This window comes from Callospermophilus lateralis, chromosome 14 (genome assembly GCF_048772815.1).
Source record: "Callospermophilus lateralis isolate mCalLat2 chromosome 14, mCalLat2.hap1, whole genome shotgun sequence".
NCBI lineage: Eukaryota > Metazoa > Chordata > Mammalia > Rodentia > Sciuridae > Callospermophilus > Callospermophilus lateralis.
Window position 1 is genome coordinate 89152554 of NC_135318.1, and position 70893 is coordinate 89223446.

General features: G+C 51.2%; 1 protein-coding gene and 1 pseudogene across 3 annotated transcripts in view; both read right to left on the bottom strand.

Annotated features, from left to right (window-relative positions):
- LOC143637866 (PH and SEC7 domain-containing protein 4 pseudogene) overlaps positions 1-358 on the bottom strand; it is a 9208-nt pseudogene extending 8850 nt beyond the window's left edge. Inside the window, exon 1 of the transcript XR_013154505.1 lies at positions 273-358. The product of XR_013154505.1 is annotated as a PH and SEC7 domain-containing protein 4 pseudogene (transcript). The remainder of the gene's footprint in view (positions 1-272) is intronic.
- Positions 359-25675: 25317 nt separating this feature from the next.
- Il1rn (interleukin 1 receptor antagonist) lies at positions 25676-36100 on the bottom strand. Of its 2 annotated transcripts, XM_076833338.1 has the most exons (5): positions 36075-36100; positions 35882-35933; positions 29189-29277; positions 28253-28365; positions 25676-26950 (listed from the first exon to the last, which is right to left on the bottom strand). In XM_076833338.1, the coding sequence occupies exons 2-5, from the start codon at positions 35893-35895 to the stop codon at positions 26735-26737; spliced, it is 432 nt and encodes a 143-aa protein (XP_076689453.1). In that variant the 5' UTR covers positions 35896-35933; positions 36075-36100; the 3' UTR covers positions 25676-26734. The 2 variants fall into 2 exon arrangements, with proteins under 2 accessions (XP_076689453.1, XP_076689452.1); XM_076833337.1 differs by lacking the exon at positions 36075-36100 and having other exon boundaries at positions 35882-35997.
- Between the last annotated feature and the right edge of the window lie 34793 nt (positions 36101-70893).

A 70893-nucleotide genomic window follows, 5' to 3' on the forward strand; every position in this document is an offset into this window, starting at 1 on the left:
TACTGCACACCTCTAGGGGCTCTAGGGACAGGGAACATCACAGAAGGGCTGGGGAGGGGGTGTTGCAGGGTGGGAGGTTGGAGAAGAGGAAGGGGAGGGGAGGGTCCAGGCACAGGCCAGGTGCACGCAGTAGGTGCACACAGTGGGGCCCAGGCCCTGGCTTCCTGCCTGCCCACCTGTCCCCAGCCCCCGTCGCAAGAGCCTCACATGTGGCTCACATTCTAGCCCCCACCCCCTCCAGCCCCTCCCCAGGCTAGGTTCTCCCAGCTCACCTCCAAAGGGTCCCGAAGTGAGGAGCTGCCCTGCGCCCCCCAGTCCTGGGAGAACTTCCTGTCAAGCAGTCGTCTGCCCCACAAATGTGGCCGCTGTGCTTCCGACTTCCGCTCGCTCCCCTCATCACGATGACACACACCATCCTGCTCCCCGGGGCTCCCCAGGGCCCAGCACCTCACACTTCCTGCCCACAGGCCAGTCTTCCGTGCCCGGCGGCAGGCCTCAGCCCCTCTCCACATCCCACTCGGGAGGCCCTTCCCAGGCCAGGAAGGACCTGCCGTTGCTCTGCCTTCACCATGGAAGGGCCTGGAGAGGGAAGGAAGGTGCTGGACCAGGACTGCGGCAGGCCCCTCCCCCTCCCTCCCTGCAGTTCTGCCCAGCTCAGTCACCTGCAGGCACCCTGTGGAGACAGGAGGGTCCCAAGCCAGCCAACTTTCCTTTTCCCTTTTAACATGACCTCTCCATTTCTGCACAGCTATGTCTCATAATGACACCTGATACAAGCCTTGTCGTTACAAAGTGTCGCCAACTCTCCTTGCTGGGTTCTCCCACCTGCTTTATGATGCTTCACTGTGCCCACTCTACAGAGCTGGAGTGGGCTCCGAGAGGTCACACCAGCACAGCTGGGAAGTCACAAAGCCGGGGTCTGAATTCAGCACCTCTGAGCACAGGAGCCACCTCTTGCCCCATCTGTTCCCCACGCAGGTCCTGGGCACCAAGGCTAGAGGGGAGCCACACCCATGGTCCCCTTCTCTCAGACCACCCTGTCCACTTCTCCAGCCTCAGCCCCCACTGACTTCTCAGACCACACCCCGAGCTCTAGACCTCCAGTCCACTTGCTGCCTAGGAGCCTCTTCCTCAGTCGAGTCCAAGGCCTTCAGTCCCAGGCCACCTGGGCCATTGTCAAGAGGGCTCCATTCTAGCCACACTCCTCCCCAGGGAACAGGGGAGTCCAGAGGCTCCCCTTCCTCCACCACCCCAGGTGCCCAGAGTCCTGGAACTCTGCCTCTGAGGCTGTGTGGCCTCCTCCTCCCACGGCCCCAGGCCTCGATGCTCTGTGCAGCCCTGACTGGGGAAGAGAGGCCAGAAGGCTGACTGCGGGCCAGCAGGGGGCCAGCAGGGGGCCATGGGGTGGGTGGGACTTGGGGCCATGGCCAGGTCTCCACCCTGTAGACTTGTGACAGGAGGCAGGGTGGGGAAGAGGAGGGAGGGGAGAAGGCACATTCACAGGAGGCCCAGATTTCAGCTGTCACCTGGCCTCTGGGCTGCTCTGGAGTGAGGTGGGCGACCAGGTAGAAGAGGGAAGGACTCCCCTCCACCACGGGTCTCCAGCTTCATTTATACCCCTCACTTTCTGAGACTGACAGGCAGGCCTAGCTCACAGGCCCCTCAAACTGTGTGGCCACAGGCCTGGCTACGGTTCCTCACCCAGATTTCACAACTCTCCGCCCCACTGGGCAGGCCACACCTGGTCAGCAGGACCTTCATACAAACCTTCCTCTCAGGCCCCCAGCCCCCAGGGCCTCTGCAATACCAGCCCAGGCCAGCCCCTGCCCTGAGCATTCTTTGCTGGAAACTGCTAATCCATCAGGAATGACCACCCAGGAGTCTGTCCGCAGGGAGCTTCCAATCTGGTGACGCAGAATAAATGAGCGGGCTGAGGGTGAGTCATGATGAAAGCTAGGGAGAAATGACAGCCGGTGGCAGGGCTGAGCGAGCCACCAAGGGAGGTCAGGGAGGCCTCTGCTGCCCATGGACAGGTTGTCCAGGAGGAGGGCCAGTCAGGGAGGGCCAAGGGAACTGCAGGTCTCACTCTTGCCTGGGGTGGGAAAGGTCTCCATGTGCTCAGAGTGGAAGAGATGGGCCCAGGGTCTGCAGGGGCAGAGCCTGACACACCCCACCAGGTCTACAAAGTAAGCCAAGGTGCCATTCAAGGTGGGCAAATGCCAGGTCAGGAAGCATTTACGTATCTGTGACTTTGTTCTTAAGGTCATCTCTCTGCTGTGCGGAGAACAGAGGGCAGGTAAAAGCAAGGAGGCCAGTCACGTCTCTGTGCATGTCCAGCAGAAGGAGGGCAGACCTGGGGCTTGGGATCCACACTCAGGACCAATGGGCACACTTCCTGCTCAAAGAGGAGGAGGAGAGATGGGCGAGTAGGCAAGACAACTCCCAGGATTCCGGCTTGAGCCCCTGGCTGAGTGGTGACAGTGACATGTACAGAAACAGGAAGAACCCAGGAGAGAAAGCACTGGGCTGGGACTGTTAAGTACTGGGTTTGAGCTACTTGAGATATTCAGGTCTGCAACCGAAGATTGCATCTGGCCTCAGGGAAGTGTGTGACCAGAAGTCATCAGAGCCAGGGGTGGAGGAGCCCACCAGGACAGGAGGGGACAATCTGCAAAGGGGCCATGAAGTCGGTGAGAGAGAGAGAGAGGGAGAGGGAGAGAGAGAGCCCTGTTACTAAGAGGAGAGGCGGCTGCAGAGGAGGAAGTGGCCGGCTTTGTTGAAAGCTTCTGCGAAATAGAGAAAGATAAGAAGAGAAAGTGGTAGATTGAGAGGGGCCACCCAGAGGTTAGGGCAAGCGAGGCTGGAGGGGACAATGGGGCAGAAGACAGGTGGCTGTGAGGGGAGGACACACCACCTCCTTGCCCAGGCTGTACCCCTCGGGTCCAGCCTCCCTGGCCCTCCCTAGCACCCTGCTCCTCAAAGCCAGAGTGCCACCTGGCAGGATCTGCACCCCTCCCCAGCTCTGACCCCACTCGTTCCTGGGCCCACAGCCCCCCTTGACTGTGAGCTACTCAAGGGCAAGGACCGGTGCCGTCACTGTGCACCAGAGCCAGGTTCCTGTAGATGTGTGATGTGTCACTAACACAAGAATCACCTCAAGAGGACACCACGAGCAACACCAGCGCCCGTTGCTGTCCCAGGCCGTGGTCTGTGCTCACCCAGCGAGCTGGAGGTGCACCGAGAGGTTCCCACGTACACCAGGTTCAGGATGAGCCTCCCAGCCCTGCAACACCCGCTCCTTCCCGTCTGCTTGACTCTCGTCTTCCCAGGACCACAAGGAGCATTCCTTGGGCGGAGGATCCTCGGTGGAGGACAGCAAGGCGTCCAGCACCAGGCAGGTTCTCACACCCAGAGCCCTGCCAGCTGTCAACTTGGATGCTGGGTCCTCCTGCCCAACTCCTGGCCTCTCTCCTGGGCCTCCTGCGCCCCTCCCCAGGACCTGAGGCCACACGGCCTGCACCCACAGCCCTGGTGAGCAACTTCCTGTTTGCCTACAGAGGAAGCTGCTCAGCAGGTTGGTGGCAAGGTGGCTTCTCACACCCTGAGCCATGAGGGGAAGCAGCCACCTTCTAAGAAGGAACCCTGGGTATTTCAGCAGAGTCTGCCCGTCCTGGGAGGCAGAGGGGAGAGAGCAGAGGGCAGCAGAGGAAGGCACATGGGCACTTGACTCACCCCACCCTGTCCTGAGGCCCTGCGTGCTGACCCACAGGCCCTCCGCTGCACCTGACCAGACTCTGGGGGGGGGGGGGAGGGGTGTCTGAACCTACGCCACAGACAGGGGAGGAGACCGAGGGTCACAGCTGTCACTCACGCTCACAGGCAGTCGGTGGAGAAGCCTGGATGTGAACCAGGAAGCTGACCCCAGCAAGCACACCCTCCGCTCTTCCCTGGCCACCCACACGCCTCAGGGGGGTGGGCCAAGGCCGCCCTCCTCTCAAGCCAACAGAGACGCTAGGGTGGGGTGAAGCCATTCCTCTCAACTCAGGGTTTACCGTGGCGCTCAAGCTGATGGAATACTGTCCTTCTCGGGGGACCAGCCACCTGGCAGGGTGAGGAGGAGGCCTGGAGCAACTCAGAGGTTCCAGGACCCCTGAATTTGACATTGTGAACGTTTGTCCCCTTGGGGAAGCCTGGGGATAAGGCGGCCAGGGGCTTCTTTCTCCAGCTCTGCGCCTCTGCAAGGCCAGGCCCCAGCAAGGCCAGACAGGACGCCTGCGCTCCCTCTGCTGAGTTAGACATTTATCCCCCATGGGCCTCTGAGGATGGACCCCCTGGCCAGAGCAGGGAGCTGGGGGTAGGCCCGAGGAGACAAAGGCACCCCCTCAGGCAGGAGCAGGAGGACAGGGAACAGTCCAGGGGTAAGTCACTGCCCACTTGCCAGCACGAGCCTCTACTGCTGTATCTGGTTACCCAAACCTAACTTTAGAAAGCTGTCCCTACGCTGCCACTCAACCAGAAGACCCCCTCTGTCTGCAGACGGGAGAGTACCTGGACACAGCACCAGGCTCTCGCTACCCCTCCCGGCCTTTCCCAACACTGGGAGTTTTAAAGATGGGCACTGGACAGGCAGCCTCTAGTTGTGGATCTGCCCTCTCAGGGTTGGGCTCTAGTTAGCTCTCCATCTCCCAGTCCCCTGGCACCAGAAGTCACCCACAGAACAGCTCCTGAAACACACGTGTGTATCATTACTTACAGTGACAAAAATGCTCAGCCTTCAACATCCACAACAGCGAGTCAGATAAATGGTTGATGGGGAACTGTCACGTCACATGGCCACATGCAGACCCAGGCACCCTCTAGCAACCTCGTTTTTGAGGAGTATTTAGTGAAGTGGAAAGATGCTTATAGCATATTAAGTAATAAAACTATTTATAATATTCATATTATCTCTATCTTTCAAAACCTTGTTTATTTAGGCAATAAAACAGGAATCAGCAATTGATAATCTGCATGGGAACCGAATATAAAGTTTTCATTTCTCTATGGAAATTTTGCTTGGAATGTACCTAATTTGGAAAAATAAGTATGTGTTTATCATCATCAAAAATAATAAAGGTATCAGCAAATTAAACTCATTGGATTAAATAGTGATGGGGTTCCTCCGTTCACAGGGTGGCTGGCAGACCCTTTCACAGCCTGTCTCCCCATTGCTGGTGGAGGCTGAGACACAGGGGTCCAGACACAGGGGTCCAGAGGGTCTGCACAGGTGGGTCTGGTTTTGTTTTGGTGGCACTGGGGGTTGAACCCAGAGGTCTGTACCACTGAGCCACATCCCCAGCCCTTTTTATTTTGTTTTGAGACAGGTTCTCGCTAAGTTGTCCAGAATGGCCTTGAACTTGCGGTCCTCCTGCTCAGCCTCCAGGTAGCACGGGCAGTATTTGCTCTACTTGACTAAAGCATCATTGTCTCTCAAGTGGCTGCCATGGTGACCTGTCAGATGTAGATGTGGGAATCAACTTGGAAGCCCAGAGTTGGCATAAAAACCACCTAAAGGTGAAAACATTTGAGATTCGACAGCGACAGAAAGGGCTCTCCTGGAGCTTCTCTTACACGACTCCAAGCAGCAACGTCTGGGGAACAGGCTGCCCTAAAATCCTTGTCAGGAGTAGCTGTTCCCAGAAGGGAGAAGAGAAGTGAAGCCCACCCCAAACCTTCCCTGTGACAGCTCTGTAGCCCTGAAGGCCATGGTGAGATCATGTCTGCACAAACGTTGCCCATAACTTCGTCTCTCATCTGTTCTAAAAACCCAGCCAGTTTTCCTACGGAAACCTATTTGTCTTCCCACAGAAGGCTTTTCTGCCCCTATTAATGTGTCTTTTGTCAGTTTAATTCACAGGTCCCAGCTACTAAGTCTAAGAGGGTAGAGGAGAGGGCGTTTCCCCCTGCCCAGGGTGGGGAGGAGGAAGCCCTGCCCCAGCACCCACTCCACAGAGGGAAAGTTCTGTCTGTCTGTCTGTCTGTCTATCTGTCTGGGTGGGAACATGCACGCTGCACAGGGTGCTGTACTTAACTACGTGAACCGGACAAAATGCATGTGGTGAACAAACCTATAATTTATCTCATAGATACACAGTAGAGTGGACAATGCCCACTTGATGAGAATTCAAAGAAAAAGATTAAACAATATTACAGGAGAAAAACTGTCACGAGCAGGACAGGTAAGCAAGCAGACACCTGGCACGGCTGCGTCTGACATTCCCAGCGTTGGGGGAAGGAAGGGGAAGGGTCCCTTAGGGCGATTATCAGCCCTGAAAGGTCATCAGTCATGGAACAGGAACCCAGGTGTGCGTGAGGAGCAGAGGAGCATCAAACAGAGCAGGCAAAGCAGCAGGGCACAGCTCAGAACAGGGCGATGCCTGAGCCACAAGTTCTCTTGGGGTGCCCATGCTCAAGCTGGGCCCTAGTACAAAGCCCAGAGCCTTCCAGAGCCTCTCCTCTACCCAAAGCCCTCTCTACCCAGAGCCCCCTGGGAGACAGGGAGGCAGCCTGGCTGGGCAGCTCCCGGCAGGGACTGTGCTGGAACCTCTGAGCTCTGCCTGGGGCTTTAGCCTGCACACCTGAGCTTCCTGAGGCTACCTCTGTCCCCTCTGCCTCAGCACATCCGTGCGTTCCCCTAGGGGCCCCCGGGCTGCACCTCCAGCCTCCTGGAAGGTAGGATCGTCACTTGGGCCTTGTGTGTCCACATCTCTGTCCAAGACCCAGAATGTTAAAGAACTGGTTCCAGGAGGATGCTTTCCTAACCCCTCAGCCAGAAAAGACAGTTTAAAATGCTCTGGGTCTCCTGGGCCGGCTCAGCTGTCCACCCACTCCTCCTGCCCGCCTGCCTGCCCCCGGCGCTGTTCTGGATTTTTCTCTCTGGCTCTTCACACTCTTCCAGAGAGACTTTACTCCCACGCGTCCACCTCCAACAGTGCACTGCAGAGCCACAGACCCCTCTACGGCCCAGAGTCCCAGCTGCTCATGGGAATCTCGAGCAGGATCCAGATCTCATGGCCTGTGCAAGGGCCCTGAGCGCCTCCCCAGCCCTGCGCCAGGCCGGCCCCTCCGGGTCCTCACATCTGCGCCCTGCTGTGGGGCCCAGCACATTGTCCAGCCTCCCTGAAGGCCTACTGCCCTCCCTGGCACAGCCTCTGATCCGGAGAACTGCAGGACTGCCCACCCTCAGAGTCCATGTCCTCAGCCACCCCAATCCCTACTGACAGGAATCACTCCCACCCAGGAAAATCCTTACGGGACTGGATCCCCTCCACCCCAATGCCACCCCATGGCCTCTCCCTGATACTTCAAGGACCATCTGGGACCTCCTACCTCCCCCGCAGGACCCCCCCCTTCCCCCACCCTGAGCCTCAGCAGTCCACCGGCCCTTCCCTAAACGTCCCAGTATGTGTCCTCACGCCATCCTGTCCACCCACTCAATCCTCCATACCGCAAGGCCCCCCCTAACACCACTTCTCCAGATAACCTTTCTAGACCAATCCAACAAGAACCGGCTGCTGCAATAATTCCATTAGCTCAGCACAGCCTGACCATCAGAAGCGACAAGCTCAGGATACGCCTAGCAGTCAGATACAACCTACCAAAAAAAAAAAAGCACTGTCTTGAGCTAGGCCTGGTGGTGCACACCTGTAATCCCAGCCGCTTGTGGGCTAAGGCAGGAGGATCATGAGTTCAAAACCATCCTCAGCAACTCAGCAAGGCCCTGTCTCTAAATAAATATAAAAAGGGCTGGGGATGTGGCTCAGTGGACAAGGGCCCCTGGGTCCAATCCCCTGTACAAAAAAAAAAGCATTGCGTTTAAAAGGTAAGGAAAAGTGTTGCTCCATAGCACAATGCGACTTATGTAAGTTTAAAATAGATGCAGACATAAATAAGCACCATATATTTTTCTAAAATATGCCCAGCTCCAAGGATAAGCCAGTTAGAAACATACCAGAATGTACACTCAGGAGAGTAGGGGTGCAGACATGAGGACATTTGTGGGACTAGGGATTTCAAAGAAAAAAAAAAAAAGACCTCTTTTTTTAAATATTTTTTTTTAGTTGTAGTTGGACACAATACCTTTATTTTATTTACTTATTTATTTTTATGTGGTGCTGAGAAACAAACCCAGCTCCTCGCACAGGCTAGGCAAGCGCTGTACCCCTGAGCCACAATCACAGCCCGGGAAGATCTCTTATGTTCAGTAATCAATAATAAAGACCAAAGTCTGATTTAACTCACAGGCCAAGGGCTATCGTCCCCCAAGTCCCAGCATTAAAGGCTGGGTCCACCGTCACACTGGCAAGAAAAGAAGGCTAGTGATACAGTGAGTTGGTCGCACTGTGGGGAATCAGCACTCTCACTAGTATAGTCACATGCATCTCTGGAAAGCAGACTGGCAACGTCCGCCATGATCTAGATCACACATAACCTGCGTTTGTGTATGAACCACATTTATGAGTTCTCCTGCTGGAACAGACACAGAAGTGAGAGAGGTGAGGTACACACAGGCTTAATGCATTTTGTCTATCATAGCAAACAATAAAAACAGGGAAAACAACTATAAACCCACAGTGACTGGCTCCATAAACATGGTACATCCCTTCAAGGAGATATTCAACCCTTCCTGATAAAAGATGAACTCCACCTACGACTTGAAGATGAATTGTTCAGGATGATTTAGTTACTTGAGTATTAAATTCTGCTATTTATGTCCTGGTACAAGCTCTTGGACATCTCCTGCCTCCAGAATCATGGGCTAAATGAACATTTATTCTTTATAAATTACCCAGCCTCAGGTATTTTGTTATAGCAACAGAAAACAGATGAAGACACCAACTGCCTCCAGACCACTTCTCCCCACCTTAACTAAACTGCAATGGAGTCCCTGATCCAGGTGTCCCAGAGTGGACTCAGGGAGAGAAAGTGGTGGGAACAGGGCTGACCTCTAAGGAAAGCATGCGATGACAGCTGAGAGTTGCAACAGCAACCGGAAACTCAGCCCTGGGCGCCGGGCTGGGCCTCACACTGGGGCAGAACAAAACAGAATCTAGAAGCTGACCTGGTGTGCACTTGATAGTGTTCCCTGTGTACCCATGTCCTCACCCCAGCCTGCGACTGCAGTCGTAAGAATAAGCCACACGGCCACAACTACTTTATGAAAGGACCAACTGCCTTCATCAACTCTGTACCTCTCCAACAGCTGGGCCAGCAGAAAGAGCTCCACCTCGCTAGACTCTCTCTGTGGAGACTCCCGCAGCGTGAGCCTGAGGTTGGCTCTCGGATGTTAAAACCGCACAGTGGCTAAGAGCACTGGACAAACACTGCACCACCTGATGGTGAGTTCTGATTCTTCACTTACCTGCCTGCAAACTTGGGCAAACTTCTTAGCATCTCTAGGTCCTTTTTCTCATCTGTGAGAGAGAATGAGAGCAGAAGCTTACGCCTGCTTGGAGGATTGTTTGCTTTTTCTGCACATAAGGTGCTTAAAGGAGGACCTGGGTACAGCATGTGCTCAACAGGTATCCATTACTACATGCTCTCCTGCTAGAAGTGTTTTATAGAAGGGCGATAAGTTCTCCTAATTAGATCACATAATTAGCTTTTAGACAAAAGACTAGATCACTGGAATTGTCCCAGAAGACAAGCTCCAATACCCAGGGCCTTTTTTTTTTTTTTTTTTTTTTTAATATTTTTTAGTTGTAGACGGACACAATACCTTTATTTTACTTATTTATTTTTATGTGGTGCTGAGGATCGAACTCAGGGCCTCACACGTACTAGGTGAGCGCTCTACCGCTGAGCCCCAGCCCCAGCACCCCCAGGGTCTTTACTGGTTCCAAACCTTGGGTCTGCTTCCTCATTCTTTCTGTGTAAACCATATGTGTGGATAGACTCTGCTGCCAGGAGGCATGCTGTCTGCCTCTGGTGACCACCTGCCCTGCTTGGTGTGAACTGCCAGGCCTCACTCTGAGCTCTGGGGGGGAGCTTGTAACTCTTGCACATCTGCACGGGCTGAGCTCCCTGCAGCCTCTTCCTGAGCTCTCTCAGATCCTGGAGCCTCCCAGAGCCCACCTGCCTTTGCCCTCCTCCTCCAGACATCCAGCCTGCTGGAGCCTCCCTGTTCCCTGGGCTGCAGTCTTCTTCCCCCGGAGACACATGGCTGAGTCCTGTCCTCATTCAGGTCTCTGGTCAGTTTCACCTCCTCTGCTTGGCCGGTGTTGACCACCCTCTCTTGATCACTGCAGCCCATGATCTCCAAACCCTCACACTGTTTCTCCTGCATAGCATTCACCTAACATGGCTAAAAATTATTGGTTGGGTTTTTGTTGTTGTTGTTGTTTTTGTTGTTGTTGTTTTTTTATCCATTTGTCCCCCAACAGAAAATAAGGACCCAGGGGTACGGGGGAGGCGGGTATCTTGTTCACTAATGTACCTTTAAAGCCTGGACTAGTACCTGGGACTTACAGACCAGCAATAAACACCTGTTGAATGAATGAAGAAACGAGTGGCCAAGGACACTGCAGAACATGTCCTCAATATCTCCACCTCAGGCTGCAGCCTTCCAACAGGACACACTTGAGGACATTCTGTCCTGTGCTTCCAGATCCTAAAGGCCAGAGGACCATCCCATTTCCCCCCCTCATCTAGACAGTGGACTTGCTGCCCTTTCTTGCTCTGGACCAATTTCTCTAATTTGTTTCACTGTTCTTGCTGTTTGTTTGCTGTCTTTTGTTCTTTGCAGCACTTATCACTCTCTGAAACAATGTGATTCATCTGCCTGGATCACTCCTTTCTCTCTAGCAGTGAAAGCAGAGCGCTCCCAGCCTTCAGTGCAGCCTGGTGACCTACTGTGCAGCCTGGTGACTGCAGCTGGCTGGGGTAGGTGTGTCTTGAGTAAATGAATGAAGGAGTGACTGTACAGCCTCCACCAAGAGGAAATGCCACGTGCAGGGAGGGAGAATGAGTCACAGCACTACAGCTGTCCACACCTGACCTCGGCATGTTTCTCAAGTAGTCTCTTCACAGACATCCAATTAATTGCTAATTACATTCAATCAGCTGTGGGCCTGGGGAGGGGCAGGCTAATGATATTCAGGGGCTGCTGGGCCTGGTGTCCTTCAGGACTTCACTCCTGACCTGCACAGCAGGCCTGGGACACCACCCCGGGGTCAGGTGTGCATATCGACCAAGCAGCAAAATGCATCTTGTGGCCTAGAAAAGTCCAGCAAAGAACTCATGTCCCTGCTTCCATCATCCTCCCACTGAAAGACCGGGCTAGAGACAATTCCAGGGCCAGAAAGGAATCCTGGAGAGGATGCGCGCTTATCAGCTGGGCTGACACAGTGTACCAGGTCTCCCATGCCTTCTGGCCAGACAGACCAAACAGACCAGGGTGGGAAGAGGGGCCTGCATCCCCAGGGCGGGGGTTGGGGGAGCCCCCAGCTGGCCTCACCCCAGTGCGCAGACCCACAGCTCCCACCGCGCTGCACCTAGCCTGGTCGCAGGCACAGGGACCACTGGGGAGATTGGGAGCAAAGCCCTCTAGGTCGCTGGGCTGGGACCCTGAGCTCTCCAGGCTCCCTGCTCGCCAGCGGGGCACGGAGCTCCCCACCTCAGGCCCAGACGGACTCTCCCAGGGGAGCACGGCCAAGCCTCCCGGTGTCCCAGTACCGCCGTCCAGCGAGGCTGGATTCTCACGGTGCCCTGCGTGCCCCTGACCCTCCTGCAGCCTTTCCAGCTCCAGGCCCCTGACCAGACGCGCCCCGGCAGGTGCTCCCGGATCGCCGGCCAGCCCTCCCCGCGTCCCTTACCCCAGTCCCGCCGGCTCCTGCTCCCGCCTCCCGCCGGCCGGGCGCACCATGGCTCTGCGCCCAGGCGCGGGCGGACCCGGGAGGGCTGCGGGCTGCTGCGCGGCGGGGCCGGTGCGCTCGGGCGCTCGGGGAGGGACGCGCTTCCGGGAGGCCGGGCCGATCCGGGCGGCGCCGGGCGAAGCCGTCGGACTGGTCTGGGCGGCCGCGCAGGCTGGGAAGGGCCGGGCCGGGCAGGACAGGGCCTCCCGCGCAGCGGGCCTCCCAGCGCCCCTGCCCCGAGCGGAGCGGCGGGCGCCCCTGGGCGCTCTGGCCTTTGTGTTTGCAGCACAGACACCGGAAACTGAGGCCAGGCCCAGACACGTGCGCCGCTGGGACAGGCGACAACTGAGAGTCCCTGCAAACCATTATTCGCTACTGATTGTGGAAGCACTCTCTCTCTCTCTCTCTCTCTCTCTCTCTCTCTCTCTCTCTCTCTCTCTGTCTCTCTCTCACACACACACACACACACACACACACACACACACATTATTTGGGCTCAGAAACTCAGCCCTGTAACTGTGAATTTTGTTAAGTGGCTTTGGGGTTGGTGGCATGCTGGCAGATTGTTGTGACTTGAAGTTGAACATATCCTCAGACAGATTGGCCCCGGAGAGAGGCACTTATTTTTCAATACCCACTTGATGGCACTGTTGGCTTCTATTTCTGTTACTACAGAGGGCACCAGAGGTGAAAATATGAGCTAAGTTATCGCTTATTTTCTACATACCCAGTGACATTTTAGCTCCCTTACAAATTGACAACCTGGAAAAGCCCATCTTTTAATCTGAGGTTGCCGGGCATGGAGCTGACCTGGCTCTGGGTAGGCAACAGGAGCCACTAGGTTGTCCAGCATCTGTCCAGTGCCAAGTGCTAGGTCATGAGCACTCTGTCTCAACAGATCTAATCCTCCCAGCAGTGCTGTGAGGTGGGGTGCTTTTCACATAATGAGGACACTGAGGTATCAGAGGTTGAGTCAGTGTCCCACCGTGAGACCCTCAGGACCCAGAGGCCATGCTCTGCTTCTCTGTGTGACACCCCACTTTGTCTAAGATAGGGCAAGGATGCTAGGCTGTGGTCCTGTGTGAATATTCATTGTGCACCTGCACCACACATGCAAGGCATTATGGGAAGGGAGGAGGAACCAACACTCTGGAAGCTGAAGTGGTGTAATGCCTGCTCAAAGGGGTGGGCAGCTGGGAGGCTCCCAAAAAAGAAGCCTGGAAAGGAGAGAGCCAGAGCAGGGAGGCCAACACATGCTCCCAAACTCTTTTCAAATCCCTGGCAGATTCCTGAATGAACAGGCTGGGGGCAAGAATCCCAATCACCCAAAGGAAACAGCCGTGAGCAGAGCCCTGCCCAGCTAGCCGCCTGCTACAAGGGGATGGACTTCAAAGCTGCCCTTTTAGAGGGTCTTGGGAAACACTCCAGGCTCCCATTGAAATTCCAGAACAGTCACACCCAAGGGAAAAGACTGCAACTCAGGATTAGGAGCTCTACTCTAGGATTCAGGACAGAACCAACAGACATCCACCCAAGTATACAAGACCAAGGCCCTGTGAAGTCCAGGTGAGCTGCCGGTGACTTAATTCCCTGTGAGAAAAGGACCTGGTGCTTTTCAGAGGAGAACATCTGAACGGGGAGCATCTGCAATAATAACACTTTCAACGTCACCATGCAGTGTATTTTTTTAATAAAATATTAGACAGCCAAGGAAACAGAAAACTGTAGATCATCATCAAGAGGAAAAACAACAGCTGTCCATTGAGGACAACTCCCAGACAACCAGGACGTCAAAATGAGGGATATGGAACTAAAATGGTGATCGATCTCATCAAACCCAGTGAGATCTAGATAAATCTGCTCCAGCCAGGATGATATCTCTAAATTTATTACCTTAGAATGAAGAGACGTCTCAAGTTTTGCCCTCCACAGGGAAGACAAACAGACTGTCCCTTAGGCCCTAAACAAGACCAGGGCTCCTGATGTTGGGGGCCCTCGCTTGAGGCTACCGCACTGTGGGTTCAGGCCAAGCATGACCCATCACCCTGGTGTTAGCCAGCTTCCCGTCTGTGGTGAGTTCCCTGTAAACGACTTCAAAGGAGGGAGATTTGTTTGGGCTCAGGGTTTTGGGAGCTGTAGTCTGTGTTTCCCTGGCCCCGCTGCCTTGGACCTGTGGCAAGGCAGGGCCTCAGGGCAGCGAGGCTGCTCACCTCATGGTGACCACTCAACCGGAGAGAGAGAGAAGAAGATGCCAGGGTCCCAGTGTTCCCCTCAATGACACCGCCCACCATGACCTAAGTTCCCTCTACTAGGCCCCGCCACCTCCACAGAACCACAGGCTACTGAGCTTTTAGAGCAGGGGCCTTTGGGTGACATTCAAGATCCAACCATAGCACGCACCACTGTGGAAATCGGTGCTCAGGGAGTCCATAGTGGTGTTTCCCTGATATTGCACTGAGAAATAAACTGCCATCTGCTACCTCCCGTCAGGAGGACCTGTGAGATTGTGGCAGGTTGACAGGTCACCTTACCAGCAGAATGAGGACTCAGACCCTTTCACAGTTGCCGACTTCACAGAGACAAGAGAAAACTCCTAAAAGCCTCCAGAGGCGGGGCGTCAGAAACCCCTCATCAGAACGCATGCTGGCCAGGCAGCAGGGAACGTGGACTTCCAAGGCCGGGAGAGAGTGACTGCCCACTTACAGTTCTGTATCCACCATCTTTTTTTTTTTTTTTTAAATAAGAAGCAAGATGTTTTCAAATAAACAAAATCTGAGAATATCATAAGAAAATGAAACAATTCAAGATGAAGGGAATGATATCAAATGAAAATTAGAATCTACAATGAAAGAACCAGGAGCAGCAAATAGGTGGATAGATACGAGAGTGTCTTTCTTGTTTGTATTGTTATTGAAAGTCCACTGACTAAAGCAAAAGTAGTCACGTGTTGTAAGATTTATTAACACAGTGGAAACAAACACTCAATGCGAACAGCACCAAGCACAGAGGAGAAGGTAAATGCAAGTTCTGACACTATATGTGGAGTTTGGGGATATTAATTCAGAGTCAAATCCAACTGAGTCACTAAAGAATAACTAACCCAAAGAGATTAGAAAAGTGAGAGAGAGAGAATAGAAGTTCCTGTAAGACAAACAGGAAAATGTATCAATAGTGACATTAGTAAGAAAAAAAATTATCAGTAGTGACATTAAATGCCCCAATTTAAAGGTAGTGCCATCAAATGAGCCAACTGAGTAGTGTTCACAAGAAACACGCTTTAAATATAAACACACAGAATGGCTGGAAGAAAAAGGATGGGGAGATCTACGATGCAGTGTTCATTTTACACCAAGTAGATTTTGACACATGAGTATTATCAGAAATAAAAGGGGTCACTTTAAAATGATAAAAGGATCAATGTATCAAGAAGACAATCCCAAATGTATATGAACCTAACAACGGAATTTCTAAATATCTCAAGTAAAAAGTGAAGGGATCAAGACAGAAATAGAAAAGCCACAATCAGAGTCAAAAATTTAAACCTCATATTAGAAATGAATTAAAAAATACAGAGAAAAACCACTAAGGATGCAGAAAATTTGAACAACACTAGGGTTCAGTTTGACCAAATTGACATAATAGAATATTACACCACCCATAGCAAGATACATTTTCTTTTCTAGTACACATGGCACATTCTCCAATACTGACCACACACAGGACTATAAAAGAATCTCTAAACTTGAATGGATAAAATTATAGGATTATGTTTTCTGAGCCAGGCCTATAATCCTAGCTGAGGCTGAGGCAGGAGGATCACAAGTATGAGGCCAGCCTCAGCAACTTAGTGAGACTTTTTCATAAAATCAAATAAAAAGAGCTAGTGATGTAGCTCAGCAGAAGATTACCCCTGGAGTTCAATCCAGTACTAGAAAAAAAGTGTTTTCTGATCACAATGGAATTAATTGAACAATCAACAATGATATCTTATCTAGAAAAATACACAAATATTTGGAAAACAAGTGAGACACTTCTAAGTAACTTAGGAGATCAAAGAATAAATCATAGGAAACATGAGGAAATGCTACAAACTGAAATAGCATACATTGGGAAAAACAGATCAAAGTCACAGAATTAGAATGTCCAGATACAGATTCATATATCCTTTGACAAAGGTGTCAAGATACTTCATGGAGAAAAGAAAACATTTTCAACAAATGGTGCTGAAATAACTAGAAATCTATCTGCTGAAAAAAAAATGGCCCCTGGACCCTGGAGTTTATCACATATATAAATTTAACTCTCATAACCAATATAAAAAGAAGGCTGACCCAACAGAGGCCAAGGCCATGAGCAGATGTTTCTCTAAGGAAGACGTACACATGGAGGATGCACACCTGGAAAGGTGCCCACACCGTCGAACACACATCAAGACACACATCAAAAACGCATACCAAAATAATCAATGCATAGAGCCACTCGGGTATAACTGATAATTAATTTAGGAAGACACACAGTGAGACGCATCAGCCAGGCTATGGGAAACTAGAACCCTCAGGCACCCCTGGTAGGGTTGGTAAATGGAGCAATTACTTTGGAAAACAGTTTGACAAGTGCTCAGAATCTTAAGCATGGTGTTTCCATGACTCAGGAATTCGACTCTTAGATGTAGACCAAGAGGAATGAAAACTATGTCCTCACAAAAATCTCATGCACAAATATTTATGGCAGTGTTATGCATGGTAGCCAAAAGCGGGGAACAACCCAAGCGTGTATCAGCTAGTGAACAGATGAACAAGATACAGTGTGTTCATACACCGGAATATTATTCGGCCAGTAAAAGACATTCTATAATATAGATGAATCTTGAAAGCATTATCCTAAGTGAATGGACTCAGTCACAAAAGAATGATGTCATTTACATAAAATGTGCAGAATAGGCAAATGCAGAGATGGGAGGTGGATCAGGAGTTGCCTAGGCTGCAGAGGATGGAAGGCACGGGGTGATGGGTAACGGACACAAGTTTTCTTTTTGGGACTGATGCAATTTTTACGAAATTGATTATGGTCATGTTTGCACAGCTCTAGGGATACACTAAACACCCCTGAACTGTACACCTCATGGGTGAATCACGTATGATATTGTTAATAAATCTGTCATCCAACAAATGAACCTTGGTTCTTTCTGCACACCATATATATATTTGAACTAAACAATGGCTAATAAACCTAAATATGAAAACTAAAACAGCAGAACATCTAGACAAAAAAACAGGAGAAAACCTTGGCCACTCTAGGGATGGCAAAGATTTCTTAGTAGAAAGGAAGAATTGATAAATTGGACTTCATAAGATTTTTTTCAAATTCTGCCCATTGAGTGCCATGTGAAAAATGTGAGTTATGGATTTTAAAAATGCATATGTTTATAAAAATAAATAAAATTCTTATAAATCAGTAGGAAAAAAGACAAACTGGCAGGAGACCGACAGACATGAGGGATGGGGACGTGGGGTTAGGGGACCGATTCTGTAAACTAGGCCCACTGTGCTGACCCCACAGGCTTTCTTTTCTAAGAAGCCATTTCCCTGTAGCCCTGCCCGGCTTAAATCAATAGGATTTGTTACTTTCCTCAGCAAACTACCTGTTATCTGCAGGAGAAATGCAAGCCCCAAAATGTCAATAAGAAGAACACAAGGGACCCAGAAGAGGGGACTTTGGTCACCTTTATACCAAACAGATCCCAGAACTCAGGGAGATAAAGATAATTCCCCTTATCATAAAATCTATAATAACAGCTTCCAGATAGAACCGGTCAGCATGGGCCAAAGTGACCTGAATGGTCATGGCCAGTGGGGACTTGCTATCAGTCAAAAGTCAAGAGGTGGACCTGGGTGAGACTCTGGAACGTTCCCCAAGACCTCCAACAAAACTGAGAGCAGGAGAGGCACGCTGACCTTCTCCTCTCTGAGAGGGCCCATTCCTCCCTTGAGAGTGTCCCCTTGTCCCCTTTCCTATCCCTTCTAATAAACTCAGGCCTGTTACTCTGAGCAATGGGATTACAAGAATCAGGGTTTGAAAGGGGAAGCTTCCAAATGCCTCAGTTTCCTAGAAGGCCCCCACCCTGTAACAAGGCCACTTGATTAAAATTATGCCTGAAAGTCTTAAATAAACACTGTACAATAAAAGATAAATAACTAAGAAAAGATGCTTAATCGCCATGGTGGCTACTCAAACCCTGATGAGGGTTGTCATGGCTCACGGGGGTTGTTTGGCCCAAAGCTGCCTCCGGGATATTTGAAGTTCGGCCAAAGGCTTTCTCTCTACCTAATAAGCTGCAACCTAACTTGATGTGCAACCAGACTGTAACCGGCTCTTGTGACAAACCATGAGTCTCAGCCAATCACAAGTAGCCAGTTGTTCAACGGAGCCGACTGTCTCTAAACATTTCTGTACGTCATCCCCTTTCTCTGTTATAATTATAACCTCCCTGGGGTGGCTGGGGCACTCTGGAGTCTTTTTGGTCAGGAATGCTCTCCAGTCCTAGGATCCCAAATACAGTTAATTATGAGATGCTATCATTTCCCTCTCTCAACAGTTCCCCACCAGAAAGACTAAGATTTAAAACACTGATAATGCCAGCTATGGAGAGGGGACTTGAAAGTTTGATGTGGGGGGCTCGTATTTAGCCATGGGGGTGGAAGACACTGCTTTGGAAAAGAGCTTGGCAGTTTTGGTAAATTACACATGCATTCGCTGTTTGAGGCAGATGGTCCCTTCCCAGGCATTTACTCAAGAGAACTGAAAATCAGTCTCTACGGGAAGAGTCCTGTGGAAGAGCCGCTGTATGTGTCATGGAAACAAACTGGGACGACAACCCCAAGTCCAAGGGCAAACTGTTGCGATTAATGCGTAAGCTGGGTCCTACTCAGCAGCAGAGAGAAAGGATCTGCTGAATCCTCACAGGGCCTGGACGGATCTCACAAGCATAGTGTTGAAAGGAAGAGCCATTTAAAGGGTACATACTGCAACTCCATTTATGTGAGGTTAGGGAGGGTATGAGTGGTCTCAAAACAGAGGTTACGTCTTAGGAGCGGAGATTTGAAGAGATTGAAAAGAATTCTTAGGACTTATGAAAATGTCCTAGATTGGGATGGTAGTCAAATGAAAGAATCCATTTGTCACGACTCAGGAAGAAAACATTTAAGATCTAATGTATGTAAAGTATGCTTCAATAAAAAGCATCAATCAGCAACTCAGGAGGCTGAGGCAGGAAGATCAAGAGTTCAAGGCCAAACTTAGTAACTCAGCCAGACCCTGTCTCTAAATAAAATAGAAAAAGGGCCAGAGATATAGCTCAGTGGTCAAGTGCCCCTGGACTCAATCCCAGAAGGAGGAGGGGAGGAGGGAGGGGAGGGGAGGGGGAGGGGGAGGGGGACGAGGGGGAAGGGGACAAGGGGGAGGCGGAGGAGGAGAAGAAAGATAAATGGACATAATGGAACACATCTGGGGCAGGTGGATTTTTTTTGTTCTAGGCAAAAGAGTGAGACTTCAACTAAGTGTCTGCAAAGAAAATTCATTATCAAAAAAAAAAAAAAAGGAGAGAGAGCTGCTCAGAACAGGAGCCGCACGCTCTGCTGCCTCCTCTTTGTCTCTAAATCGACATAGGACTTACAATGCCTGCAATGCCTCCCACCTCGGGAGGATGAGTCTTAGGAGATGAATGATCACCCAGGATGCACGACTGCTGGGTGGGTCGGGGGGGGGGGGGGGGGGGGGGGGGGGGGGGAACACACGCGCCACCTAGTGGCAGAAGGCAGGGATGCCCATGTTCTTTCTGGACCCACTTGGTCCCTGGAGAATTGGCGATTCCCGGCTGCCTGTAGGCGGTGTTTGACCCAGACCTTGATGGATAAGACAGAGAAGAGGGCAGTGGCAGGCTGAGGTTGTTGAGTGAAGTGCCTTACCTGGGTCATCTCAGAAAAAGGGTTGGGGACATGTCAGGAGCAGCTTCTGAGTCAGGACCAGGACATTCAGATGAGTCACAGCTGGAGACACCTGGTGACCCTGAGACATAACACCATCAAACCTGTTTTTATAGCAAGCTTTCACCCAAAGCACGTGAACGCATGCTATTCAATTCTCACAACCACTCTGGGAAGTATCTCGGTCTTGATTTTCCAGGTGAATAAAAACAGCCTCAGGAAGCGTAAGTCCTTCAAAATCGCCAGGGGGAATCCTTAAGGGGCAGCTGGACCTCATTCCTGAGGGCCCTCACTTCCGCCTGGAGACCCTCCTGTCCTTCTTGCTGTGTCCTGTGTGAACCCAGGTGTGCTGGGCAGGCTCCCCTCCCCTCCGCAGCCTGATCTTCCTGACGGAGTTTCTCAGAAATGGTGGGAGAGGACCTGTGTGCTTTCGCAGGGGGTCTGAGAGGACAGGAGCTCTGCCCCCAAAGAACTTGATAATAAGACGACTGTAACGTCACAGTTCTGCTCCCCTGTGGAGGGGGCCCGGGGCCCAGCACTGTACTTTGGTCTGTGTTTGGAGACCAGTGACACCAAGGGCCCACTGGGGTGGCAGGAGGTGGAGAATCGCGGGCTCTTTCACAGAGGACAGCCACAGAGATGCGCACGTCGGGGCCAGCGCTGGAGAGGGCCGGAGACGGAGCAGTAGGGCTCCTCAGGAGCCTGCCCTGCGGGGCAGCCAGGGAGCCGGGTGCGCAGGACAACTCAGGCTCCAGGGACAATGTGGCCGCCTCTGCTGGGAACTTCGTTTGCTTTTTCTAATTTTTTTCTTTTTATTCTCTTCAGTTCATTGTATCTCATCTTCTGTGGTATCTCTGTGGCTCTCTAGAGGGAAGGCGCTGGGGACCCAGGGCTTGCTCTGCACGCTGTGGATGGACACAGAGACCCCAGGTCACTACAACCACAAGAATGGGATCCTAATTAGAAAAAGCTATACTCCATGTACGTGTAATATGTCAGAACACTCTACTGCCCTGTGTATCTACAAAGAACAAATAAAAAACGTAGAGGACATTATACTAAGTGAACTAAGCCAGTCCTAAAAAGGCAAATACCACATGATTCCACTTATAGGAGGCATTCACAGCAGGACCACTGATGAGAGCAGAACGCAGAACTGTGGTTGCCAGGCTGGGAGTGGGAAATGGGGAGATGCTCTTCCACGGATATAAAATTTCCATTAAGCAAAATGAAAACGTTCTGGAGATCTACTTTGCAACTTCGTACTTAGAGTTAGCAATGTTATATTATATACTTAATATTTTGTTTGAAAAAAGAAGAAAAAAAATTCTTCATTATTGGAGATCTTGATGGTCCAGAGACCAATATGTACAAAAGCCGAGATTTAGAAGGATCAGCTATGAATGTGGTGTCATTTTAGAAATAACTTAACCAACTTATTGAGTTGGTTAGGAGGACACAAGCCAGTTGGATCTCTGGAGTGGAGTATTCTAGAAAAGCAAAGGGTGGACGGGAAGCAGGTACGATTGACACACTTCAGGATACGTCTGCAATGTGCTTTCAGGTAAGTGGCTCAGAGCTCTGGAGGTGGCAGAATGCAAAACACCGAGTCCCTACCTTAAGGCACTCAGGGGACAGTGCTCATGGCCCTGGGAAAGGCCCCAATGCTGGGTACATCAGGGGACTGTGCCTCAGGTCCTCAGGGGGTTGGAACAGAGCTAGCCACTGAAGGCTGGTGTGGATGCTCCTCAGTGTTGCCATGGAAACCGTCCCCCAAGAACCTGGCTCTAAGGGGATTTTATAGGCTTTAGGTGGTGCAGCAGGAGAGAGGCCTCACCAGAAGGGAGCCTGCAGCCCTGAAGGGGAGGACTCCAGAGTTCCCAAGGCCTGTTCATGCTGCAGAAGAGCTGGGCTTCCTTGTCACCTCCCACCAGACCTGCACCTGCCGAGCCCCTCCCTGTGCTGCAGTCAGGTGTGCATGGGAAGGGAAGCGACCTCTAGGCCATACGAGACCATTGCCAAGGTGAGAAGGGGAGGTGGCCGTGTGACCCACCGTGGCCCCAGGAAGAAGGCCTTGGCCATGGGGCTCAGACATGCCCATCTCCTGGCAGGAGCTCCTTGGAATGGAGTTGGAGTACAGAAGTGGGTGGCCAAGGTCATTGGCACTAGGACAGCCCCTCTGCTCCGAGTCTGTGTCAGCTACCCCTGGTGAAAGGATGTGAGTGTGATTGTCCCTGAACAGATCCGTTCTTCACTATAATAAATGTCTGAGTTTTGGGTCTGTCTTTGAAGTCTCCGTCCACCATCCACCAACACTAAAAGCCCTTAGAGAAAGGTCATTGGCCAGTCTGTCCCCCCAGCCCTCAGTGTCTCATAGGGCCATGGACACAACAAAGCAGGCATTTCCAGGTTTTATTGTAACAGCGCTGGGGTCACAGGGTGTAAGAAGCTCTCCACCCAATGCACACAGCACCTGTCCACCCTGTGCCAGCCAAGGGCCAGGCTCAGTCCCACGAGACCTGACTCACACACAAGTCCTGCTCCCTGCTCTGAGAAGCTCATGTCCTGGAGGGGAGCCAGACAGAGGCACAGCCAGCTTCCACTCCAGTGTCTGGGTCAGAAGTGCCAGAATGGGCCAGCAGGAGGGACCTGGGGAGCCACATCTGCACATTGCTCTCTCAGGCCTCCAGGTGGACTGGAGGTGCACTGAGTCCAGCAGGTGGGGGTGTGTTCCAGGGCTGAGGGGGTAGGATCAGTTCCACACTTGAGTCGGCCATTCAGGGAAGAGGTCTTCAGCAGGAAGCCAGACCTGGGAGGGGGCCTTTAAAGCAGGTCCAGAAGGCCCTTGGAATTTCCTGGGTCTGACCCTTTGGAGAACAGACATTAATCAGATACTATCAGGGGTCAGGCCCTACATGTACACTATGAAATGTTTACCCCAAATTAGTTTAAGTGAAAATGTTTGAATGAAAAAAAATTTCTTGGAGAGAAATCCAGAGTTTTCTTAGGGAGTCTTTAAAGCTATAACCTCCTACACTCTGAGGTCTGCAAAGTTTAACATTCCACAACTGAACCAATGGCAGTGTTAGTGTTTCGGGGATCTTTCCAGAACAGCATCAGGCACCTTTGAAAGGCTGCCCCCTGGTGGACATTTCCTGAGCTTCTTTTCTTGCCCCCTCCATACTTGAGGCAGTTGGAGATCTCTTGGTCATTCTGGCACATTCTTTGGAAAGTCCCTAGTGCCTCTATTCAAATGTTCTTCAGTGAGAGGTGAAGAACCCCCAAATCTATTTCACAATCTTCCTGACGTTTCCTGATAAAACAAAGTTTAATATCAGGTTGTTGGGATTTGCTGCTGTGGCTTAGGGATTTCATAGTGACCCAAAGAGAAAACACAGAATTATTTAGTTTCTCCAAGTTTTTCAAAAAGTATTCCCCAATTGGGCAAAAAAGCAAAATGAAAAGTGAACCTCAAAGAGTCTTAACCAGTCTTGAGATTGAGAAAGTGGAAAACCTTCTACCTTTAGCCCAATTTAACAAGTAGTTGAAATGTACCGCTGACTTGGAAAGGATCCCTCCCCAAAGTGAGGCCACCTGCCTCCTTTACATTGACAGACACTGCCAGGTGTGGGCAGCTGGGAGGACGTGGCCTCAGGGCCCCCGAGGGTCTCAGCAGTGGCTGAAACCTTCTTGTGCCACCCAGGCCACCAGGCCAGAATCTCTGTGAGGATAGGAAGGTCAGGTATTGGCACTGAATGCAGATCTACTCCAGTCCCTTCCTTTTACCAGCGAGAACATTGAGACCCAGGATGGAGGGACCGCTGGACCTGGCCACGTTATCAGGAAATGACAGGAATGTGGGTCAGAAAACCTTGAATTCAGTTGGGAATTTCCAAACTCATCCTGGATTCTGTGGTGACACAGAGGTGATGATGTCCATCTGGATGCTTGTTCAGGTCTCTTTCTCCGCCTTTCCTCCCACAGAGACCCTCCTGCCTCTCAGTCACCATGCACTACCTCCTAATAGCCTGGCCTGCTCCCTAGGCCTAGCTCTCGAGAGCCACCTCCCCATCCTCGTATCACACAGAGGAGCCACAGCTGGGCTCTGGGTACTGAGTAGGAAGTGGGTTTCTTTGCTGTAGGCTGAGTGAGACCAGATCCATTAGCTCAATACCTCACCTGTCATCAAATTCAAATATTTGCACAACCAGTGACTTAAATACAGTCCAAAGAGGCAACTGTTTCTCCATTCAGAGCTGCTTGCTTTTCCTCCTGCATGAAGCTGTACCCAGGAACACCACGGGACAAGGACCTGGCCCCAAGTTGCTGCCCTTTGGAGCCTTCTGAAGCAGAGACTCCCCATTGTACTGCAGAATGACATCTGGGCACACAGGCCACCGCCTGTTCCCTCTCCCAGGGAATCCCCTTGGCCTCTCCCCACCTCCGCACCTCTGGATAGACCCCTGCTGTGAGGAAATTCTTCCCATTGTAAACCTTCCAGAGAGCCTCAGGGCATCGCCCAGCATTGCTCATACTACTGTCACCTCATGGTCATATCTTTTCCTGGCTAGGCCCCCAAGTCCCTTGAATCCCTGTTGATATATCAGTGGCCAAGTCATTGATTTTCCAAGTAGCTGATGTGTGCAGAGCACGCCAAGCCTCGAGCTGGGGACTTGGGACACACAATGGAAGAAAGCAGACAGAAACCTCTGCCTGTGTTGGGCTGACATTTTGGCAGAGTGGTGCCAGCCAGAAGATTTCCCTTAGAACAGCTGGAGTCAAAGAAAGGCAGGAAGAGGGGAGTTTGGGGATTGGTCTGGAGCTAGTGGGATGGAGAGCAAGGACAAGAACTGGGTTTGAACTCATAAGAATCCCCTGGATAAATATGTCAGAGCTCACACGCTGCATGGGGGCTGCACTTTAGAGCCGCCTTTCTCAGACTTTAACCTGCTGGGCTCACGGGAGGCCGAGTGAAGACCAAGATGCCAAGCTGGGAAGTGTGACGGGAGGCCAGGCATGTGCATTTTAACTCCGAGTGGTGCTGACGGAGCCGACCCACAGACCACACTGGGAGCAACACGGCTTTAGGGCAGATCGCTCTGCACACAGACTCTTGCTGGACTCATCGCAGTAACCACAGATGGCTGTCTCTGGGCTCTCGGCATTATCTCTTATTTACATTGACAGATAAGAAAACTGAGCCTCTGAGATTGGAGCTGACGCCAGTGTGCACATGGAGCAAGCAGGAGAGCCAGGGTGTGGCTAGGCTCCCAGAGCTCCCCCTGAGGGTCCCTGGGACTGACTTGGCTGGACCTAGCTCACACAAAGCCTCTGGACCCTTGGGATCCTCAGACCCCACATCATGCTGTAAGATTTGCCTGTCACGTCGGGTGCCCCTGGCTGTGGCTTATTCACTGTCTTTGCTATGAGTGTCACGCTACATGCAATGGATGGAGGTGATGGGCATTGGTGGTATTTCCGGTTGGGGCTCTTTGTGGACAGTGCTGTCCACACCTGCCAGCCTGGGACATTTGCTCCCATGTAATCCAGTGACCGTGAGGACCAAGGAGGAAAGAACTCTCAGAGAGAAATAGACCATTGGCCTGCCTGTCCACCCAGCCCTCCGTGTCCCAAGCCTCACAAGGGATGACAGACATCTGCAACACAGTAGGCATGTTCGAGGTTTTATTGTAACACAGCGCTGAAGTCACAGGGAGTTAAGTTTTCCACCCAATGCACACAGCACCTGTCATTGCGTGCTGGCCAAGGGCCAGGCTCAGACCCAGGGACCCGAGACACACACAAATCCTGTTTCCTGCCCGAGGAGCCCATGGCCTTTGGGGAGCCAGATGGGGCACAGCCAGTCCCACTCCAGTCTCCGCATCAGAAGCACCAGAATGGGCCAGGAGCAGCTCCTGGACTCCTTGGTCCTGGCAGAGCAGGAAGGACCTGGGGAGTCCCATCTTCCCAGTGCAGAGCAGGGGACGTATGTGGAGTGCAGACGGTGCTTGGGGCCGGGCACGGGCTCAGAGTACGGGAATGTTTCAAAAAGGACAAGAACAGGGCTCCAATACAGTCCACTAATGTTTAATTTTTAAAGTTTGGGACATTACAAAAAGAAGGGAAATGAGGTCATATGCCACCTGCTTTCTCATTTCCCGCCACCTCACAGGTGCAGGACATCCTAATGCCCCATCCCTCTCAGAAGGGATCCAACCTCCAAATTCCTTCACGGGAAGTAGAGTTGGCTAATAAATATTACCATGAACTCCTTGATCTCTACTTTCCATAGACCCTTAAAGACTTTCCCACAGCCCGGGATGGAGCTCAGTGGAAGAGCTGGTGCCTTCGCACAGGGTGACCCCAGGTCCAATCCCCAACACCAAAACCAAAACCAACAACAGCAAACTTCCCCAGGGTCCAGCCTCAGCTGGTAACACAGGTCATGAAGCCACCTGGGGAGGGCAGTGACCTGATGGATGGGGGTCATGTGTGGGGCAGGGGGAATGGAGCAGAGGGAGGAGAGCAGGGGGCGCTCAGCGGGCAGGTGGTCTGGATTTCCCCACCTCACCTCGCCCAGAGAGAGGCCAGAGGCAACCTAGAAGGGTTTGGAGCAGGGGCTGCTGGGATCCCATCTGCACTTGGAGAGATGATCATTCTGGAGGCAGCATGGAGGTGGGGGTCACCAAAAGGCTGCAGGCAGAATCCTGTTGTGGGGTTCTGATGCCTCCTTCCAGAGTCCACCCTGCAAAGGTCCCGCCTCTGACCTCACAGCTGTCAGGAGCCCCCAGGCAGGGGTGGACAGGCAGGCCCTGGAGTCATCAATGGCCCGGGAGTGTGGAAGGGCAGGTCTGGCCTGGACTACTGGTCCTCCTGGAAGTAGAACTTGGTGACCACAAGGGTGTCTTCGGGCCTGTTGGTGAGGCTGACAGGCTGGTCAGCTTCCAACGCCGTGCAGATGAACCAGCCTGGGCAGGCTGCAGACTCAAAGCTGGTGGTGGGGCCGTTGTCTGAGCGGATGAAGGAGAAGCGCTTGTCCTGCTCCTTGGTCCTGCTCAGGTCGGTGATGTTAACTGCCTGGAAGTCAAGAGTCAGGTGGATGATGGCTGAGGGCCTGGGAAGTCCTGCCCTCACCATGCTGTGGGCCCCTGGCTGGGCCAGGCTCAGTGTTGGAGAAATGCCTGGACCCAGCCAGCAACCACAGCCCAGGTCTCATAGGACAGCACCAAGGTCTCCAGAGACCACAGGTCCAGGTCTTATAGGACAGCACCAAGATCTCTAGAGACCATGGGTCCCAGGTCTCATAGGACAGCACCAAGGTCTCCAGAGACCACAGGTCCCAGGTCTCATAGGACAGCACCAAGGTCTCCAGAGACCATGGGTCCCAGGTCTCATAAGACAGCATGGATACAAACAGTTGGCCCCTCATCATACCCTGACTTTGGAAATGTGGCCACTCTGGCCACAGACCAGGAAGTCTGCTAAACACAAGACCCATCCACAGAGGCCAGGGCTGGGATCTGTCAGGGTTGAGCCTCCAAGGAAAGTGGGTGGAGGAGAGATGGGCAGAGTCTCAAGGCTCATTTGACTTGTTACATGAGCTATCCTGGCCAGCCCTGCTCCACACAGAACAGCTGTCACCCTCCAAAAAAAGTTCCCTTGTCTACTGGTGGAGGGAAGTGACGTTGTCATGGATATGGACACTTGCATTTGGATGAAGATCTTGCCCAACAAGCCTCTGAGACAAAGCCATCTTCCCCCAGACTGGGACAGCCCATTACTATTGAATGGGACCAGAGAGTAGCAAGGGTCAGGATGGGATCCCTACCATTCAAGCTAAATAGATAAGATTCAGAAGAGAAAGGTCCTGAGGATAGGCCTTGTTCAAAGAGGCAGGTCCCCCGGGCAGTGCTGTGGCCCATAGTGGTTCAGGACCTGTGATAAAGTGTCATGTTGGTGGTCCCAATGAACTGTGCCCCCTCCTAGTGTTCACACTCTTGGGCCATCCCTCCCAAGCTGAGTCCAGACTTAGCCATGCAGCCGCCATTTGCGGATAGGAGCACACAAGTAGAAGTTTAATAGGTGCTTTCCCACTGAGGCTTGTCTCTTTGGGATGATCCCTCGTGGAGGCCAGCCGCCATGTTGTGAGGAAGTCTGGCTAACTCCCAAACATTGAGAGCCTCGAGGGCCAGGAACCGTGCCGGACACCAGCACCAGTCAAGGTCACTGAGGAAGGCAGCCGCCGGAGGACCCCAGCACCTTTCTCCATGTGAATCCAAACAGCCCAGCTGATCCTGGGCCACTCACAGAATCATGAGAACAAACTCCTTTAAGCCACTGGGCTTTGGAGGGGTTGGATGCCCCAGAACAGATCCTTACCTCCAACTGAAGCCGGATGTCATCACCAGACTTGACACAGGACAGGCACAACTTCCCCCCGTGGATCCCCAAGAACATAGCATGAGGGTCGATGGGCACCATGTCTATCTTTTCTGGGGAAGAGAAGAGAGGAGGATCAGGAGGAAGGAAGAGGAGGCAGGGATGTGGAGGAGACCCTGAGTATTGTTTTTGGCCCCCTCTCCACAGCTAAAATCCAGGGTCAGAAGGACAGGGAGGCCCCACCTTCCTATCTGTGTCCAGAGGGAAGTTCACTCCCTGCTTAAGCACTCCCCAGAGGCTGAGGCTCTAGTCTCTGCTTCAGGTGACTTGTCCCCTCGCTCTCCCAGGACTCCTGTGCTCCAGGTCAACAACCCTGCTGCCAACCGCCAGGGACAGCAGCACACAGTCCCCAGCAAGTTCATGGGGAGAACTACCAGCAGGGACAGGAAGGTAGGGCAGAGGGAGCAAGGGGTTGGGCAGGGCGGGGCGAGGGAGACAGCACCATGCTGCCTACCAAACAAGGAAGTGAGAGTATCTGGATGCCAGGGCTGAAAGAATCTCCAGTCCTCCACCCCAGGACCCTCAGCTTACTAAAGGGAAACCTAGGCACGGGGTGAAGTCCATCCAAGTTCATCCAGCTGGTTTGGAGTGTGAACCAGAACATGGTGTCCGTGATTATTCATGGGACACGGCCCAGCCTTGCACAGGGGGTCTTAATCAGGGGCTGGCTCAAGTTTGAATGACACAGGAATGTGGGAGCCCTGATAGGCACGGGAGGAAGGGAAGGTCCTGTAGTGGTTCCCATCTCCCCAGCTTCCAACTTACAGGGATTAGAACATGGCACCTAAAATTGCAGGGATGGATGGCAATGCTGGGACTCCAGGAACAGAGTGAGCCAATTCCCATACAACACTGGTTCCCCTGGAAACTACTCACCTTCTAATTTAATATTTGGCCCCTGCAAGTATCCAGCGACTAGTTGGTTGTTCCTCAGGTAGAAGGTTTTCTGATTAATATCCCAGATCCTGAAAAGGAAAAGAACCCACTCATCAGCACCTTCCTGTGTCCCCCAGAGCTCACCTAGTCTGCTTCCAGTTCTGCCAGGAGTGTGGACTTGCACACCCAGGACATGGATGAGAAGACTGAGGCCGACAGCCCAACTCCCCCAGCTGGTGAGTGGAGAGCCCCTCCTACCCACCTCCTCAGCCTGCTTCTCTACAAGGAATTAAGTTATTCCTGGAGTTATTGATTCTGATTATGCTAGAGACATGAAGATTTTAGTAGAGACTTCATCTCAAAAAAGTTTGATTATTCATTAAGGGCAAAGGATTGCTCAGATCTTGTTACTTCCCTATTTATCGAGAGGAAATTGAACTATTCCAGAAGATCAAAGACAAACTAGAGGTTTTGGTTCTAGTGATTTGGCATTTGGGGTTAAAAAAATTTCAAATCTCTCATCCTATGAAAAAACTAAAGATTCAGGGAAAAATAATTGAAGGCTTATTGGACACAGGAGCAGAAGTTATTTGTATAGCAGGAAAAGCTTGTCCCTCAACCTGGCCTACAACGGTGACTCCCTCAATACTCAGGGGACTTGGAACTGCTACTAATGTAACAAAAAGCACTCAAGTGCTTAAATGGACTAATAATAAAAATTTGGGCATTTTTCAGCCATATGTGATTCCTTCTCTTCCTTTTAGTTTATGGGGTTGAGACATAATGATTAAAATGGAGGTTTCTCTCTGTACTGCCTTTTTAGAAGAGGCTCAACAGGATTTTTTAATTGGGGCCATTGTTGAAACAGCAGATAAAATGATTTGGAAAAATGATGAGCCTGTATGGGTAGATCAATGGCCCCTAACAACAGAAAAATTACAGGCTGCAGACTTGTTGGTTAAGGAACAACTAATTTAAAACACATAGAATCCTCCAATAGTCCAAGGAATACTCCTATATTCTTTATTAAGAAATCAGGAGAATGGAGATTACTACAAGATCTAAGAGCTATCAATGCTACAATAGAAGATAGGGGGTCCCTACAACCAGGACTCCCTTCTCCAACAGCTGTCCCTAAAGGATCTCACGTTATGGTAATAGACTTACAAGACTGCTTTTTTACCATTCCATTACATCCTGATGATTGTAAAAAGGTTTGCTTTTAGCCTTCCCTCTGCCAATTTGAAACGACCATGCCAACAATTTCAGAAGAAGGTATGAAAAACAGCCCTACTCTCTGTCAAAAATATGTTGCATCAGCAGTACAACCATTCAGAGATAAATATAAAGATGCCTATGTTATCCGTTATATGGATGATGTATTAATTGCTCATCAAAACGTTCAATTGCTTTATCATATTTTATTGATGTTAACAATCTTTATAAAATTTTAGTCTAATCATTGCCTCCGATAAAATTCAGCAATCCCCTTCTTATAATTATTTGGGTAGAATTATAAGTACTCAATCTGTTTCCCATTAAAATTTAAAATTACGAATTGAGCATTTACAGACTTTAAATGATTTAAAAAAAACTTTTAGGAGATATTAATTGGATTCATCCTTTTTTGAAACTCACTACTACAGAACTTAAACCATTATTTGATATTTTGAGAGGAGACTCAAACCCACATTCTCCTCGGGTTTTGACGGAAGAGGCTAACCTGGCCTTATTCGAGGTAGAAGAAGCGGTTAATAACAGTTGCAAAGAGTTGGCTATACTCAGATTTTGGATTTTCTTATTTTAGCGACTCCTCATACACCCACAGGGGATCTGTGGCATCCTGCTGTGATTGCATTATTAGTAATCAAGGGAAGGCATAGAAGTAGAGAGTTATTTGGGAAAGAAGTGCACAATTTGGTGATTCCTTATGCTAGAGATCAACTAAATACACTATGGAACATTCTGAAGACTGGCAAATAGCCCTACAGGGATATTATGGTCGCGTTAAATTTCATCTGCCATCTCATCCTTTGTTATCCCTGGTTAAGAACCACCCTATCATTTTTCCAAAATTGTTCTCTTCTGAGCCCTTACCTCAACCAGCAGTCTTAGTGTTCATGATGGTTCTTCAAATGGATAAGCATCTGTAGTTCCTAGTGATAAAACTTATGTTCAACAGACAGAAGAAACCTCTGCTCAGAGGGCAGAAATGGCACCTGGAATCATGGCCTTTACCCAATTAAAAGTCAAATGTTTAATTTCTATACTGATTGTCAGTCTATTGTGAAAATATTTCCTCATATAGAAACAGCCTGTCTTCCTCAGCATAAGACTACAATTTTTCATTAATTCCTTACAAAAAGTTGATCCTAGAAAGACAACATCTTTATTTTATAGGACATATCCGAGGACATTCTTACTTTCCCGGAAAAGTGTCACAAGGCAATGCTTTAGCAGATTCATTAACTAAACCCCCATTTTTTACTGTTCAAAAAGCTACAGCTAGTCACACTTTGTATCATCAAAATGCCTCTGCCCTTCGACAGAAATTTCATATCCCTAGGGAATCAGCTTAGGACTATTGTTAGAAATTGTCAAACCTGCCCAACATTAACCCCATGGGGGTTAATCCTCGGGGTTTAAGACCTAATGATTTATGGCAAATGGATGTCACTCATATTCTTTCATTAGAAAATTAGTTTATGTTCATGTCATTGTTGATACATTTTCCCATGTGATTACTGCCTCAGCAAAAACTGGGGAAGCATATAAAGATATGGTCCAACATCTGTTTATTTGTTTCTCATATTTTGGGGATGCCTAAAGCACTAAAAACAGAAAATGCACCAGCTTATACTTCAAATGCCTTTAAAAATTTTTGTGACATGTTCACAATCTCTCATTCTACGGGGATTCCCTGTAACCCTCAAGGACAAGCTATAGTTGAGAGAGATCATCAAACACTAAAGGCTCAAATTGCTAAACTTCAAGGAAAATACAAATACAGTTCTCCTCGTCATGGTCTACAACATGCCTTGTTTGTGATTAACCATCTTAATTGTGACTATAAAGGAGTAACTCTCATGCTAAGACATTGGGAAAATGAGAAATATCAGCGAAAACTTCAGTGAAATGGAAAGATCTCTTGATGGGAAAATGAAAAGGACCTGATTAATATATTATTAACTTGTGGGCGAGGGTATGCTTCTTTCTTCCCGCAGGATGCGGATTCTCCCATTTGGATTCCTGATAGACTGATTCTGCGTCCCAGTCTTCAGAACAGGAAGCGGAACAGATGGTTCCCTCCAAATCTCCAATACTTCCCACAACTGGCCATGGTGCCCAAGGAAAATCTGACAACCACCTTGATTCCACCTCTTTCTAAATTACATTTCAACACTTCTCAACTGTTACCTAAACAAGCGTCTTCTATGAGATCCGCAAGACCACCAACTTGGGGACAGATAGAACAACTGACTGATCAAGCTCCAGTACTTATTTCTTCTCAAATTCCTATGCACCTGATATTATTGCAGATTAACCCTTCTTGCCTGTCAAATAGCAAATGTATCTTCTGAATATTTTGGGGCACATTATCCTGACCCACATTTGTTTCATCTTACTACCCTGGGAAAAGGAGATATGAGTGTATTTGCCAAGAATACTGATCTAATTATTTTATTACTCCTGTATGGACTCATAATTTTAATTTTAAGGGTGACAGTCGTTTACCTCTTCTTTGTTTTACTTATTTTGTTGCTAGACCAATAGGCTGTTTATCGCTTAATTATAGGACATTTTAAGCATATTCCCCATCTAATAAAAACAAAAAGGATCTTTGGGCACTTTCTATTTTAACCTTAGGTTTACATAATTTTAAAGATTATTTATGTATAGAAAAGGCTCCTCCTGTGGTTCAAAACTGTTCCCGAGTTGAAGCTCTTCTTAAAAATTCATGGTCAGGGATAGATAGACGATTTGGATTTCCTTCCTGGCATAAATGTGTGTACATTGAAAAAGGATTTAAATTTTTCCCTCAAGGTTCTTCTTTTCCAATATGTGATCATTCTATCTTTTCCCCTGACCATGATCATCACAGATTTTCAACAACAAAGTCCTTTCTTTGCTAGACAATGGCCAAGTATTATGTTGTCTAAACTGGAGCCTATTTATCAATGGTTCTCAGCTGGATGGGTTACTCCTATTCAGGAGTAGACTTTAAATTCTAGGTGGCCAAGAATATAACTGGTGGTTCATGACTTAAAGGCTGTTTTACTATCTCTTAGGACATTTAGGACAAAACAGAAAAATATCCACAATCATTCTGGGAATTGCTACAGGAACTCTGGACACCACAATTGATTATATCAACTAAGAATCCAAATTCATGTCCTCAGACTCTTAAAAAGCCTAAGCAGATAGTTATCATGCCTGTCGCACAAAGCCCACCATATGTAGCCTGTTTAATTAAGGATTGGTTATGGTATTCATCCAGGGGAGAAAAGGTTTGTAAAAGTATGTTGTCCTTCTAAGAAACCCTCTCTTACTTTAGGGATTTATGATGAGCATAGTTGATGTTAGCGGCAGGGGGATGGACATGCAGAACCTGCCCTTTCGTTAAAGATTACAAAGATTTAAGACTGCTGGACTTTGACTAAGGAACAAAGAAATTCTCTGAGAAAGCAGCTTAACCAGTTTTATGAGAATCAATGTAGGCATTTTTAGATGCTTTTAGAATATATTATAAGATTGTTAGAGGGGACTTTTAGATGGGATCTTAAGTACAGGTGTGCTTTAAACTTAAGTGTTAATGACAGGTTAGGAGACATGGAGTCTGGTTATGTAGTTTGGCATCTGTTAAGTAAGGAAATGTCACATCCTGGGGAAAATCTGGAGATTTTAAATTGAAGACGCATTTTATTAATGATTCTGTACCCATAATGACGAGAAAAAGAGCAGAATAAAAGGAGACAGGGAGAGAGCAGCTGACAGCTCTCTCTCTGGAGATTGCTCCAATAGAACGACTCCTGTCTCATCCTTTGCACCGATGCCACTCATCCTTCAGGACCCCCTGGACCCCACTGGGGCAGGCCCCCAGCAAACACCTTCCTGTGTCTCCCAGAGCTCACCTAATCTGCTTCCAGTTCTTCCAGGAGTGTGGACTTGCACACCCAGGACATGGATGAGAAGACTGAGGCCAACAGTCCAACTCCCCCAGCTGGTGAGTGGAGCCCCTGCTATCCATCCCCTCAGCCTGCTTCTCATCCCAGACCCCAGCACGGGCACCTCTTGGTCAACAGAGCATGCTCTAGAGCATCCCTGTCCCATAGACCTTCCTGGGATGCCGAAAAGCCTTGCAGTCACCCTGTCCAATATGGCAGCCACCTGTGTCCATTGAATTTCGGAATTGCCGGCGGGGGGGTGCGGTTTGACTTGAATTTTGACTCTATTGTCATTCATTTCAATGTAAACCAGCCCCCTGAGATTGGGGGCTACTGCAGCTCAGTGTAAGAAGTTCCAGGGACACAACACCTTGCCGCTAACTCACTGAGCCTTGGACCCACAGGGTCTGTTGCTAGAAACCTTCTCCTATCTAGTGACCTGCCCTGGGTCTGGCAGGGGCGGCTGTCCCCCCGGGGGACAAGCTGGCTTCCTCTAGCTCACCCAGTCACGTGTTGGTGGCTCCCAATCCTCTCTTCTCGCTGACGTGTCCCTGTGGCTGACAGCAGGACTGGCAACTTGAGATGGAGTAAACAGAGCCAGCCCAGGGCCCAGAAGGGCCTCATCTCCTCACCTGTGAAGCCCTCTGGTGACACCTGCCATCCTGGGGCTTGAGCAGCACTAGCTCAGGGAGGGGACCTCAGGCCAACCAAAGGGCTGTGCACGTGTGAGCATTGGACTTCTTTGGATTGTCCTTAGTTCCCAGATGAGTCTCAGCCTGAAGGGATTCAACATCCCTGCTAGAAGACCCCAGAGCCCTTCTGCAACCCGCAGCTGGTGAGAGGCACTCAGAAAGCAGACAGTCCTGCGTCTGGGAAGGGAGGGCCTCGTCTTGGGACCCACACGGACACTGACACACACTCAAAGTTCCAACCTGCAGCCATGGACCAGAAACTCCCGGGGGTGGAGAGGGACATCGCTGGGGACCCACACAGGCAGCACGCCCATATGCACTAGCGCTGCCATCGCCTGGGACTCTGGACCTAATCTCAAAACTCACAATCATTTTTAGGCACTCTCGGCCACCAGGACACTGTGACACTGTCATCGGCTCAATTGCTTTTCACTCACAACAACCCGTAAGACACACAGGAAGTCATCATGAGCCCAAGTCAGAGACGGAGAAACTGAGGCACCAGGAAGTGAAGCCTCCAATAAGTCAACACAGACCGGGGTCTCCACAGTCAGTGGGGGTCTCCGGCTGTGTCCTGCCCTGGCCCGCTCTGCTGGCCCAGACACCAGCATCTCTGCATGTGCCTGACCCTGGGTGAGCTGCCCTAGTCTCTGGGGAGGTGAGCTGCGCTTCAGCCCTGCTTCACACATCTGGGGTATTTTAAAACACAAGCCCTACAGACGGTCCATGCAGCACGCGGATTTTGTGCACAGCACTTCTGTTGCCTGCCCATACCCAGCTCTTGGAGCCCGCAGAGCCGGTGGCCCCAGAAGGCCTTTGTGCCCTCATGTCCTTACCTGAAGGCTTGCATCCTGCAGGGTCTCCTCCCCAGGGGGCGGCAGGCAGCCTCTGAGTGGAGCAGGAAGAGGAGAAGAGAGATTAGGTGGCTGCAGGTACCCCTGCACATTTCCATCCTGTGGTCCCAGCAAGGCAGTGGAGACTGCCATTTGGGGGCCAGTGTTGCTGCTTATAAAGAAGGTAGTCACTCACCGGGGCCAGGCTGCTGCCACCAGTCCCACTGCAAGAAGCGGAAATACCCTCGCAATTCCAAAACGAGAACCCTTGCTGTTGTCACTTTCAGCCCCAACGAGTGTCGCAATGGGGTGTTGTAACCGATGCCCTCCCCTTTTTCCCCTGTGCAATTTCCCCAAAATCAAGATTTCTATTTCCCCTTCACTGGGTTCATGGGAAGAGAGCAATGAAAGTCCAAGTCCCTCCTCTGCCTGACAGGTAGTCTGGGATGTTGACTTGTTAAAACCAGATCTGAGCAGAAATGTCCCCTTGTCCCCACAGAGCCCAGAACAGGGCTCCCAGTACATGGGATTGTATCATGTCACTCTGTTTTCTGTGAAGGAGGGATGGCCTGCTGGACTTTGGGCAGGGGACTGCCAAACACTCTGTACAGAACCAGATTGTAAATATTTTGGGCTTTGTGGGCCGTCCAGCTGACGCCATCACCCAACTCAGCCGTCCCACTGAACAAGCGGCTACGGACTGTCTGCAAACAGGAAGGTCACACTGTGCTCCAACCCAACTTTATTTACAGACCAGGGGGCCACCGGAGTGCGCCAGAAGTGTGCTGATCCCTGTTCTAGAGAAAAGCGAGTCCTTCCCGAGAGGTACTCTCAAACCAGTTCTCTCCCCACTCCCCACATCTTTAAAGTCATGGTCTTGGAGAAACGGAGGGCACTCAGCCCTTGGATAGAAATAGGCCCCAATTCTCCCTCTGCATCTGGGCCTCAGCATGAAGATGACGGTGTCCTCCTTGCAGGTGGGTGGGGGCAGGATGGCAGGATGGAAGGAAGGGGCAACTCCTGGCCCGTTCCGGGTTGATAAACATGAATTTCCTGTCTTCCAAAATTCTAAACAGGAAAAGGCCATCATGTTTCCCGTTTATGATTGCAAAAAGCTGAAGGGGGTTTCTATGTGATGGGAAATGGCATTGCAGAAGCACAGATTTGGCATTTTTAGATAAGAGGGTAAGGATCAAACATCCCGTTTGTTTTAAGGAGATCTGAAGGTCCCAGAAGGGAGAAGGGGCATGCCCAAGGTCACAGAGCTTGTTAATGCCAAGTGTATGTCCAGGAATCCTGGTCTTCTCACCTGCAGCCCGGGATCCTCCCACCACCACACTTGATCTCAATGCATTTGACTTCATCTTCAACTAACAAATCAAAATCTGTGGAGGTTGCAAATGAATTCCCTGGGTCTTTAAAGCAAATGGACATTTCTGCAAAGCTCACTCTGGGTAATAGCTTTGGCAGGCAAGGTGGCTCACCTGTGCCCCTTCACAGTCCTCAGAAGCTGTGTGGAATTGAATGGATCATTTGGCCTCTTTGAAACCATAGAAAACTATGGACCCACAGGGCTGTTTGGTCTGCTCATATGTTTGCTTTGGTTGTTCTCCTGAGCCCTGGTGGAATGATGCGATGAGCGTGGACCTGTGCAGTTATTGGTCACTTCCAGAATTCACTGAAATTTCTGGAACAGCTATTAATCATCTGGGGCATATCACTGTCATTACGTCTGCGGAAGGGCAGGCAGCCAGCCCGGCTGTGACACGCTCCCTCCTGCCTGGCTCCCCTGGGCTACTCTACAGCCCCCCTGAATTTTAACTTAGCACTCTCTCAAAACACATCTTTAGAGATGGGAGAGAAGGGGCTCTCTGGGGTGGGGTGGGGTGGGGTGTCTCCATCCTGGTTCTGCCTTCAGGCAGCATTCCAAGGAAGGGTCTCACCCACGAGGGTGAACCGCTTCTCTGACTCCAATTTGAATTCAAAAGGAATGAGATTTCTCCTGTGGAACAGAGTTCTGGGCTCCCGGACTCTCTAGACTCTGCATCCTTTTCCCATGTTCTCCGCAAAAGACTCCCAGCCAGTGGGGAGGGAGTCTCTGGGGCCCAGCTGAGCCTGAATCCTCCCCTGTCATTTACTAGCTGGGTCATCTCAGACGATGAGCCAGGCTGTCTGGGTGCCAGTTTCATTATCTGTTAGATGGGGCCAATAACAGAAGCACATCCTGGGTTGCTGTAAGAATGAAATAAGATGCTGTGTGTGGTGTCCTTAGCCCTGTCCCTGGCACGTGAGAAGTAGCCAAATAGCAAAGATCATGTGTGCTCTTTCACCCTAGGTAAAGTGGGAGAAATGAGTCACACTGCCCCAGCCCCCACACCCTGCCCTGCACTCCCAGCCTCTCCTCTGGTTACCGACTTACCCTCCTTTCCCTGGGTACTGATCCCTGATCCTTTCCCTGTGTACTGACCCACCCTCCTTTCCCTGGGTGCTGATCCCTGCTCCTTTCCCTATGTACTGACCCACCCTCCTTTCCCTGGGTACTGATCCCTGCTCCTTTCTTCATGTACAGACTCACCCTCCTTTCCTTGGGTACTGATCCCTGCTCCTTTCCCTGTGTACTGATCCACCCTCCTTTCCCTGGGTACTGATCCCTGCTCCTTTCCCTATGTACTGACCCATCCTCCTTTCCCTGGATACTGATCCCTGCTCCTTTCTTCATGTGCAGACTCACCCTCCTTTCCTTGGGTACTGATCCCTGCTCTTTTCCCTATATACTGACCCACCCTCCTTTCCCTAGGTACTGATCCCTGCTCCTTTCTCTGTGTACTGACCCACCCTCCTTTCTTGCTCCAGATGCAAGTCTATTCCCCTTCCCAAAGGAGGAGACAGGGAGAAGGGGGACGGGAAGCTCTCTCCCTGTCCTCACGCTTCTGGCCACAGTTCCAATCTTGGTTCCATTTATTGCACCAAACCAATTGGTGTCCATGTGATTTCTGCCCACAGGACATCTCTGACTAAACTTCTTCTCAGTTCTAGGTACTTAGCCCCCAATTCTGCTTCCTGAATGAAGCTAAATGACCACAGCACTTACAGGACCCTGCTCTCCTGACCAGTACTGGTGACTTCCCTCTGGGCTTCGGGTCACCACAGCTGTATCTAGTGCCTTCTAGACACTGAGCCTGATGCTAGTAGACAGTGGCACCATCAGAAATGAGGAGGACCTGCTTAAAGGGGCCCTGCCGAGGGGGAGATGGAGGCAGGCTGTCCACGTCTTAGGAGACAGCAGAGTATAAAAAAAAAAAGTGCTACCACAGGGGACCTGGGAGCCCCGAGGGGACCCTGCAGGGAAGTGGGAGGGTGACTTTGCCACTGTCTTCTGATGCTGCCTGTGAAGTGCTAACCATGGCCCTGGCCACGTGGGGCGTGTTCAATAGTGTGAGCTGTTTCTCAATCCCAGTTAATTATATCTTTCCGTTCCAGGATTTCCATTTGGTTCCTCCTTCGCATGCTCACAGCTCTCTGCCAAAATTTTCAATCTTGCCTTCTAAATCTTTGAGCATATTATCCACGGGTCTTTTAAAAGCTGACAACTGCATTATTTGAAGCCCTGCTGGGTCTCCTTCTGCTCTCTGTTTTTCTTTAATGCACAGGTTGTCTCGCACATATGCTGTGGGTCGGATAAGTGCTCCCCCAAGGTTCTTTTGCGGGAGGACTCATCCCAGGGTGGCACTAGGGGAGGTGGGGAGCCTCCAGCGGCGGGGCTCGTTGGGTTACTGGAAGCGTGCTCCCAAGGGGGGTCGTGCTCCCCGGTCCCTCCCCCCGCCAATGCTTTTCCTTTTTTTCTGTTTCTTTCTTTCTTTTTGGTGTTTTCAGTATTGCAAACCAAGGGTGCTCTACACTGAGTTGCACCCCCAACCCTTTTTATCTTTATTTTGAGACAGGGTCTCACTAAATTTCTCAGGCTGGCCTTGAACTTGTGATTCCCCTGCCAAGTTGCTGGGATGACAGGTGCGCACCCCCACCCCTGGCTCTTCCTGCTTTTCGCCCTTTGCTTCCTGGCTGGCAAGGTGAGCAAGTTTGTCCCATCACGCGCTCCCTGCGTTTGCCACCTGTTACCCTCACCAGAGACCCAAAGCAATAGGCCCACCTGATCTTGGACTGAAATTTCCAAAATCATGAGCTAATTGAAACTTTTCTCTCTGTAAATTAACTATCTCAGGTATTTCATATGGTAACAAAAAAACTCACTAATACAACATGCCTGATTACTTCTTATTGATTAATGGACGCTATACATCAAAACCTGTAGAGATCATTGGCGCCTCTGGGTGAGGCTGTCTTTACTCCAGATGAGTTACTTTGCTCCTGCTGGGAAGCTGGGTGGGGAGAACTGCAGGCCCAGGTGACCTTCACCCAAACATGACTTGAGGTGGTTCAGGGGGGGGCCTCCCTACTGGAGAGGGCAGCTGAATTTCTCCTCCACTTTTACCCTCCAGGTACCAGCCCATACTGTGTGGGAGTTTTCAGGACCCTTCATCCTAAACAGAGCCTAGTACAAATTTCACCCACGTGCCCCCACCAAGGAGGACCCAGGAATCCACAGCTGAGCTTGGTGGGCTGGGTGCTGGGGACGGAACCAGGGCCTCACCCATGCTGAGCATGTGCTCTAGCACTGAGCTACCCCAACCCAGCCAAGCCTTTTGGAACCTGCAGATGGCCCTGGTGAAAGGCCTCTGGGCTGGCCCCACCTCCCTGGGCCCTGCAGTCCTTCAGCCTTGGCACCTTCGAGCATCTTATCTGACTGTTCTAGATGTTTTCGCAGGAGGGTCCATCCTGAAAAACCTAGCCAGAGGTAGAACCTGGGGCCATCTTATTGGGAAGGCTGGAATGTGAGTGTCACCTGAGGGTAGAGGCAGAAGTGACTGCAGAGCTGGGGGGAGACAGAGCAGAAGGACCTTGGTGTCATCCCAGGGAGCTGGGAATTGACCTTTAGTAAACCTGAATCAGAGCATGATGTCAGATTTCCTTTATGTTAAGGTCCTCCTGGTTGGCGAGAGTGGACAGATGGGGTCGATTTGAATCAGCGTGACTAACCCTGAAATCAGGGCCGTGTTGAGCTGGTAAACAGCAAGTGTCCACTTTGGCATTTGCTGGTCCCAGAGGTATGAGTCCTCCCACCAGAGATGAGCTCAAGCCACTGACGTGACTGCGCTGAACGGGAACCGGGGAGACGTGGGCACAGTCAGACTCTCCAGGCTGCAGCGCCCTGGGGCGTCAGGGAGGCCTGGCTGCTCTTCATCCATTCTAGAGAGAAACCATCTCCACATGTTCCAACTCCCACCTCCTTCCTCTCAGCACAAGTGAACTCTCCAGAGGTCCTCTCACCCTTGCAGGAAATAACCCTACTGATGAATCCAGTGTATCAGAAACACTTACTGAATCTGGGTGCAGACACTTTCCATGAGACTGCTGGATCTGCGAGTGCATCAGCCAGTGCTGTGGCTACGACACAAGCATCCGGCTTTGGTGAGCAGCTGTGCACCCTGGGTTCCAATGACTTTATTCACCATCTTCCGCCAGCATGCCATGCCCGAGTGCCTACCACCCAGAACAGGCACTACTGTCCAAACCTTGTAATTTTTTTCTAAGACAATGGTACAAACACCCTAGTTGTTCTTTCCAAGTCATGGATATATATTTTAATATGAAGAGGAAGAAAACAAAATACAAACCCCTACAGTATAATTTGATGTCTCTCTTTGTCCATCTCCCCTCAGCCAGCCCTGCCAGGTACTAGTTCATTTGAACTATATCTAGCAGTTTATTAGAAGGTGCCCTGGCAGCAAGCCAGGCTTGGAAACTGGCCTCCAGGGCGTCTCTGCCCACCAAGCTACAGCCCTCCCGCTAGCTGACATCAGAGTGACCACATTTGCTCTTCTGGCTGCCGCAGAACATTCTTTGTGTATAAACCAACCTTTATGGCTCACTGTTTGCAAGAAGCTTGTTCTCCTACCAGATCCAAATAGTAACTCCTACGGATCCTTTCTGAAGTTCAGTCTTGCCAAGTGATTTTTGCTCCCGTGTGTTACTACAGATCTGCAGGGAAAGTCAGCATTTGTCAATTTCCCTTAAGTTTTTGGAGACACGTGTTTGCTCTTGCCTTCTTGGCTTTGATGATTAACTCTGCAAGACAGCTTCTCTGCAGGCAAGAGGAGCCAGAGAGGAGGAGGAGACAGCTGTGTGGCCGCAGCTGTGCTGGGGAGTGGCCTGGGGCCTCGTGCATGCTGGGCTCACCTTGCCACTGAGCTGGGCCCCAGCCTGTGTGACACTACCTCCTCCACATCTCCTCTGGTCCTCTGGTCCATAACAGCACCCATTTTCATGATGGAAACATTCTCGTCGCCACTTTGCAGAGAAAGAACTTAAGGCTCAGAAAGATTAAGCCACTTCTCCAGACCCCAGTGAGCTTGGATTTGAATCCAATTTGGTTAGTCCTTCCCACACTAGAGTCAGCCAGAGAGAAAGCTCGGTTTTATCTTCTCTGCTCATTGAATGGTTGAAAGAAGCAAGAATTGTGTTCATTCTTGTGGCGCTCCATTTGGTTTGAATTCACACTGCTTAGGCAACTATTTAGTTCATATTTTGGAGGTTTTTTTTTTTTTTTAATTTGTAGTAAGGAAAGAACAAGTCTAAAACTTTATATGGGGTCACAGGGCAAGCTTTTCACCTAATTGTGTCCTCAGGTGACCAATTGCCCTAATTTGCAGGATTTGACTTTTTTGTTAGCCTTCGACACATGAATGTTTAGAGGACATTCCAGATCCTACCGTAACTGCGTTTTGACTGCAAGTTCTTCATCTCAGCAAACCTCTCAGCCCCTGATAAACCAGGACCACCGGTCACTCATTCTTTTTCTGTCTTTTTGGTACGGGGATTTGATTGACCACTGAGCCACATCCCACCTCTCTTTATTTTGTACTTTGAGACAGGGTCTCTCTAAGTTGACTAAGGCCTAGCTAAGTTGCCAAGGCTAGCTTTGAACTCGCAACCGTCCTGCCTCCACCTCCCAAGTCACTGCTTGTGGGTCATTCTAACTTATGAAGGCTTAAAAGGCAAAGGTACCTCTGACGGCTGGTGCCACAAATTGCAGACACAATTAGTTTGTCCTTGTTCCCTGCCAATTCAGCTTGTTTTTGTTGGCAGAGAGGTGACCCATCCAGAGAGAGAAACACAAGAGGTATCCAAAAACCACAGTGAGTCTCCACTCAGGAAAAGAGACTGCAGCCAATGCGACAGCGATCAATCACAGCAGTCAACAACCGCCACTCTGTCAAGCTAATTTTCAACTAATCCATCCATCCTCAACATCTTCCAGCTGCATGATCAAGAAACCGTGGACACGGGGTGGCTTAATGCTGTGTTCAAACCTGGGTCCTCAAAGGGATGGACATTTTCTTCATCTTCTCCTTCCTCTCCTCGTCTCCCTCCTCCTCACACACGTCAACTGCAGGGTAAGTGGGGACCTCGTTGTACAGAGAGGAAGCAGAGGCTGGAGTGGTGGGCCCGAGCCATGCTGAGCGTGTGCAGTGACCCCATCCTTGTCCTTGTTCCTTGTCCTCTCTCCCAGCTGTCATCAGAACACACATCTCCCCAGCTCCTCTGCCTGGCAGGGTTGATGCCTCCCGTAGTCCTGGCTTAGAGGGAGACTGTGGTTCCTTCTCCTAGGGAGCATGGTGTCTTCTCTGGTCTAGCTGGTACTGGCTTCCTGAATCCAATCCAGGTCAAGCTCATGCACATTTATTTAGCACCTATCTGTGCCAGATCAATCTCCCAGCTCTGGGGTGAAACCCGGGGCCTGGCACACACTGGGCAGGTGCTCTGCTCCTGTGATACCCACCTAGCAACTGCCTTTCTGGAATGGACTATTTTTAAGTAAAGAAATTTCTTCACAACGTATCACCGTCTGGTTCTGACAGTGATTGCAAGCTCCAAGCATTGTCTGTACACGTTAGAAAACCACACAAGACCCTGAGCTAGATCTTAGCACATCCCACTAGAGATGTCTGCAGCCTGGGGAGGGGCGGATCTGCTGCCTCAGGATCACAGCTGTGGCTTCCCCAGCTCCTCCTCCCGTGATCTCATCCAGCCTAGGCCCGTACTGCAGCACAGCATGGTGGATGGGAGACAGACTCATCTGCAGTCCACCCAGGCTTAGACTGGCTGTCTGGCTTGGGCAAATGACTTCATCTTTCTATGTCTATTTCCTCTTTCTCATCTGGCATCGTGAGGACAGAACAAGACGAGCCGGGTAAGGGCATCTAACAGTAAGCTCGCGGGAGTGTTAGCATCCTCCTGACCGTGAACCCCTGAGCATTTGCCCCCTTTCTCCTGACACCAGGAAAGCCAGACCAAGCAGGGAGAAACCATCTGCTCACAAGGGCCAGATAAATGCAAACAGAATCTGGGTTCTCAGATCAGCAATCCTAAGATTTTTTTTTTCCTTTGCCCCACACGTATCCTAATGAGAGGTTAAAAACTGGTGACTCATAGATGGAATATTTTACCTGCTTGCTCTATGGTTTTATTTAACCAGAGCATTACTCACAATGAAATCTGAATATTTGGCTTTTCTTGAGAGAGAGAGAGAGCGAGTGAGAGCGAGAGAGAGATCAGTTTGGCTCCAGGCCTGCATTCTCACGGGTCACCTTGTACCCTGCAACTACCTGGTGTCAAATCATTTAATTCTCTGCAGGCCCCACCCTTCCCTGTCACCACTCCGACCTTGTGAATCACTGCTGGGTTCTACTGGTATCTCCCATCACACACAGACTCTTCTTTCCCTCGTTTTACAGAGATATCTCCCTGGTTCTATCATTGGCCGACAGACTCCAGGGCTCCCTGAGCGGTCCTGTGGTGGTGCAGCCTCGGGCATGGCCCCACTGCCCTGGCCTCCCAGAGAGAGAGGCCTGGAGGTCATGTTCTCAACGCTCCTCTGGAAGCACTGGGTAAATACTGGCCCTTCCACCAGTGGAACACGTTTTCCTCCCGCACGTTTCAGATGGAAAAATGGGATTGGAAGGAGCTTACCTAGAGCCATGAGGGCCTGATTGGATGTGAGGTCTCCCGAGCTCTCCCGAGGTCCTCAGCCTCCAGCTCTAGAGTGACTTGCTCAAATAAAGACCGTGGGGGCGGTACCTGCGCCACCTCCCAGTGTGGCGCTGTCCTCCCTCCTGACCACCTGAGGACAAGGGAGGAGGGAGCGGCCCTCCCACACACCCACGCAGGGCCAGCCAGCCCCAGGAGGAGGTGGGCCCGCTGGGGATCAGCGCCAAGACAAGCTCAGCTTCCAGGAGGGTGACTCAGGCCGCAGAAGCCAAACTGGTTCTTATCTGCAGTAAAACGGGACAGTAGGTAGAAACCCAAGTGGGTTTATGGGCTTTGCGCCCACCCCAGCCCCGACCGCCACCAGTTCAGACAAGTGTACACACACTCATCCAAAAAGCATGTGTCGGCCTGACCCTGCCTGTGGGACACTCTACCAGGATTGGGAAGCAAGACAGACAAGGTCCCTGGGTCCTAAGGAAGAAATCAGACTAGAAATGAGTTGCCAGAATGAGGCTTGAGGGGTGGGTGAGTGCTCTTGGGCACCTGGAAAGCATGGCATGCCTCTGAGGGACACAAGGGTGGGTGGGTATGCAGAAACTAAGAGCAAGTGGCACTTGAGCTGGAATCGGAGGGATGCCTAGGACGGGGAGAACATTCCAGGTGGAGGGAATCTCAGGCAAAAGCCCTGGGCAGAGTCTTCGGCCACTTTGAGTATCACCTGGAAGCTGGTGTGGTCACACATGACTTCAGCAGTCATGGAGCGCCCACCCCTTCTTCCATTAACACTGAGCCTCACATGCTGGCCACTGCTGGACTCTGTCCAAAAGGCCAGATCGGTTCCCTGCACTTTCTCTGGGAGATCCCAAAGGTCTAACCCTTCTCCCTCTTTGCTTCCCAGCACCCACCGGCTCCAGCTTCACACCCCTGTGCCTGCCATCAGGGAGCCCACACCCCTGTGTGCTCAGAACCATCAGTGGATACGTGGCAGTTCTCAAGGGCTCCCTGGGTTCGTCCCCAGCTCTGCCCAGCTGGGTGAGTCCAGGCACCTCACTCTGCCCTCCGGGTCTTGGTTTGATGGTGGCAAAATGACCCTGGCACTTGCTGCCCTAACTGTGACATGGGCTGGCTGGAAGAATGAGCAGTCTGCACGTGACAGTTCCCTCTATCAACTGTGCGTTTGTGCAGGACCTCACTCCAGGCAGGGACGGGGAGGGCATTCATCCTCCAATCCTGCCACCTCTGAGTGTTTAGGGAGTCTGGACTGGTTCCCAGGGTCTCCTCAATGGACTCACATGCCTAGCAACGGGTCCGGGAGATACAGGAGCCCAGACAAGAAAGGCTCCCTGCCAGGGTGCCCCTGACCACAGGGACTTCCCGGCCTCACTTCCTGCTCTCATTGGTGGTGGCTTCCCAGGCTAGAGGGCTAAGACCGCTAAGCTTTGCCTGACAAGTCTTCAAGTAGCTTTTGAAGAGAAATGCCTGTTTGCTGAGGAATCAGAAACCAAACTTGCAAACCTGGAAACTTTGTAAAGGCCGCTTTGCAAACCTGGAAAGTTGAGCTGAGTGCAGCCTGTGAAGCTGCTGGCGAGCCGGTCACATCATTGTGACAATGCACATCATTGTGCATTTCTGGGATGACAAATAGGAAGTCACGTGGTGCAGGGGGCTCTGGCGCCCAGGAGGTCAAATCTCAGCCTCACAGATTTTATCTCTGTGCTCTTTGCAACATCTACAGAACGAGGGCAGACTGCTGCCACGTCATAATGCAGTTCAGGACTGAGCGGACTAGGGGAAGGAGCTTAGAATAAGCACGAAGTCCTCAGCCCTCTGTGTCTGCAGCTCCGCGTCTGTGGGTTCAAACAACCGTGAACTAAAAATAACTTCTAAAAGGTCTGTGTTGAGATGCTGTGGAATCCCAGCATCGCAGGGGGCTAAGGCAGGAGGATCGTAAGTTCAAGACCAGACTCAGCCCCTTGTGAGACCCTGTCTCAAAATAAAATATATAAAGGGCTGGAGATGTGGCTACGTGACTAAGCACCTCTGGGTTCAATGGCCAGTACCAAAAGAAAAAAAATGGCCCCTGTTCTGAACACATTCAGATGTTTTGGGTCATTATTCCTTGGATAATGCTGTGACAGCTATTTACCTAGCCCTCACATTACATCAGGTGCTAGAAGTGATCTAGAGATGAGTCCAAGTGTACAGAAGGACTTTCTCATCATGTGTAAACACTGTGCCACTCCACATAAGGGACTTGAGCACAGATGGATTGGGTATCTGCATGGGGTCCTGGAGCCAGTCCTCTATGGACGCTGGGGGACCATAGCATGAGCTATGATTATCGCCGGCCTGGGTTTGATTTCTTCCCTGCGAAGCTTGCATCTGGACTAGTCTAGGGCTGGTCACTAAGAGTAAACTTGGCTGCCAGTCAGGGCCAGGGCATTCCAAGTCCATCAGGGCAGTAGCCTGGGGTTCCCTGTTGGCCCTGACACTGGGCATGTCCAGAGGTCGTGAGGTCCTGTTATGGGCACCTGAGCCCCCCAGTACCTGGCCCACCCAGAACTCCCCTGTGCAGGATTGCCACCACTCCTCCAAAGCTTTGCAGCTTTGAGGGGACAGTGGCCTGGCAGAGGGTGCTTGGAGCATCTTTCCCAGAGCTGGGGGCAAATGGTAGAAGTGTGGAGGATTGGAACTCAAGGACTTGGGAATTCCAGGTGCCCGGGGACCCTGATCCATGGGAAGGGGCTTCTGAAGAACACTTAGGAGCCCCAACCTCAGTGACGGTGATGCATTGCTTGTTCCAGCACTGACCTGCCTGGCACCAGAACAGACAGAGGAGCGGGGAAGGCAGGAGGTAGCAGGGGAGAGGAGCGAGACATGAGGTCAATGTCCTCGGAACCCCTCTCTTGGTTTGAGACAGTCCCAGGTGAGGCCTTCTCCAGGAGAGACCCCCAGACTCCCCAAGGGAAGTATCCTGGGGGCACAGAAGTCTGGGCCATTAGCTGGGCTCAGGGCAGGGCTCCTGCCGCTGTGGAAAGACCAAGGGTTTTAGCTGTGGGAGCCTGAGCAAGGACCCTGAGGTCTGAAGAGGGTGGGATTGGTTTCACAGTACCGATGACTAAACCGTTGAGCTTTTCCCATGGTCACAGGTAAACCCCAAAGACCTGGGTCCGAGTCTGCAGAGCTGGGTCCAGGTCAGCCTGTAAGACAGCCCCTGTTCTCTGAGCTGCGTGGGCCTTCTTTTAGTTCCTCACAGTCACCTCCTCCTTCCGCCTCAGGACGTTGACATGCAGCACCCTCCCTACGCTGCTCCGCACTCCAGCCGGCTGGGTCCCCTCTGTAATATCTGTCCCCTGGGCAGGTCACAGTAAGAACCTCATCCGTTTTGTTCACCATTGTGTCCCTAGCTCATAGCATGGGACCCGCCCATAGATGAATGGACCCACGCACCAGGACTCTCCCACCCTGGTGCATGCACACACGCACACACACACACACACACACACACAAACACACACGCGCACACACACTCCTAGATATTCACAGGTGACTGAGACTCCTGGGCATAACGTTCACAAGTGGCCGCACATTAAGCCACACAAGCTCACATCAACTGAGTCAAGACGGGCCGACTCTGCCATGCCCAGGGTCTGTGGTGCTAGGAACAACCCCATCCCCGTCACCCCAGCTCCCAGGCGGTCAGGTGAGACTGTACCTGACCTTGTCCCCAGGTCATGGCTAACTGACCAGTGGCGGGTGCCTGGTTTAAACTAACACACTTCCAGGAGTAAGGAGGGACCTCAGAGAGGCCAGGACACATACTGTCCCCAGGCTGAGGACTCCTAACTCCACGAGCCACGATGTGGCCACCTTCACAGGGGCACGGAGAAGCAGAGGTGGCCAGTCTGCAGAGAGAGAGAACCACGCAGGTGGACAGATGCAGACAGAGAACACGGTGGCCTTGGAGGGACCCACCATCGCGGCTGCCTTCGCTCCTGCCAACTCTCCTGTTTCCAGTTAGCATCTCTCACGAAGCCTGAACTTCCCGTCACTGTGACACGTCCCTTTTCAGCCAGAGCAAGTTCAGACGTGTCTGTCCCCTCTATTATTTAGATAATCCTACAAAATCCAGCAAGCCGCACAGAAGGGACTGAAGAAGCAGGAAAAGTGGGAGCGCAGAAGGGCAAGAATCCAGCCAGACCCGCTGAGGAACTCAGCGCCACTGGAGGCCACTCGGCTGTGACGCCAGTGGACTGGCCTGCGGCTTCGTCTGCCCGTCCCCGCCTCGAGTTGGTGACCTATTCCTCTTTTTCTCACTCCAACCAAAATGTTTAATGATGATTTTATTGGGGTATAATCAACATATGAAAAGCTGCCCACGTTTAATGGATGCCTCTCAACTAGCTTGGGGATGATTATACACCTGTGAGCTAAATTGTCACCCCTAAGGCCAGAGATCACCTAGTCTACCATCCCTTTTCAGCCTGCTCCTGCCCCTTCATTGTTATTGTTATCGTTAGCATCATCATTGGGGGAAGAATAAAACCTACTCTCAGGACAATTGCAAGCATATAAGGTCGTTAGTGGCAGAGACTCTTCTCACACAGACGGTCTCCAGAACCCATTGATCTTATGTAACCGAAACTTTGCAGCTTCCCAGTCCCCTTCTCCAGCCTCAGCCACGGAGACCAGGGCAAAGGACAGGTAGCTGTTTATCAAAGGAAAGGAAATGGGTAGAGAGCATTCCTGCTAACCGCCTCCAGGGGAGGGGAGGATTCCATCTCCAGCAAAAACAGTCACCCATGACTCTCTTCCTGCCCTTATGGTCACGTAGGCAGGACTGGAGGGAGCATGAGAAGAAAGGAAATCTGAAATCTGGAAAAGGGGCAGGACACCCCACTCCCTTGGGCACCAGCTTGGACGCCTCCTCTACGGAGGAGTGTCCCCCACCCCCCCACCCCCACTCTCTCTCCTCTCCTTTAGATAAGCGCGTTTGCTCTGGCCCCAGCCTTCCCTGGGCACCCAGTCTCCGACACCAGGGGAGCAGGACCGATCCGGGTTTGTTTCCACACTGGTGTCTTCCTCTCCTGCAGAGGCTCCAGAACCCGTCCACCTCTCACAGCTGAAACTTGGCCGCTCTCCCGCCTCACCTTCCCCGCGCCCTTCTCCCGGCCCCGGCAACCACAGTTCTCTCTTCCGAGTCAGACTACTCCAGATCCGTGTGTGAGTGAGACACGCTGCATTGCCTCTCGGTGTCTGGATCCTTCCACGTCACACCATGCCCCCCAGGTCTGTCTGTATTTCAACAGCAGCAGGACTCCTCGTTCTTAGTGCAGACAGCACTCCATGTATGGTCACGCCACGGTCACCTCCCCTCTCACCCTTCCCTGTCTTGGCTCTTGCCACCAGTGCTGCCCACTCAGCCGTCTTCCCGTCCTCGGCCACACACATGGGACACGGACCTGATCCCCAGTTGGAATCCTGCTGATATCCTTCAAGCTGAAACCCAAGGGGCAGTTCCTCTTCCTCTCCTAGTGGCCAAGGAAACGGCAGAGCTGTGGGCTAGTTCAAGGTGGGGTTTTGTCCCCTGAAACAACAAATGATGGAGACAACAAGAGACCCGCGAGCTCCTCTCGGGCATCTGCTCTGTGGCATCTGCTCCCAGGCTCCTGTGCCAGGTGCCAAGTTAGATTCTAAGGAGACAGGGCATCTCTTCATGGAATCCAGACCCTTGACACCCAGAAAACTGCCAGCCATCGCAGGATAATACACAAGAGGGTGAAGGGAGCACAGGGCTTGGAAATGGCTCAGGGGAGGAGGGTGGGGGGAGAGAGGAAGAAGGACTCCAGGGTAGTGAGGCCAGGGGACCGGCAATTTAGGAAGCCTTCAGATCTGAAGTGTAGCACTCAGCACAAAGGGCAAGAGGGGGCACCTGGTCCCCAGACCCCTTCACCACGAGAGCCTTGGGCTTGGGGCAGAGCCAGATGTCCAGTGGCGGGGCAGGCCAGATGTCCAGCATGGCTGGAGGTTGCATTGCCCCCATTGTATCCTTTTGAGGGGGGAGGAGTTGGGGGCTAATGGTAATTATAGGACCCTCTGTCCCTACACCAACCAGAACCAAAGTGCCTCTCTGCTGGTTGCTCCATATGACACGGTGGCTGAGCCTTGGGAAGCTCTGCCTCAAAGCTACCAGGGTCACCTGAACTAGTTCCCTCTCTGAGGCCAGGGGCTTTCACAGGGAAAGTAGAAGGATTTAGACCGTGGGATCTTGCAGTGCATCAGAAAGACCCAGGGACGCGCCTCTGTGTGCTCAGTACAGGAACGAGTGACCAACCTGTGGTCTGTAACAGAGTTGCATCACCAGGGAGAGGAGGCTGTGCCCAGGGACAGAATAATCCACCGCTGGAGGTTGCTTCAGACCCAGGGCCTGATCTCAGGAAGGCCTGTCTTCCTTTCTTATAAAAACACAGGGTGCATAGCTAACCTAGACCAGCCTCTCTGCCACTCTGGAAAGGGGGCCCAGACAGAATGTGTGCGGAGCCCAGCATGCAGTGGGGATCAGCGTGCAACAGAGATCAGCGTGCAGTGGGGATCAGCGTGCAGTGGGGATCAGCGTGCAGTGGGGATCAGCGTGCAACAGAGATCAGATGCAGTGGGGATCAGCATGCAACAGAGATCAGCATGCAGTGGAGATCAGCATGCAGTGGGAATCAGCATGCAGTGGAGATCAGCTTGCAGTGGGGATCAGTGTGCAGTGGAGATCAGCATGCAGTGGGCATCAGCGTGCAGTGGGGATCAGCCTGCAGTGGGGATCAGCATGCAACAGAGATCAGCACGCATGGCCTTCCCCGGGGGAGACACAGCAGGTTCCAACCTGTGTGGGTGTGCAGGAGGAAGAACTGAACAGAGAGGAGCTGAGCTGGTGCAGCCACAGCACACCCCTGGCATGTGGCACTTACTATTATCCTATTTCTACCCCACCCCCTTCCACATTAGTTTATATATTCTTTGTATAGAATAAAAAATTACTGTGAAATTTTGCCATAAATATTTGACTTTTGAGAGTCTGAGGTTTACAAATGTCTGATTTTCCTTCTCCCGGTACATGGTTAAGAGTGTTTTTAACTCCAATCATCTCCTTCTCAACCTAGACGTTACTGTTGAATGGCATTTGAGTGGTATTTTAATTCTATTCTTGTTCTAGATTTTTGAACATTTTTTTCCAAATAAGACAAGCTTTGTTCAGAGTTTCCCATTTGGTTTTGACATGGGCGCCCCTGCTCTCTCACTTCCCAGATCTCCTGCAGGAAGCAGAAAAAGCGCCTCCCACACCTCCTAGAGCCACAGCGTCTCCCCTGGGGGCCGTGACTAGGTTATGTCACACGGTAGAGGGGGAATTAAGATTATAAGTGGAACTAAGGCTTCTAATCAGGTGACCTTGAAATGGGGAGGTTATTCTGATGGCCTAGATGGGCTGGATTGAATCCTCTGAGTCTATAAAAGTGGAAAAGGGAGGTAGGAGAAGAGCTCAGAGGGACCAAAGGGATTCAATGACCACGGCTGGCTTTGAAGATGGAGGAAGGGGCCACAAGCCAAGGAACTGGGTGGTCTCAAGCAGACTCTCAGAGCCTCCACCAGCCCTGTGCCACCTTAGCTCTAACCCAGTGAGCTCATGTCACACCTGCAGAACTGGAAGATAACTTTGTATTGTTTTAAGCCACCAAGTCTGTGGTAATTTGTTACAGCAGCTAGTAGGAAACTAATACACCTCCCCTTTGGGGGTCATCTTGAAACATCCTTTAGGTATATTTTTTAGGAGGCAAGCACATTCAGAAATGTCTTTATTGTGTACTTCTTCAAAGATCATTTTGGCAGGTGCACAATCTTGTCACAGCTTTGTTAACAATCAAATTTTCCCTCAGCATTTCTAGGATGTCATTCGACTGTCTCCTAGTTTCTGTGTGGCTGAAAAGTCGGCTGATAGGCTGATTGCCAACTAATCTCTTTAGCTTTGTGTTTTACGCCACTCTCTATGATGCATCTATGAATTCTGTTTTATTTGTTCTTTTTGGTAGAATCTCTGTTTGCAGAATCTGTGGAGACGCTTATTTGCAAGTTCTAAAATATTCTCAGACATTAACTCTTCAATGTCGTTTTTTCTCCTTGTTCTATTTTTGCCTTAAAGGGTTGTGGTTAGAGGTGTTGGGGCTTGTCCTCTGATCCTCAGGCTCTTGACATATCTGTTATACACTGAATTACCTTGCTTTATTATTATGTATTCTGTGTAACTTTTATTCTTCAAGTACAATGGTTCAACTTTATTCATACTGCTGTTTAAACCCATTTATTTGAGTTTTCCTTTCAACTCAATTTAATTATTTTTCAAATCTACCAGATCATTTGTTTTTTTTCTTATCTCTTTGCTCCTGTTTTTATTCAATTTTTAGCTTAAATGTTTCCAAAAAAATATTTTAATTTCTGAATCCCCCAAGGGATCATTTTCTGCTTGAATTATGAATGTCTACGTGTGTAGAAGAAATTCCCCCTGAAACTTGTAAAGAAAAGAGAAAAAGCAAATGAAGTAAATTAAATTTCATATTAAATTATTAATAAACTTGACCTTCTAGTATAGCAATGTAGCTCTTTGTTAAGGAAACAAAGCAACAATTAAACAAGAATTCTGGTTCCAGCAGGTACTATAACATGGTTCTTAACCTGAGAGGTGTTTGTGGAAATGACTGAGAAGTCATATAAAATTTTTTTTGATGTTTGTAAGGGTACAACATTTGCTTTTTACTTATTCTGATTAGTTATGTAAGACAGTAGAATGCACGTTGACACATCATATATAAATGGGGTATAACTTCTCATTCTGGTTGCACATGATGTAAAGTCACAACCATCACGTAATCATACATGTACATAGGATAATAACGTCTGATTCATTCTGCTCTCCTTCCTACCCCCATGCCCCCTCCCCTCCCTTCACTCCCCTCTACCTAATCTAAACTAACTGTATTCTTCGATAGCCCCGCCTTAATTTGAATTAGTATATGATATATAAAACATTTTAACACCAAAAAAACCCCCAATCAATAAATGGGCTAAGGAATTGAACAGACACTTCACAGAAGACATACAATCAATCAATAAGCATGAAAAAAATGTTCAACATCTCTAGCAATTAGAGAAATGCAAATCAGTATTACTCTAAGATTTCATCTTACCTCAGAATAGCAATGATAATAATTGTTAGCGGGGATGTGGGGAGAAAAGGCACACTTGTACATTGCTGGTGGAACTGCAAATTGGTACAATCATTATAGAAAGCAGTATGGAGATTCCTCAGAAAACTTGGAATGGAACCACCATTTGACCCAGCTATCTCACTCCTCAGTTTATACTACAGTGACATAACCACTTCATTGTTAATAGCAGCTCAACTCACAATAGCTAAAGTATGGAACCAACCTACATGCCCTTCAATAGATGGATGGATAAAGAAAATGTGGTATATATACACAGTGGAATATTACTCAGCCATAAAGAAGAATAAAATGACGACATTTGCTGGTAAATGGATGGAGCTAATATCATGGTAAGCAAAATAAGTCAAACCCAAAAAACCAAAGGAGTCATTTAAATTTTATGCAATAGGTCAGGCTCATTTGGGAGCTAAGAACCTTTATCTCAAAACTATGTATAATCTCAGAAAAAAATCAAGAATCACTACTCCATAGGTGCTTCAGAAATGGAAATAAGTTCTAAGTTATTATTCTGTATATTTCTCCACTGTTCTTTTGCTGTTTTTGCATCTAGTCCATTTCTTCAGTTACATAGCTTTGAAGAAAGATCTTTCGCTTATCTTCTCACATGTGACTGTGGCGTCACAGAGGGGGAAAGAAGAGAATTTAAATTCCTGCAGATCAGTAAGCAAAGTAAAATGCGCAAAAAGCAGAATTCAGATGGGAAATAACAAGTACAGAAAATGCTGAACTTCCATCATGCACGTGGAATAAGAGTTAAACTAAGGTCCTCACACCTAATGGCTTGGCCAATGTGAGGAAGGCACACTTCCAACTCCATGAGACTGCAGCAAAACTCAATACCAGCAACAGCACACTACTGCTCCAACTCTTGGTCACAAAAGGAATACCAGTCTTTGTCTCAGCTGGCCACTGAAGCTCGTGAGTGAAAGCTGCTTTGAGAGGGATTGATCCCTGAATGATCCCACTCGAGGGAGCATTTCAATAGAAAATCACCCAGAGCGTAAAGCCTCACGACGATTCCATCACAGACAAAAGCAGCTGAACCGTGGAAGGACACCTACGTGTGCAAACCAAGGAAAACCAATGGCTAAGTCTACACTTGGAGAGAACCCCGCGTCTATGTGAAGTGCTGAATTTGAAAGTCCAGGAAGTAAACCTGAGAAAAGCTCATAACACGCTGCCGGTGTCCCAGGTGTCCCAGTGTGACACGGAGGCTCCAAAAGGGGAACTAGATGAGGAACCGGAATGCAAATTTCCCCACGTTACAAAGTCCTGGGCTGCTGCTCGTGCCTCCTGACGGCCGACCCCGTGGACCCGGTGACGAGGTGTGGCGCCGGGTGGCAGGTCCAGAGCCCACATTTCTGAGCAAACAGTTCTCACGGGAGAAGACGCGAGTTTCATGGGCAAGCGGTGCCCAAGCCGGGGGACGAGCAGGGGAGGGTCTGTGGTTCCCACGGGGGACCGCGTGTGGTCAGCCCGGCCCTAGGGCTCAGCGGGAAGCCTCACGGGCTCCTCACGGGGGAGCTCCAGTCACCATCCGGGCCCACTGCAGCCCCTGATGTCATAAGTCCTTGACTCATTGTGCTGGTCACCCGCCCACTCACTCTTCCCCATCCATCCCCACCTCCATGCCCTTGGGCATGTCCTCCCTCTCCCAAGAATGCCCTCTGGTCAGACACTCATCCACCCGAGCCAGCTACAGGGCCAGCTCCTCTGAGAAACCTCCCTCTCGCACCTCGACGTGGTGTCAGGGTTCCAGTCCCTCTCTTTCTACATCACTGCACCGTGTCATGTTTCCTTCCTGGAACTGGAGTGTCTCAAAATCAGAACCACCGCGCTTCAGGCATGGCAGGATGGGCCGAGGACGGGATGTGGAGTTGGAAAGATCTGATTTTAAACTCCGGCTTCCCTCCTTGCTAGCTGAGTGACCTTGGGTGAGGTACTGAGCCTTTCTGAACTTCCATTCCTTCAGTACAAAGGCAGTCAAAAGGAACGCGGTTCAGAGAGTAGCATTGGCTACGTCCCCGAGCCTGTGAACCACCAAATGGAAAATACCAATCTCTTGGATCCCAGCTCAGCCTCACACCAGAAGGACCAGGGGAGGAGTGGAAAGTCCAGAAGACCCCATCCCCTTAAGCCAATAGGCTTCAGGTCTAAGGTTGGAAATCAGCCATGACTGGTCGTGTTTTCTTGGAACATTGGGGAAGTCCCCCTGCTTACCTCTTCCCCTGTAGTGGGGAGGCCCACTGTGGGGGTGAGGAGCCCAGCCTCCCACCTCTGCCTCCACTGACCAGCAGTCAGTGAGTCAGTGTTAACAGGGTCCGCAATACCCTTGGACCTGGGGCCAGTGACCTCATGGTGTGAAGAACTTTACTTCCAGGAAACCTCCCCCCAGGTTCCCCAGGAGCCCCCCCTCTTCCCCCACTGCCATTGCCCTGAACCGCACCTACCCTTTACCCCTCCGTGCAACCCCTTTTCCTGACACCCCCAGTTGGGGTGCCCACCTTCCGTGTCACTGAGATCCGGGGCACCTGTGGGGAGGTCCCTTGACTTCCTCCCTCAGTGCCGCTGTGGAACCACGAAACTACGCGCATCTCAGTCCACAACCAGACTGACTCCTTGGGACCCGAGCTCTGTCTGTTATTAGCTGAATTATCTTCTGGCCATTTCTCCAAATCCGTGGCCATTTACCTGGTCCACTTTGGAAAAACCTGGTAAAACAAAACAACTCACTTCCTGGCTGTCACGAGAAGCAAATAACTCGATGAGAGAACCAAAAACCTTGTGGGTCCTGACAATACTGATCGTCACCTGTTTCTCCTCCTTTCAAATTACTCATGTTCCTTTCCTTCTACTCCCAGGATGTTTCCCTCCTAATGTGCTTATGACACCCCAAGTGTTCAGGATGGAGCCATTGGCTCCCCCACACCCCCAACCTCCCCGGGCGAGCTGGGCCGTATTCCCCCGCTGTCCCTGTTGAGGACAGGCCCATCTTCTGTTCCTTTCCTCTGGCTGCTCTAACCAATTACCCCGGACGTGGTGGCCATAAACAGACACTTCTTGTCTTGCTGTCTTGGAGTAGCCTGAGGTAGGTGACCACGGGCTAAAGCCAGGGTTTTAGCCAGACTGCGCTTCTTCTGGACTCTAGGGGACAAGCCACGTCCGGGCCTTTTCCAGAGTTAGGGCTCAGAACCGCTCCTCTAAAGAGGAGTTCTCCTAACAGCCTCAGAAGCAAGGTTTCTCTGAACTTCTCCGGTCCTGCCGCCTCCTGTTCCCCTTCGTCCCCCACAAAGCAAGCTGAAGATACTAGAATTTTTCTTCCAGAAGACGGACATAGAAACTAGAGCCCTCCTTCTCCAAAATAAGTCATAGATCCTAAAAATATTATTTTCCCTCCACCTTTCTTCTTGGAGTTGGCCCCTAAGGATGCTGTGACCCACCTCATCTGACTTAGGTCCAGGGGCCCATCCCTGAGGGGTTCCACCCCAACCCAGGAGGAAGGAGTCTCAGAGATAACCAGGAAGGGTCGGAGCAGACAGCCTGGCAGGGGCTCCCTTCTGTGAAGAGGCCCCAGATCCCAGGCTCCATGTCCAGCCAAGTCCTATGTGGCTCCTGTGCTTCCTCCATCTTATGTGTCAAAACAAATAGTTGATCCTAAGTCCTTGGAGGTTCCATCTGAAAAAGCTCCATGTCACGTAAAACTAGGACCAAAAAAATGTGTTGTGCTTTTCTCCTGTCAACCTGTCACCGGGGGTCAAGGTGTTGCTGGGACCCTTTATGATTGTGCTCTCTGCCATCGTCTTCTCGTGGCCACTCCCACTCCTGGGCCCAAGGACTGCCCCCACCCTCACACTCCCTCCTCAGCCCCACCTGCTCCTCCGCAGTGAGAACCCTTGTGATCCCACAGGTGCCACCCGTGAAAGCCAGGATCATCTTCCCATCCTGAGATCGTGGCTTGATCTCTTCTGTAAAGCCCCCCTTTCCATGTTCGCAGCCACACTCTGGCCAGACCTTCCCGAGGAGTGATTTCTACACGCTGGCCCTGAGATCAGCGTCAATTTTAATAATTCTTGAGAAGGGTGGTCTTTGCTTCTGAGACCATGTCTCGTGGAGAAGAGATGTAAAAATGGCCTTTCTTCCTTCAAATAATGGTGATAATCCATGCGACTTATTACTTAGTGTCTGTCCTCATTCAAACAAAAAGTTGGTTTCCCACATTTTACAAAAGGTTGCTGGTACAAATTGTTGCCTGAAGTCACAGCTCTGATCCTAGAGGCCCCTCTCCCCATCTGAAAATGCATGTGCCTCCCTCCACAGAGGGAAGGAAATGCCCTTGCCCTTGGGCCACTCCAGGTGACACCCCTGGCTGCCCACTGCCACCTGTCCCCACGTGCACTCCCACACGCCTGCCACAGGGACCATGGACTCTCCCAACGTCCCCCCCTGCCCTCCTGGTTCCTTTGCCTTGTTTTGCTCCTGGGACTTCCCCATCCCACTGACTCATATTTACCTGTTGAAACCCTGGGGAACCCTCAGAGCCCATTCCAACCCTGAGGGCTTCATAAAGCCAAGGGAACCAGAGACTGTCCTCCAAGACCTGTGTCTTGTACGAGGACCATTAAAGCTAAAGGCAATTAAGAGCAGCAGATAGGGTCAGGTATGGTGGTGGCTCCCGCAGCCCTGGCTGCCCGGGAGGCAGCAGGTCCATCTGAACCCTGGGGCTGAAGGCCCGGCTGGGCACACAGTGACATGTCTCCAGAAAAGAGGAAGAAGAAGGGGAGATGAAAGAAGGAGGAAGAGGAGGAAGAGGAGGAGGAGGAAGAGGAGGAGGAAGAGGAGGATGAGAAAGAGAAGGAGGAGGAGGAGAAGGAAGAAGAGGAGGAGGAGGAGGAGAAGGAAGAAGAGGAGGAGGAGGAGGAGAAGGAAGAAGAGGAGGAGGAGGAGGAGGAAGAGGAAGAGGAGGAGGAGGAGGAGCTGCGGAGGGTGCAGGAAAGCCCGGACCCTCCCCCTGTTTGCCAACAGCAGGGTACAGATTTACAAAGGCACGAGGTGCCCCCCTCCTCTTCCACCAGTGGGAACAAGGGTGACCGTGGAAGACCCGTGGGCTGGAGACGGCATGGAAGGACCTACATGGACCCCTTTAGTAGCTGGTTTCTATCTGTCACTTTATTTGGCTTCCCCCAACTTGCAGTCCCTAGAGACTCAGAGCCCTTTGCTTTTGTCTTGTCTACACATTTCTTGCTCTTTGTTAAAGATGCTATACAAACGGAATTCAAAGCCACTTCTTTGACACTTCTCATTGCCTGGTGTCTTCTGTGTACTTGGAACGTACATTTAATAAACTCCTGTGTGATTCTCTCTTGTTATTCTGACTTTGGTTGCAGGGGTGCAGTCCAAACAAGAATTTAAGAGGGCGGAGGGAAAAAAAAGTCTGTCGCCTTCCCTACCCAGCTTCCTGATCTCCCGACAGTGCGGTCTCTCCTGACAGATTGTTTGGATCTTCTTTGTGGCATCTAAATCTCGGCTTGTTGGAGCTTGTTGGACACCCTCCTGCAAGGAATGTGAGCATACAGTGATTTCAAACGTGGCTTTCCATCAGAAAGGTCTGAGTGCCAATCTTGTCCCCACCACTTACTAGGAAGGACATGTTGCTTAGACTCCCTGAGCCTCGGTTTCCTCATCTGAACAATGAGGTCATGGAGGCGCCTCTCAGGTGAGGCCCCACAGGTAACCGTGCCCAAGGTCACCACTGGGCCCACTTCCTGGGCGTGGGGACCGTGGCTCATCCTGTCTCCCCTGGTGGCCACATGTGGCCTGATGTGCCCCTATCCCTCTTTGTCATTCAGTGCTACTCTGACTAGCGTAAACACTGTGACTAGCATAACTTGAATGGGTCCAACCACAAAATAATCTGATTTTTGAGCTTTTAAGGAAGAACAGAATGTCCTGGCAGCAGGGCCTTCCTCTGTCAATGGCCTCTCTTGTCCTTCCTCAGCTTCTCCAGCCTCCTCAAAGGCCCCCTTGATATCTCTGTCCTGAGCTCGCTCCCACCGCCCCATCCATCCCGGGAATTACCCGATAATCTTCTTCAATAAACTGCAATACATTTTTTTCAAACATTTCTGTAATGAATGCCTGTTTCAGTGAGTCTGAGTTCACTCCACGGGCCGTCCCACAGAGCTCTGACTGAGCCACGGAGACGCACTGATGATGGTGACTTGTCACACCCAAATCCTGACCCTTCACACACCATCTACCTTCCATGTTTCCCTGTGGCAATTCCCCCTGGCGTGGCCATCTCTAGTGGTACATGGGATAATTTCAGAACTTGATATTTAAAAATATTTAATAGCATAATTATGTGTTTAAGATGTAACAGAAACAAATACAGTCAGCACCTTAAGGACATGATTTCTTGGATTGATGCTCAGGGGAAGGCCACAGTAGGTGATCCTAGCTAAATGCAGATGTGATGGCCACGTGCAGGGTGGAGTGGCCGTTTTGCTCTCCGTCCATCGACCACACAGGCTTCCATGAACCTGGGGGACGAGCCCCTCCAAGGTCATGGCCTGGTGGCTTCCACGCCATAACCTCAAAGGACCCAGTGCTCCCCGCTCCTCCCCGGGTAGTGAGGAGGGTGTGGCCCAGTGGGACAGATGGGTGCTCCTACTGAGGACTTTGATTTTGCAGAATGAACCAAAGTTGCGGAAAGCAGTAGGTTCCAGGGTGATGGAGCAGCCGCCGCCGTAGTGATCCTTCAAAGTATTGTCATGTCCCCGTCATGTCCCCGTAGGCTACCATGGAGCACTGACTGAGACCCAGGACACTGATGTCATTCCCAGGGTCACACAGCTATTGAGGAGGGCTCACAGACAGAGGGGACCTTCTCCCACCCCTGAGGTGCTCTGCCGACCACAGTCCCCCACACAGAGAAGGTCAGATTGGTCACCGTGCATCAGTCACCACGTGAGGACTGTCCCCTGATGCTCTCGGCTGTGAGGTAGAAACTCAGCAAAGTGCACGGGCTGCACCCAATGCAAGGGTAGTGTCCCTCCTGTCCTGGGTGTGAATGACCAGATGTGAGGGTGGTGTCCCTCCTGTCCTGGGTGTGAATGACCAGATGTGAGGGTGGTGTCCCTCCTGTCGTGGTGTGAATGTGCCACAAGCCCACACCACCCGCCAGGTGGCTGGGAGAGCAGGAGACATGGCGGTGCACAGGGCTTTGGCTACTGCTGCTGTCACACCCGGGCCATTTCTGGTCCTGGAAACTCAACGGATATGGGAAGAGGTCCTGTGAGTGGCAGCTGGGGTCCTCAGGACGTCTGTTAGTGACACCGCGGGTCACTGGTGACGAGTCCTGCTTCCCCACATGTTGAAGTTTGAACACTGGAGACACATGCCCAGGCAAGCATAGAAAGAGGGGTTTATTTAAAAGGGGTAACAGAGTCTCCCGGGAGGGAGAAGGGGCCATAGCTGGTATCCTGGCACCCCCAGAAGCGAGGTGTTCTGCCCTTTTTATGTCCTGGGTGCCTTTGTTCTGCCCTCTCCCCTTACCCACTCCTTCCTGCCTTCGTGACTAGGCCCAGGAATGCTCGGTGGGGTAGCCCAAGGGTGGGAAGCGGGGGGTCTGAAGGGCAGGATGGAGCAGCCCAGGACACCTTAATTAACAACCCAGAGCTCCCTGTAGGGAGGGCAATTCCTGGGACAGGTGACCTGGGCAACAGGCTGGAGTGGGGCAGGTTATCCTGATAAGGGTGGGGGAAGGGTGCTGAAGGCAGTAGCCTGTGAATCCCTCCATTCTCGGACCTGACCCTGGCCCAGCTGGTGGCTTCCTCTGCCCCCTTCCAGCTAGTCTCTGCAGAGCCTGGGAAGCAGCACCGTCTTAGGATATTTTGTGTTACTATAAGAAATGGCTGAGACTGGAATGTTGGGAAGAAAACAAGCTTGCTGAGCTCACTGCCCTGGAGGTTGGAGAACATACTGCTGGCCTCGGCCACTCTATGAGGGCCTCACGGGAGATGGTACCGCAGTGGTGACAGCACCTGCACACGCAGGATGAGCTTGTGCAAGAGAGGGGGTCACGCAGGGGCCAGCCCCACTCACAGCCGCCCCCTCTGCTGAGGGCTAATCCAGTCCCTAGAGACTTGACCCCATCCTGCCTGGTGCATCAACCCACCCTGAAACCCCACGACCTGATTCCCTCCCGCCAGGTGCCACCGCTTAAGGACTCCACTACTTCCACACTGCCACCCCAGGGAGAGATGAGCTCTGAAACACGAGGAAGAGAAGCCAGCAAACGGAAGAGGGATGATTGTCTAGTCACAAAGAGTGATGCGTGCAAGACAGAAGAGACCACGGAGACCTGGGGGACCCGCCAGTATTTCACGAAGGCTGTTCTTAAATATACAGTGATACAACCACATCAATGTTGATAGCACTCAATTCACAGTAGCCAAACTATGGATCCAGCCTATGTGCCCTTCAACAGATGAATGGATAAAGAATGTTGGAATATTACTCAGCCATAAAGAATAAAATCATGGCATTTGCTGGTAAATGGATGGAACTGGAGACTAACATGCTAAGTGAAACAAGCCAGTCCCAAAAAATCAAAGGCCGAGTGTTCTCTCTGATATGCGGATGCTAACACACAATGCAGGAGAGGGGAGCTAAGAATAGAAGTTCATTGGATTAGGCAAAGGGGAATGAAGGGAGAGAGGATGGGAATGGGAAAGATGGGAAAAGACTGGGACATAACTTTCCTGGTTCATATATGAATGCACAGCCAGGGACACTCCACATCATGAACAGCCCAAGAATAAGATGTTCTCCGTGTTTGTATAAATGAATCAAATTCTACTCCACTGCCATCGAGGTGCAGTGTGTGCACGGAGGTTGGAAAGAAGCTGGGCTTTGCAGCAAGGAGACGGGGTGTTGGCCTCCGTAGCCTCCAGACGAGGAGCCACCAGGAGGGGAAGAGCCTGGGAAGACATGGCAATCAACGGGCCTCAGTGGCTGCTGAGTGACCACAAGGGTGACTGTGAACCATGGAACAAAGGGGAGGTCAAGGACATTCTTATCTTGAGGCTTAGATGATTGAGGCGGGAGGAGGAATAGGGGCTTCATTTACAGAGAAAGAAGACACAGGAGGAGAAGCAGGTGTTCCTGCAGGTAGCGGGGTGGTCCCTTCTCTTTGAATGGCATTTCGGATGTAGCTGTGTAACCCAGCTGCCCAGTGGTGGCTGGACATAGAGACCCGGATATGAGCAGAGACAAAGGCCCAGTGGGATGGCTGTAGCTTGGTGTAGGAGTGTGGAGTGGAGGGTAAACCAGTGTCTGCAGTATTTTGTGATGTCATTCAAAATCACTTTTTATTCTCCCTATTGGGCTAGGAATTTTAACAATTTTATCCTTAAGTCCCTATTTTTTGGAAAAGTATCTTTGCTATAATTTGCAAAGCTCCCGTGTGCGACATTGCAAGAAGATTCAGAGGTGAAATGGTTGAGTTATGAGAGCCTTAACCAAGTCAGTGGATTAACCCACTGATATGGATTAACTGGGTGGTAACCTGGGGCAGCTAGGGTGCAACTGGAGGAAGTGGGTCAAGAGATGTGTCTTGGGGACTTATATTTTGTGCCTGGTGAGCAGAGCTCTCTGCTTCCTGATTGTCACATCCTGAGCTGCTTGTCTCCAGAACACTCTTCCGCCATGGTGTCCTGCCTCATCTCAGGCCCAGAGCAATGGAGCCGGCTGTCCACGGACTGAGACCTCTGAATCTGTGAGCCCCAAATAACCGTTTCCTTCTCTATTTTGTTCTTGTCAGGTCTTTTGGTCACAAAGATGAACACCTTATTGGAACACCCTAACAATTCAAAAAGTGGGAATACGTGAATCAATAATGACCTAATTTGCCCATTTCATATAGCTCAAGATCACAAAAGGCGCACAGGTTCAGGGAGAATCATGACAAAGGAACATCGGAGGGAGGGACACCAATCTCTAATTCTCAGACCATTCAGGGCACCAGAAAGGATCCCAGGAGCTCAGGGCCACCTCTCTGTGACTTCCCTGTGTGAGGACGCCATCGTGTTCCCCGTTCCCATTGACAACCAGTTGTGACTCTCTCCCTGCAGGTACCGGTCCTGCTTTCCTCTAACAGCTCCAGACATCTACTAAGAAAGCAAATTGCTCATGTTTACTAACCCTGGTGAAGCAAAACTTCCTTTTCTGTGCCCTAAAGACACGTCCTCTGTCCTGCATGGTGTCATGTCTGAAGTGCTGGCCACTTCCCTTTGCTCGGCTCCAAGAGCTCTGTGGCTTCCTGAGCTGCGTGCAGATGGCCTGAGAGCCTGGGAGGCCGCCTCCAGCCCCCGCACGAGTGTCAGCTCTGCTTTCAGGGCTTCCATGACCCACGGGGATGTGGGCAGCGATTGCAACAGCCTGCCTCTGGTCTTGAGGTCCAGCAGGTAGGAAAGAGCCTGCACTGCCCTCGGCTGCCCCCAGGGGGCCCCAGTGAGAACACGTGTCTGAGAGAACCTTGCAGGGCTGCAGGAGCCTCAGGGTCCCACAGGAAGGCCCTAATGTGCCGTCCCACCTGCTCTTCAGCAGAGCTGTTCACTCCAGCAAGCACTAACCCCGGGAAACCTATCTGGGCCTCCTGCTGGCCCAGCTCCCAGGGCACCTCCATTCCCTTTGGAGATACAATTCGCGACAAACCCGTCTCCAATTCCTGCCCACACTGGTCAGTCTCCATCCAATAGCTTTCTTCTTTTCTTCATAACTTGTGTCACTATCTGAAATTATCCTGAGTATGAATTTGCATAGGTATTTTTCATCTGTTCCAACTGCTGCCATGTCCATTCCTCACCTTGTTCAGGTCAGCGTGCTCCACGGTTTTTGTTAACTAAATGGTTTTACCTTTCTGCGCTCTCTCTCTCTCTCTCTCTCTCTGGCTCTGGGGATTGAACCCAGGGGTGCCTAACCACTGAGCCACACCCCCAGCCCTTTATTGTATTTTAGACAGGGTCTCGATAAGTTGCTTAGGGTCTCACTAAGTTGCTTAGGGCCTTGCTGAGTTGCCGAGGCTGGCTTTGAACCCCCGATCCTCCTGCCTCAGCCTCTCAGCCACTGGGTGACAGCAGGGGCGCCACTGCCTGGACTGCTCTCTTTTCTGAGTATCCCTGGCTCTTCCTCTGGTGAAATCCAACAGCTCAATGTTATGTTTCCCCTGCAGCTTTTTCAAAAAGAAAAAGCTCGAGCCCCCCCCCACCACCACCCAGATTCCTCAGGTCCAGGGACTTGGGGTGGGCACAGAGTCATCCCCACTGTCACTGCCGTACTGTGACTTCTCCCACTTTGTAGAACTTAAAAGCAACCCATGCAAACAAAGTTCCAGCCTCTCAAAACTCCTACCATCCTGCCCCTCTCGGTCACTCCCAGCGGCTGACCCCTGGTCACTCTCCTCTACTTTTTAAGTCTTTACACTTGGAACCAGTTCCTCATCCTTGTCCTAAACCCCAAGAGACCTTGATGTCCACTTGGATGACCGCTCCGTGGTCAGTGCTGTGCCTCTCTCCCTGTGACTCCCATCCCTCTCTTACTCACCCGCCCCCAGGGCCAAGCCCTGTGGCTTCTCATCATTGTTACTGGAAGCCTGGCCAGGGAGACTTCCTGGTCCCCAGATGGCCGGATTCAGCCACCTACCCACATAAGAAACAGGCAAATGATAGAAAAAGGAGAAAGATTTTTTTTTTTTTTTTTTGGTACCAGGGACTGAACTCAGGGGCACTTGACCACTGAGCCACATCCCCAGCCCTTTTTTGTATTTTATTTAGAGGCAGGGTCTCCCTGAGTTGCTTAGCACCTCGCTGTTGCTGAGGCTGGCTTTAGAACTCGCGATCCTCCCCTCTCAGCCTCCAGAGCCGCTGGGATGACGACGTGCTCCGCGGCCCTGGGCAGGAGGAGGAATGAGAAGCAGCATGATCCGACTGGGAGAAGCCCCAGGTGGCTTCCCCATCAGTTTCAATCTAGAGAACCAGCAGCCGGTGGATGGATACATAGGGACGTAGCCAGGCTGCGCTAATCAGAAAACCGCCACAGTCTGGAGTTGGGCGCCAGGCAGGCCAGAGGTGGTTTTTATTCACAGTGTGAAGAAGTTCAGGAACTTTCTATTTCAGTTCACCTCTAAATAGTCCAACATAAGCATCCTGTTCTCAGGCCTGGGGACGCGGTCCCGCGGCCTGCACTCTCCGTCACCCCCACTGCTCATGTATCAACCACACAGTGACCTCCAGACCTTGGCCTACTCAGCTCTGCTCTGCCACCTCCCCTCGGTGGTCTCCACCTCCATCCAGTCACTCACGAGACCCTTCCTGTATGGCATACCCCCCGTCTGTCTTCTCTGCCTGCTGCGCTGCTGGGCAGAGCTCTGGATCTGTCCAAGGTCTGTTCACTTGGACTCTTTGCCAAAACCACCGACCCCCTAGGGAGAACAAGGAAGACGGTGCACACTGATGACACTGAAAACCAGTTGGCTTCTATGGTTGCTTAGCAACTGTTCCCTGATCTGATGATTAGTTAGCTACTCTATCTCCACAGAAAATATTCCAAATCATCCCCAGTTTCTTCCATCCCTGGCCACACCTCCTGTTTCCTCACTGAGAGCAAAATAACAAGAGCTAGCGGACCTTCTCCATCCCCATCAGCTTAGCAGTTCGGGGAGGAGCCCCCTTCCTCGGGGACTCAGGGGGAGGATGTGGTTCTGCGACTCTAACTTGTTCACAGAATCCCTCTGGAAGGTATTGAGTTGAGACCAGCCACGGGACCAGCTCCTTCCCCTGTGCGTCACCAAGAGTGCCAGGAACGCACCTACGTCCTCTACATTCTCGGGTAGAATAAATAGACCCTTGCAAGCATTTGAACAGAAGGGTCTGATGAGACGATAGGGTCACAGAAATCGTTGCTGCCTCGGTAGAAATCACCCTGAAAAGGAGCCTGTTGTTGTAAGTTGTTGTCTTCATGGGCTCCGTGCTGCTGTCTGTGGTGGTTTTAAAGCATGTCCACAAATCCTTCCAGACTTTTCTCATTCATAGGTGGAGCCTGGTCTCCCTCCCTCTGGGTGTCCGCTGGCATGAGTGATTTGGATGAAGCAGAAGGACTTTCAAAACAAGAGTGACACAGTTTCTGCCCGTCTTTCCCGAGGCCCCTTCTTGGAACCCAGTCGCCATACTGCATGCAAGACCAAGGCATGGAAAGTCCGTGTAAAGGACCTTTGACTGACAGTCCTGCTGCAGACCCAGCAGAGCCATCCAGACCCGCACTCAGAGAGCCCTTAGCCCACGCCTGGTCCCACCTGTGGACCTCCTCAGCCTGAGCTCGCTGGAGCAAAGACATCATGTTCCCACTGATGCCTGAGCAACCGCAGAGTCACAAATAGAAAAAGTAGTGTCTTCCTTTCTTTTTGAAGGCCACTAAATTTGGGGGGTAGTTTATTCCACAAAAGATAAAGGAAACCAATGCTTTGGAAATAAAACTGGAGAACCACTTCGTTATCTTCCAGTGGTATATAAAAGAGATTTCCCTGAAGTCTAAATGTCATTGGTACTTTTCTCCCAGATGTGTCGTGGGACAATCCAAGCACATGGTTTTGCTACACTGAGCACTGCAAAAGTAATTGGAGAACATCTACCTACGCCACTTACTCAGGTGAGAGCCACACAGGGCGCTCCGAGCCCACACAGGACCACTCACCCTTGCTGCGGGTGCCCCGTCCTGTCATCAACCTGTCCTTCTCCACGAGCCCCTTCCTGCCAGCTCTTACACTTGGCTCAACCATCGCATCTTGAAGCTTTCCTGAGCTCCCTGTCATCCTCTCTCCTCCCCTTCACAACCAAATTGATTACAATGCCCCTTGTTCTCACCTCCCGAAGACCCTGTGCTTCTGCTCAGCTCCTGTCTTTGAATGTGCTCCGGCGTCCCCCAACGGAGGCCCGGTGGATGCGTCAATGTTTGTGCCCCTTGCTCTGAGACCCTCTCTGATCTGGACCCCGCGACCCTACCTCCTGGCTTCCTTCTGCCCGTCCTCCCTGGCCTCCCCCGAAGGCCTCCACCCGCCATCTGCCTCTCCATCTCCCTCTCTCCTGGGCCATCTTCTCTTAAACTCCCCTCTGCCCAGTTCATTCATCCCATGAGCCCAGTCATCTTCTTCATGCTGAAAACTTCAGGATTTCCATCTCCACCCCAAGCTTCTCTCCTGCGCGTGTACCTGGCACTGAACACCCTACCTGCTGTTTATGTGCCGCTTAGAATCCAACCGGCTCAGAAGCTCAGCTTACCCGGCTTTCTCCCCAGACTCCTCCGTCATCTCCTGCCAGGGAACAGACACAGGACGAGCCTCTACCTACTGCCAGCAGGGGAGGGGTGGGCTGTGCCACACTCCTGTCCCCTCACCTGGACCTGTTCAGGGCAAAGGCAGCCATCGCTCTGGCCAAGTGACTGCCAGGCCTAGGAGGTGCCATCTATAAAGCTGTACCCCAGGACGACACAGCAAGGAGAGGGGCCCAATCCCAGATCCGGGCAGGAGGCAACAAAACCTTGAACTCACCCCAAACCACCCTCCTGTCCTCCACTAGCCATTCCTGGGCACAGCCCTGCTCGCACCCCGTGGGGCCTGGACCCTGATTTTCACATCCCTTCCTTTTGGAAGAGACATGAATTCTCAGAACCAGTCTCCCCTGGATTTCTGTTTGGGGTCACAGACTTTGCCTGTCTTGTGGGGACATGGGGGAAGTGGTGACAGATGAGCAGCCTCTCAGACTGAGAACGTTTTTCCATGATCTTTTCTGACTAATAAGGCTGAGCAGAAAGTGACAGACTGGGCCCCCACGGTTCCACAGAGGGGAGCTGGCTGTTGATGTTTGACTTCCTGTTTTAGTGACTCCCTTTCTGTCATGGAAACCCACACACAGAGGGTCATGGACCCTGCTTGGCATTTACTCCTGTAAGGCTGACTCATGGCTCCGAGCAGGTGGCTGCGTTTTAACATCACGTGACCAGCACATCTCGAAGCTGGGAAGAGATTCTGTCGGCTCAGCACTGATGGAGGAGACGGATCAGGAGGAAGAAAAGTGCTGCAGACTCTGGGAATCCTCAGACTCTTCCCAAACCAGGTGCCTAGGAACAGCGCTGTGGTCTGCATCAGCTGCAGTGGGGGTGGCAGGAGTCTACTCACCCTCATCCTGGCTGGTGCTGACACACATGGCCAAGGCAACCTAGGAGCCTCCGGTGCTGAGAGCGCACATTAAGGAGCGGAGCACATGGCAGACACTACCGCGGGTGGTGAGTGAGTGGCAGCCGCTGGACATGTGCTGGGTAGACAGCGCATGTCCTGCAGAAGGCCAGGCTGTCCTTATCTGTGCAAATGACCTCTGGCCTCCCTCTCAGGGTGCCTCCGTGGCTCTGAGCATCTGGAGCCCTTAATTCCAGTCTCGGGTTGCTCACCACTGAATCCTGGGACAGTGAGAAGGGGCAGGGCGGCGGCTTGAACTTGAAAGCGAAGCCCAGCCCCGCACAGAGCTCCCAGCATAGAACCCGCTGAAGAAGCACCCAGTTAGTGGACCCCCCTCGGTTTGCAGGGAGACGCAGTTCCAGGACTCCCAGGGGCACCCCAACCCAAGGAGGCTCAAATCCCCACATGAAATGGCACGGCAGTTCCGTGTAACACCCACGTCCTCACACATTCCTGAGATCATGATGGGTGACTGACGGTGCCTAATGCCAGGTGAGTGCTGGGGAACAGTGGTCACTCTGTACCGTTTACGAAATAGCGACAAAAATCAAAGTCTGTATGTGTTCAACACAGACACGCTTTCTCCCAAAGATTTCAATCCGTGGTTGATTGACCGTGTGTGTGTGTGTGTGTGTGTGTGTGTGTGTGTGTGTGTAAGCCACAGGTATGGAGGGTGACTGAGCACATGGAAGGGGTTAGGGGAGAAGGGGCGGAGGCCCTGGGAGAACAGCACGAGCCCTTCTCATAATGGGGACCCCAGCAGTCAGCCCTTCGGAGGCAGAGGGGCTTCTCCACCTAGGATCCTCTGCTTTCATTCCAATGCTCCTCCTCTGGGTTCTTGGGGTCTCCTCCAGCTGTACTGACGTGCCTGAGCCCCTGCCCTCAAGTGTTCCCATTCTGGGGTTCCGATGGGGCATCGCCTCCCTCTGCACGGCCCCCCAAGGGCTGACCCTCTCCCCAGGTTCCCAGTTAGCATGAAAACCACTGAGCAAGATCAGGAACCCAAGAGGGCCTGGAAGCCTGGCCTTCCCATCCGAGCAGGAGCACCACGTACTGGGACCCACTCACTCCTGAGGCCCCGGTGCCCAGACAGCATTGAGCCACGGGGTGCTCGGTACCTTCTGCAGAATGAGTGAGTGGGCATTGCCAGCCTGCCCGGCCCACGTCGCAGCTCCTCACCAAGGTGGCCCAGCATGACCGTCAGGGACAGGCTTTCAGGGTCAGGCAGCCTGCTCCCAGCCCCCTCCTCCCATCTGCTAGCAGTGACCTTGGACAGTTCTCTGCAGCTCTTCCCTTCGATGGTAGAATCTACTTCCCTGCCCACATCTCCCTTCCCTCGGGGCAGCCTGCGATCT

Excerpts from the sequence above, each read along its gene's own strand:
- Il1rn (XM_076833337.1), bottom strand. The coding sequence starts at position 35,997 with ATGGAAATGTGCAGGGGTACCTGCAGCCACCTAATCTCTCTTCTCCTC. Across the intron at positions 28,366-29,188 it reads GCCAAATATTAAATTAGAAG|AAAAGATAGACATGGTGCCC; the intron begins GTGAGTAGTTTC and ends TCTCTTCCCCAG. Across the intron at positions 26,951-28,252 it reads ACATCCGGCTTCAGTTGGAG|GCAGTTAACATCACCGACCT; the intron begins GTAAGGATCTGT and ends CTTGACTTCCAG.